The 72,089-nt window shown below is 33.5% G+C and overlaps 1 protein-coding gene across 2 annotated transcripts; it reads right to left on the minus strand.

The window, feature by feature from the left end:
* Positions 1-6,065: 6,065 nt before the first annotated feature.
* On the minus strand, positions 6,066-8,711 carry LOC107854119 (transcription factor MTB2). Of its 2 annotated transcripts, XM_016699115.2 has the most exons (2): positions 8,356-8,705; positions 6,066-7,864 (listed from the first exon to the last, which is right to left on the minus strand). In XM_016699115.2, the coding sequence occupies exon 2, from the start codon at positions 7,730-7,732 to the stop codon at positions 6,296-6,298; it is 1,437 nt and encodes a 478-aa protein (XP_016554601.1). In that variant the 5' UTR covers positions 7,733-7,864; positions 8,356-8,705; the 3' UTR covers positions 6,066-6,295. The 2 variants fall into 2 exon arrangements, with proteins under 2 accessions (XP_016554601.1, XP_016554600.1); XM_016699114.2 differs by having other exon boundaries at positions 6,066-8,711.
* Between the last annotated feature and the right edge of the window lie 63,378 nt (positions 8,712-72,089).

Genomic DNA, 72,089 nt, shown 5'->3' on the forward strand with positions numbered 1-72,089 from the left:
ACTTATTAAAAATAACACAGATAAATCTTCCCTTCAATTTTGGTTCTACTTGGGATAGCGCAATAGTAGATTTTATTAGAGAAATATTAAGGGGTAGATGAGAACAAGTAGGTGAACTAGATAAAGTAAGTCCACTGTTTGGAGAAAGTTCGACTTCTATAGGAAATCTCCCTTTTGGAAGATTTAAATAGATTGAATTCGAGCTAAAATTGATTGATTTTATGAATAAAGATTAATATCACATGAAAATGTTGCAATGGGTAAAGTCCAATTTCTTTTTTCGATAGTGTTTATTGGTAAATGAGGCACACGCTTTGAACACACGTCAAAAATTTTAGAAAAAATTTAAACTTTTAATTCTTCATTATAAAAGTCTCCGTAACATATAAAATTGTCATTTACAATTTTTCTCAAATATTAGTTAATTATTTTTAATATTTTAAAGATTAAAGACTAGTAAAAATATGGAAATAAGTTCACGTGAATTAAAGATTCCTAAAATATATAATTGAGGTCTCTTTAAAAATTTCGATTACGAAAGAATAAATCTGAAAATTTTAGATGCAAAATTTTCGAGGAGCCATGCTCCTTTTATTTTCTTTCTAAAATAAAAACAAAACTTCATGCAAAGTCAATTTAGAAGGTTATTTTCTAAAAGACAAGATAAGGCCTTAACCAGAGGTCGAGGGTTCGACCCTGTGCATGGAGAAAACTCTGTTGGGGCACTATCCCCCGAATGGGGTCCTACCTGGCGCGAATCCAGATTAGTCAAACTCTAATATGGGAACCAGACACCGAATGAAAAACTAAAAAAAAAAAATCTTTTTATTTGTATAAAAGAAAAGAGACATATAAAACTTTAAAAGCATTTTGGTAAGTGTTTTTTTTAAGTAAACATAATTTAGTTTGATAGGAACAAAAATAAAGTTTCAATTACATACTAATTCTGATTTTTGGTGCATAAATAAGATCAATTGTTTTTTTTATTTAATTTTCTTCGTGAAAGAAGAGTTTTGAAGTAATGGTGAAATTATCTTACGAGTTACAATCAAAAATCAACCAGGCATTAGGACAAATTGCCAAAATCACTTCCTGGGTATGGCTCTTCCCCAAACCTACATAAACAAGATGCATGTTGGTTTATACTATAGGCCGCCTAAGTCACACTTTTTCAGATGTAATTTGCCAAGTCATATTAATACGAGATACTTAATTCACCGGAGCTGGCAATTATGTCTTCATGTTATTCCAAAAAATACGGGAAGAAGATTTGTGACTTTGAGTTCTTGCCCATAATAATTGTCGAGGGATTTTCTTGACATTTAGGATGAAACCGTTCCAAAAATAAGCATGTGGCAGTGACCAGAGATCTTTTAGAAGGATAAGGTACAACCCGTTGCTACATAATTTATATATACTTGTTTAGTATAAATGCGTTGCACACGTATTTAATAGGGGTGTACAAAAATCGAACTAATCGATAAATCGAACCGATAAAAATATTATTGGTTTATTGTTATTGGGTTAACAATTTTTTAATGGTTTTATAAAAAAATTGATTGGATTATTGGTTTGGTTCGGTTTTTTTTTATTGGGTTATTGGGTAAACCGATAATCCAATAAGAGAATATATATATATATATATATGTATATGTATACATGTATATGTATATGTATATATATATATGTATATGTATGTATATATATGTATATGTATGTATATGTATATGTATATGTATCTGTATGTATATGTATATGTATATGTATATGCATATGTATATGTGTATATGTATGCATATGTATATGTATATATCTATATATATATATATATATATAAATATATATATATATATATATATATATATATATATATATATATTTCTCTTTAATCTCTATAAACTAACAAACTTATTATTTCAATTATGCAAACTCTTAAAATCTCCTAACAACATTTAGTTCAAACTTGAAGATTCTTGTAAATTAAAACACATCATGTAGGATTTTTGTTTGCAACTAAGATTCATTTTTTTTCATGTTAGTTACTACTATTTTTATTTTATGAGTGTTTTCTTATCGGTTAGACCAAAAATCGAATCGTTAAGGACTTAAAACCGATAAATCGAAAATCGATAGAAAATATCTTATTAGTTTGGTTATTGATTTAGCATATTTAAAAATCGAAAACCAATAAACCGAACCGATAATATGTAAAACCGAACCGAACCGATCGATGCACACCCCTAATATTTAATATCATAAAAGAAAATTATATATATATATATATATATATTTATACAATGTTTAAATTTTTAGTTACCAAATTATATGGCATCGTTCATATGGAAACATAATTTATGAGGTAATATAAATTTTAATTTATATTAAGCAAGGATGGCTCAATATATCCGGAGGCCTATAGCGAAACTTCAAAATGAGGCCTTTATTTATTTTCTCACATACATACATACATACATACATACATACATACATACATACATACATAAATACATACATACATACATACATACAGACAGACAGACAGACAGACAGACAGACAGACATACAAACATACATACATACATATATATATATATAGAGAGAGAGAGAGAGATAATACATAAATATGACCCTAAACTTGACACTAAATTATAACTTTGATATTAAACTTTGACAGTGCACAAATATGACCTTTAACTATTCAAAACTTCACAAATATAACCTCCGATCCTACGTCGCAAAACGCGTGTTCAACACGCAAAACTGGATGCGTCCATCTTAAAATCTAAGGGCATAATACATAAATATGACCCTAAACTTGACACCAAATTATAACTTTGACCTTAAACTTTGACAGTGCACAAATATGACCTTTAACTATTCAAAACTGTACAAATATGACCTTTAAATGACTTTTTACTATAATTTTTTCATTATTTTTGGCTCAAAGATTAAAATGGTATCTAATTTCTTTTGTCATTGCGGAAAAAGAGCAATATTGAAGATTTATTAATTAGGTAGGTCAGCCTCACACGAAAAAATCGCGCGGGTAGATATATATATACATATTATAAAGCAGAGGGTGAATTTAAGTTATATAATATATCTAAATATAATTTATTTAACTATTAAATTAAAGATGAAACTATACTAGTAATAAAAAAAATTATAGTTTTAATAAAACGTTATTAAATTAACATTATTAAGGATAGTAGTAGTATATTAAATTAACGTTATCAAATTATCGTTATTAAAATATTATTAAATTAACATTATTAAATTGTTATTAAATTAACGCAGGGGCGGACCTACATGGTTGCCATGGGGTTCATCCGAACCCCCTCGGTAAAAAAATTATGTTGTATATATAAGGTTGAAAATCTATATTTTATCAATTTTAATTTTAAAAATTTCTTTCGACAGAGGATTGTTATAGAAACTCTATAGGCAATATATGTATTTGAAAAAAATACTAAAATCTTTTATCTTATTAAAATATTTCTTACCTTTCTACTTCCCCATCCCACTTTGACATTCATTTTAATTTTTTACACGTTCATTAAGCAAAATAATAAGATATAAGGTATAGTTTACTAAGTTATTCCTATTTATTAATATTTTTACAAAAATGTTGAGTAGTATTAAAAAGAAATCTTCTTTTGTGTTAAATGTGAAGTTGGAAACAATTGTCAATTTAATCTTGAATCTTAAAGTGATAATTCTTTTGAGCTAAAACAAAATTAAAATGAGGCAGAAACAGTATTAAAAGATTCTCAATATTTTCTAATGAATTTTTTTTACAGAACTATAAATCTATAATTACTTGGACCCCCGAAAATTGGAGGCTTAAAGCCTTGACTTTAGTTGCTTTATGCTGAAGCCGACCTTGATATTAAGTAGATGTTAGATAATTCAAATACGGAAATGATTTATGAAATATTTGAGTTTCATGTTTTCAATGACTAAAAATAGTCTCTCGCTATTATTTGTCATTCGTCAACCTAAAGTCCAATAAATAATATTATCTCCAATCTTCTTCATAAAGTGTATTCAACTATCTTTTGATTGTAGATTCCATGGATGTTTCGCGAAAATGAAAAACTGCATAAAAGAAAAATAATTAGAAAATTTTCAATAACGCATGTAGCATTAGACTATTCATCTTAATATTCTCTCGAGCCATTACGACTAAACGTAAATGATATAAAAATTATTTTTTTTTTTAAAAAAAAAAACATCAAACAACAATTTTGAGCACGAAGAATTAATACTACTAATTACCATTAACATCCAGTTAATATTTTGTGTGATTCCTTGGTAAAATAATTAATGAAGAAAGTGGTCCTCAACCCCCCCATTGCCCCATTCTGTCTCATCAAATCAGATCTCCATTATTTTCCTTTTGTTGCTTTCTTAGTTTAGGCATATAACTATGTATGTACTGGACATCTACTTGGCCCTTGCTGGTATCAAGATGAATATAGCACTAAAGAAGTAACTTAAATGAATCTTCTTCTTGTTTTCTACTCAAAATGCTACTATTTACTCAATCAGTTAATAAAACTTAGAATCTAGTCTAGTAGGACAAATCTTGTCCATTATAATCAATGCCTATAAATAGTGCTCTTTACTATGTTGATCAAACTCTTAAAAAATGTCAACAAGTGCTGAATTCTCCAAAAGTAGAGTGTTTTTGGAGAATTCAACAATTCGACATGGGGCAGGAACTGAAATGCAGAGTCAGTCCGCAACTTAGACTCTTTAATGCCGGTGAAAAAGGCTCATGCCTGCATAAGTTACTCTTAAATGTGGCATTAAAAGAAAACTCACAAGGAAAATTTCGAAAAAGTCATGCAAACATAAGCATAAAAGGCATTACTATATACTCCTTCCGTCCCAAATTATTCGTCTCAAATTGAGATGACACATTAATTAAAAATAATAATTAATAACATACTTAGTTTATCATAGTACCCCTATTAAATAATGTTTACATTTTAATTTGAACAAAAGTAATTAACACAAAGGGTAAAGCATGAAAAAAAAATTTTGTCTCTTCTTGATTAATGAAAAAAGACAAGTAAAATGAAAAATCAAATTAAAAAATTTGAGACGAGTACTTTGAGACGGAGGGATTAATTAAAGATGCCTATAAATGTCAAATCTATATTAATTGTGATCATATTCAAAACGTTAATGAAATTACTTTACGTACTTTCTTGTCGTTGAAAACTTTTATTCTCTTCCAACACACACCACCACACTTTAAACATGTTTTTGTCACCACTTTAAACATGTTTTTGTCACGTTTAATGAACCACTCACATGCCAGTTTACTTTTCCACCCTAAATTGCAAATCTTTTTTCTTAATGGTGGGGCCGAAACATCAAGATTTCGACGAATAAGAAAAAATCATAAATTCTTCTCAATACTTGGAGAATTAGATGGTCTTTCCATACATGCCTTTTGACTGGTCGGTAATATTGATGAAGCTATCCCGGTGGGCGGTGGCTATTGTTACCTTTTACATAACCACAAAACAAAATTTCCTAATAAACTCAAACACCAATATTTTTGCAGTCTAAGCTGTAATACAAAGTTAATGCTCCCATGCATCAATCATGAACTGGCCATAAGACAATTTTCAAACTAGCAAGATTCAATATGAACAATTTTATTTACTTGCTCTTAAAGGGAACTGACTCGAACAACTTCTTTCTATATCATCAAAGAATCACAAACCATAAACCTAGCATTTCTCAAGAAGGAAGAGGATTAGATTAGGTCGGCACATGTTTAGTTTTATGTTGCTGGAACTCTCCAAAAATGTTGTCAAACTCATGCCTTCGGATCCACCAAAAATGTAGTGCTTTTCGAAAATCCGCCATGCAACTATTTGACATTTTTGAAGAGTCCGAGCAACATAACATGCTACTTGACCTAAGTTGATCTTCTCCATCTTGACCAGCTTCATGCTAGAGTTTCAAAAACCTGAACCTAAGATAATCTCTGAAGACTAGAGAAGCAACTCAAGAACTAATAACACCAAGTAACAACACGAAATATATAGCATAACGCAAAAGAGATTTAAGCTTGCAAATCTATTCAACTAGCTTTCTTATGACAAACATGTACACTAATAACAGATAAAGCAAAGAATTGCTGCTACTTGGTCAATAACAAGTTGTCTCCTCTACTTCTAAACTGTTGTATACTAAAACCTTTGCAGAAACAATGAAATGGAATGTCGACTACAGTTTATGCCTAGAGACGATCAAATATGATGTTTTTGTTATCCTACTGATGAGAATGTGGCTGTAGAGAGTTTGATTCACCGCAAAATGCAGCCATTAACTTTTCCTTTGTCAGCTGTTCGGATCCACTGGACTTGACCACAAATGTATGATAAACTGTATCATTCCCTGCGGCAACTTTCGATTCAACAACATTGGCCTGTGCCTCTTTGAACACTTGGATGACTTTTGATAAAGGATGGATTTCCAGTGGGCATTTAACCCTTACAATGACTTCGTCACCGGCAGCTTCAATGTTGATATCAGCTACTCGGGTTTGAGTCTCTGAATTTGGGCTTCCTAGTCTTCCCCTCTCAGACTCCATGTCCCTAATCTTCTTCTGCATGTCAGTGATGTGAGCAATGGCATCTCCTAAAAGAGAAGCTTTGTCCATTTTGGAAATATTTGGAACAACAGCTCGTAATGCATAGAACCGCTGGTTCAGCTTTTCCCTCCGCTGCCTCTCCGCCTCCACATGATTGAGGGGCTCTTCCCTCCCATTGGCTGGTTTTCGTCCACGCTTTCGAGGCCTTGTTTCATCAGCTGGTCCAGCATGGTTTTCCTTACATGAAACTTCAACATCTGAATGCTCTGATTCAACAGTGTGCACTGGATAAACAACAGGCCTTGAGTTGGTGAAATCTATTTGCATTCCACCAGGCTTTTGATGCTTTTGATGCTGGAGATTATTTAACCGGAACTCTTCCCTAGCACCATTGACAGCAAAATTTCGTAAGTTGTTTGTTGGGGCCTGAGGACTGTAGAGCTCCGCTGAGTTCACTGGCTTCACATTACCAAATGAAGCCCATGATACGGGGCATACACCATTTTGTGCATTCACGAAGGGACCCTTGTTTCCATTTCTGTAAGTTTCCAGTGGCCTGTCCACCGGTTTCCTAACAAGTAGTTTTTCCCTAAATTGCGCACAACCAGAATTTAAATTCTGCCCGAAAATCTTAGGATTTCCGTTTGACTGATCACGAAGAAAAGAGCTGGAAAACATGGAACTATTTCCATCCTTTTTCTCAGCTACAACTGTTACAGATGCCGCTTGCTTAGCCCTACCAAGAGACGAAAATGACGAGAAACAAGATTTTATTGACTTCACAAGCTCCAAGCTTTCGGATATAGCTCTTACTGATCCCAATTCCACAACTCCTACATCAGTTGGGATCAAAACAATGGTTTGCATACCAGCAGACTTCATCAAAAAAGATCTAGAACAATAATCTACAGACGACTTCATGACATCCGATAACCACACATGCTTACCAGCACCAAAACACTTCCCCGGACCACCTTGCCCATGAGGGAACGAAAAGTACATTGAGGCAAGAAAAAACATCTCAGTATCAGTAACCCTATCCAATCCAAACAGATAGTTCTCTTCATCTGTTCCACCAAAGAACGTATGCAATTTCTGAAGTACCCTTTTCCTCATCCTTTGTTGAGCCTCATCCTCAAGGTGTAAATTCAGAATTCCAGTAACTTCAGATTCCTCTCCTTCCCTAGCTTCTCTACAACAACCATCTCCCCATCCTAACACCAATTCCCCTAACTTAGACCGCGAAATCTGCCAAAAAATAGCATAATTCCAACTAAAATTACTTCCATTCGGGCGTTCCACAAGATCTGACAATATATTCTGCAAATTCTCATTACTTCCCATTGAAATTAAAGAACATTCAGCAGAAACTAAACTAGACATCAAGTAATCAAAAGCTTTTGCTCCTAATACAGCTGCCACCATTGTCTTATCCTCATCACTCCACAATACAGTCATTTCTAACAATAAATAACAAATACCCAAATACTAAAAACTTCAACTTCTCTCAAATTTGATATAAACCACAAAAAGACTGTAACAAGAACTGGAAAAAAAAAATCCCTTTTTCTCCAAAACAAAAAGATTCAATCTTTTTCTTGAATACCCGAAATTCCAAAACCCACATTCAGATCCCAAAATCTTGAAACTCCAAGTTACAATTAACTATATAGAAAATACTATCTATTAAAGAATATGCACTTAGATATAAAAATGGCATAAAAAAGTAGATAACAAACCAGTGTTTGCAGCTCCAGAACCAGAGTAAGCAAAAACACTAACCCCCGTTATGAGCAAGGACTAAAATTCAACTTTTTGCCCAAATATATATTTGTTCTTGCAGACCAAAGAGGGAAAGATAGGAGATTGAGGGCATTGAGGGTATGCTCCTTCTAAATCCATACTGCATGTTTTGTTGTTGTTTGTATAAACTATGGTCAATAGGGTTTTAAAGAGTTAAAGAGATAACCATGGTTGGATTTTGGATTAATTAATTAATTAAACAAATTAACGGACTTTTCCTTGGTAATTGTCTGATTTGTTTGAGGAGTATTTTAGGAAGGAGGGAAGGGGGTTGGGGGTGGGGGGATTTTTAATGATGAAAAATGTGATCACTTTGACACGTTTGTTAAGATAGGAGGGACACAAAACATGTGTACCCTTACGTTCATGGCGTCAATTTTTCTTTTTTTGAATAACTTTTTCAATCAACTTCATCATATTTAGTACGTGACATAAATTATGAAATTATTTCTTAAAATTTGTTTGATTAAAAATTTAATCATTATATTTTTAAAATATGTGAAGATATGATCAAATAGATTTTCGAAGATAGATCTTCTAAATTTGAAACATAGTAATTTTTGAAGGAGAAGCAATAGTTGAGATTGGATAAAATATTTTAATTTAGTAATAATTTAAATAAATTAATAACAATAAAAGTTGTTCAAATTGAAATTGAAGGTTGAGGGTTCATTATTTAGATTTGAGTTTAGAGTCTTAATTTTTTACTTAACTTGAAATTTTCTTATTTTATGCTTTTCGTGAATTAAACCCATGTAACTAAATCATTCTATATCCAATTAGGGAATATATTTCAAAAGTTTTATTTTAATTATTTAATAAATAATTTATTATTTATTTATTTATTTTTCATAAATGTAAAACAAAAAAAATTGACGACAAAATAGAAAAAAATGAATCTATTTTACATTACTCAAAATTAAAAATTAACCGTACAAAGTTTAATTAAGTAATTTTCTCTATTGGAGCAAGATAACATGAATGGAGGGAAATTTTTAATGATGAAAAAGGTGATCACTTTGACACGTTTGATAAGATGGAGTGACACAAAGCATGTGCACACTCACATTTATAGCGTCTGAATTTTTCATCTTTGAATAACTTTTCACTTAACTCTGTCACATTTAATACGTGACATAAATTATGTAAATTTATCTTCTAAAATATATTTATGATTCATAGTAAGATAAAATTCATTTTATTAGAATTAATTAGTTAAAATAAATTATATATTAAATATAATTTTAAATTTCAAAAATCACAATTTCAATTTTAAAATCTATAGCCAAACAAGAATTTCCCAGTTTGAATTAAGCATTTTTTACCTCCTAATGTAAATGGCATTAAATCCACACTCTCTCGTCTTATTATACAAGAACTGCATGATAAAAATTAATTTTGTAATAAATAATATTATTTTTATATATAACCATAAATCATCTGACATAACCTGGATAGTAAACAAATAGAGTTTTGCTGCATCCTTGTTTTTTTGTTCATTCAGTACTCCGTCACATTTAATACGTTAATTATTGTATCTTTAAAATATTTGAAAGATATGGTCAAGTCTAATGACCACATAGATTTAGAACATAAATCTTCAAAATCTGATTTATAGTAAGAATTTTTTTTTTCTATTTTCATAATTATAATACATGTTCAAATACAATTTTAAATTTCAAAAATTCTAATATTGAAATTTAAATTTTAACTTTAAAATCAATGGTTAAATGAGAGTTTTTCAATTTAATTAAGTTTTGTTTACCTCTCAAAATGTGTAAAGGGCATTAAATCTACACTCGGCAATCTAATTATACTAGAATTATATGATAAAAATTAATTTTACAGTAAATAATGAAGTATTTATATGTATAACCATGAATCATCGGATATAACTTAGATAATAAACAAATAGAGGTTTTTTTTTTTAATCCCTCTTTTTTGAGTTTTCATTCAATGTTTGCTATTCAAATTTGCATTATAAAGGTGGGTGACACAAAACATGTGCACCCTCACGTTTATGGCGTGTGCCTTTTTTCACCGAATAATTTTTTAATTAAATTTATCACATTCTGTTCGTGACATAGATTATGAATTAGATTTTGAAAATTTATCTTTTAAAATTTTTTGGTCAAAAGCTTGATCGTTGTACCATTAAAATATTTAAAGATATAATCAAACTCGAATGGCCAAATAGATTTTAGAAGATAAATCTTCAAAATCTGATTTATAGTAAGAAAAAAAAATTATATTAGAATGGGTCGGTTTATTCTTAAAAAAAAAAAAGTAAAATACCTTTCAAATACTATTTCAAATTTCAGAAATCACAACTTTAAAATTTAAAATTTGAACTTTAAAATTTATGATCAAATGAGAGTTTTTCAAATTTAATCAAGCATTTTTTTAACTCCTAAAATATGTAACAAAAATTAAATCTACACTCTGTAGTCTAATTATACTAGAATTTTGTGATAAAAAATAATTTTGCAATAAATAATGAAAAAAATTCACATAATAATAAGTGAAGCTTTAGGGTACGATGAAGGGTACATTGGTAACTTCACATTACCTATGCCACCTATGTTACTTTGTTTTTATCACTTCACGTGTTCATTTTTTCTCTTTGTTTTTTATTTGCTTGATTTCACTTCTTTGCATTGATATTGTCTTGCATGATGTAGGATTTTGAGATTTTCACTTTGAAATTAGGGTTTAAGAATCTCAGAATTGAGGACAATTGAACGTTTTGAAGCTTGGGGTAAATATTGATCGAGAGAAAAGGTATTATTTTTTATGGTGCCAACTAATGTCTTATTTTTTGAAGCTAGACTGTATGAATATAAAATTCTTAAATAGGCTGTACATGCTTCGATAATCATTTCATATTATTTCTGTCGATGTTTTGTTCATTTTAAAAATTGGAGTTTAAAGAACTTTTATTTCAGGAATTGACCAAATAATTGAGATGTTTGAAACTCACAGATGAATAGAGATAATTGAATCAGAAACCTCTTGGCCTAGAGGTCAGATTTATCTCTAACATTGTTTCTGTAAATTCTCGTTGCATGTACTTTTAATTGAGGTTCAGTTTAGTGGGGTTGGGTTTTTTGTTTCATCTTCATTTTGATTTTATTAGTTTTGGGTTATGTGAATTTGTTAGGTTGTACCCATTTTTTGGTAATGAAGATTTGCTCGAATAGATCTCTTCTTCACTACTGTTCTAGACTTCAAAGTGGTGTCCTCTTTTTGGTGAGTTTTCCCAACTTTCCTCAATACTTCTATTATTTTTTTGTTCTTTCAGTAATGGAGTCCAAATTTGATTATGACGGTGCATTTTTTTTGAGTTTGATAGTTTATTATGAATGATGGTTCGCCTTATGTCACTTGTTTTTTTAAGTTTTTAACTGGTAACTGTAACGCCCCGAATCTGGTACCCAGAATGCTACACGGTGCTCATGACCCCGAAGGACCACAAGCTAATCCATGACTGATAACTGTAATCGGGCACTGTATAATATACTGTATAAATGCAGAAAAAGGCTGAAAGGTCATAAGGTTCAAATATTAATAAAATATAACGTCTGGAAATGCTGTATATCAATACCAAAATAAAACTGAAATAACTATCTGAACATGCTATAGTTTAAAAGCCTCTAAACTGTCTGAATGAGGAGTTGATGGGACATGTCCCCAACTAACTCCAACTGTTGAAATAAACTAAGTACTGAAAGAATGAAATAATCAAATAATAATATCCTCGAATAATGAGGACACACTGCTAGTCTGTCTGCTGAATATCTGATCTACTAAGGGTGCTTTGGATCTCGTGCTTCTGAACCTATGATATAAAACACCATAGTACAAATGCGTCAGTACAATTGAATGTACTAGTATGAAAGTGAGGTAGGCTGAGTGCAAGGGGTTTATATGCATGAACAATACAACTGACTGAATAACATGAGCGTGAGAATACATGCATGAATACGTGAACTGTAACTGAGATCATGACATCACTGAATCTACATACTGATAACATAAGTTTCGTATAACTGATATACTATTATCTAAATGACTGGTCTGATAGTCCTGTTTCTGATGGAACTAGCTGAGTTCCGTACTGAGCTGGGTGACTGTATCTGATAGTCCTAAATTCTGTAGAGCTATTTGAGTTTTATTACTAAGACTAAGACTGAGATTGTAGGAAGTAGTTATCTAACTGATATGCACTGACATGCCCCAAATACGCTATTATAGCTGAGTTGGGGTCCAATCTGTAACCCCAATTAGAAGGGTGTCAATACCGCGCCACTAGTAAGGACAAGCTGTGGGTGACCCTCATCTGACAGTTTCCCCAAAAGAGAATGGTGGGACCCTCATCTGACAGTGTTAATTCACCTCATCAACCCTCATCTGTCAGTGTTGATGTCTCAACCTATGCTGGCTACATAGTTCTGGAACGCAAGGCTTTCTTCTAAGAATCACACCCTCAACTGTCAGTGTGTGCCCTCATCCTTGGGTTCACTCGTGCTAATTCCTACTCCCATCTGAATAGACACTAAAACATGAGTAACTGGACTGGGTTTAGTGAGTTTCGTTGACTGACGGAATACTACTGAGATTACTGAATTACTGAGATTTCTGAGATTACTGAGATTTTTAAGCTTTCCTGAGTCATGAGTCTGACTGAATTCTACTGAGCATGGCTTGACTGAGAGTATCTTGAAAACCGACACTGGCTCTAGATATACAACTAAATTATCGGGTACAAGTACCCCCAAGACTTGATAGCATGAAACTGACAAGACATGACACTTTCTGGACTCACGACCATAATCAACAATCCATAATACAATCACTGGGAATTTCATGAGGCACTTGATTATCATGGCTTGATACATGAATAGGAATGCATATAAATATGTCATAATTTCATAGGGCTAATCTTATGAATAATACATCGAACAATTTCAATGCATAACAATAACATGAAAGTCATTTTGAACATAAGGATAAAGCATGAGTTTATCAATTTGGTCATAAGTGAGTCCTAAAGCATGATTCTTGTTCTCTTAGGCATTTTATCAAACACATTACATGCATAACCTTAGGCTTAGACATATACACTAGTTCATACATCATGGTTATTTTAATCAACTCAATTTAAAAGTTTTCAACCCACATACTAGCATAATTTCATGAAAAGTACATAAAGACTCCAACTTGGGATTCATACAACCACATCAACATAATTAAAATCAACCCACCACATGAAAATCATAATTCATGAGTTTAAAATGGGATTCTTGAGCTTCATGGGTGAAAGAAACCCATGAATCGATACTTTACATACTTGGGTGGATGATTTCTTGAAGATTGATGAAGGAAAGCTTGAATTCTTGGCTTGGAATTAAACACCTAGGGTTTCCTGTTCTTGGGGATTGATCTTTGAGAGAAACCCTAATTTAGTGTTATAGATGAATAATGAAGTTATGAGCTCTGGTATGATATAATTAGGGGTTAAAACGGGTAGGAAAAGACCTAAATACCCTTTTAAAAATCGCTTAAAATTACTAATCGGAAGTGGCGACGGTCCGTTGCTGGCTCGACGGTCCGTCGGTCCTGACCGTCACATTAGGACAAAACTTGAACTTTCTGCCTCGTCTGCGACGGTTTGGGCGATGCTCCATCGCTAACTCGATGGTCCGTCGGTCCTGGTCGTCGCACTTGACCAGAAGTCAGGTTCACTGCCTTAGTTGCGATGGCTTAGGCCACGGTCCATCGCTAGCTCAACGGTCCGTCGGCCTGACCGTCGCTTCTGGGCAATTTCGATAGTTCTCTGTAAAATGTCCATAACTTTTTACTTCGATGTTGGATTTGGACGAAATTGGAATCGTTGGAAAGCTAATTCAACTTTCCATATGATAAATAGTTAAAATTAGGAAAATTCTATCTGATTTAAACATTAATCATTTAGGAAGTCATCACTAAGTCTTTTGGAGACTAGATTTGACTTAAAGAAAGTTCGGAGTATTACAGTAACTCTAGAAAATTAATTTTACTTCCTCTATTTTTTAATATTTTCCACCTCATGAGCAAAAAGGACAACTCCATGCTTAAAGCTCCCACTATATGTGAGGGTGTTTCGGGAAAGGGCTTGACCACTAGGGTCTATTGGCCATAAATGGTCTATTACACCTAACATTATCTTGCATTTTTACCGCACGAGTATGTCGAGTAATTTAATACTCATGGTATTGACTTAGCCCCATAACATCATTATGCATAGAATACATCCAAGGTATTTGATTATATATTTGAAACAACTTAATTGATTCTTTGTGATGCTTTTTTTCTTACAGGACATACAACAAATCCACTTCTTAGCCAGGTATTCTTTTCCACTTCTAATTAAAAATATTAAAAACATAATGTATAATATTGATTTGTGTGTGTGACATTTATGTTTGACACATTTTATTTGTTTGCATGTGTTTATCTAATGCACTATTTCTATTATTTAGTGTTAGTGCTTAAGAATGCTTGTACATCTTTAACGTGACATAGCTTAAATTAGAAGCTGACACTTGAGTCGAGGCTCGTTCGAAAACAACCTCTCTACCTCATCGAGTGGTAAGGTATACATACACTTTACTCTTTCTAGACCCCACTTGTGAGATTTTGCTGCGTATGTTGTTGTGTTGCTGCATGTACAGTCACTATAGTATATTTTTGAACATAGATGGTCTCAAAATAAATGGTATTTCCTATGCATTATAAATCTCCATTAGATGTCAATCTGTGAGCTCTGGAAGCATGATTCAAGTTAAGGTCTATGTAACTCAAAAAATGTATGTATTGTAAGAACTTAAAAACACTAGGGTAACCAACAAGCATTTAGAATCACGAAAACTTGACGGACACCTATTTTTCAGTCGAGCTTGAGGTTCATTTGTTTCCCTAATAAGGTAACTAGACCATGATACAGTAATGAGTTTATACCTACTTACCTGCAAACCTAAGCAACTCTAAACTGCTATTTATTTTTAAAATTTTATTTATGTTTTTGGTGTGTTCATATATTCACACAAATAGCCTATGAATTAGTAAATTTATATTTGATCTATGCAGTAGAAATAGACAATCAAGTACTTTAAAGAGCAGCTCTCAGTTTTGCCTTCACTACTAATGGATGAGTTAAATGTTATTAGTCTCAATTTGTAGAGTTATATTATTTATGGAGAGGCCAGCCATCAGGATCTAATATTATCTTATGGTCGTCACCAGTTCAAAGCATGAGGCCAATAGAATGAAATACTTATAAGACCCTCTCGCAATTTATATCTAATTTTTTGTTACAATAAGCAGCCAAGGTAACTTTTGTATGGATCTGTGAAAGTGTAGAAGAGTTTTCTCAGCCTACGTTTCACTGCTGGCAGATGTTGTTTTTCATGGAAGTAAAGGATGTTGACGATTCAATTGTGGATACTATGCAAACTTTTAGCACTCCGGAGGAATGGAAATCAAGGGGAATGAAGGTCAACTTGATCTACCTTATTTCGTTTCTATACTCTTGTACATTTTCATTTCTCTGTCTCACGTCGCTAAATATGAAACTCTACTTTCTTCATCCTCATAAAGTGTTTGATGTTCTCATTCAACTATTTTGGGAGAAAAATTATGAGATGGCACTAATGTGTTTCAAACAAGCCGTAAAAGTGGATTGGAAGAAAAAGACAAAGGCAGCTGGTATCATGGCAGCTGCTGAACGAATTCGCTATTTAGAGGCCGAAAAAGCTTGGACTTACATTCTGAAGGCTGCTCAGATCTTTTATTATATTGACAGATTTAAGTCTTTAGCAGAGTATTTTTACAACTTGAAAGATTACAAACAAGCAGGTATAATATTGGGGATCTAGCGAAATTGCTCGACTGGAGTACCAAGCCTTGCGTTATTTTCCCTTTTCTTTTCCTACTCTACATCTTGATTAGATTCGAAGTCATTCGGCACTTCCGTTTCTTTAAGCTTAAGTATCCACTTTTGAGATTTAGTAAACATAAACCGTTGATCATATGCTTGAGGATGGTTTATGAAGCATATTGATTGGCAGAAATAGAGCAATGATTCGACTTTATGAGTTTTGAATTTTTGAATGATGACTTCAAGTGTTTAAAATGTTTATTGATGTAACTCATTAGTTAGCACAAATACACTGTTTGAGTTAAAGCTACTGAGTTCAGCTGAACCTATATTCGGCCTTCTAGCTCTGTCCCTGTTGATTGATCATGCTAGGTAGACCTTTAGGGATTTCATTCGTTTTACTAACATATTTACTTTCCTCCTCTGACTAAGAAGAAATTAAATAGTATAAATAACATAAATACCAACCCTTTTGGAAGCAATTACACTTTCTCCCACTTTTTTAATTACTTTACTCTTTTTCCCTATTAATATACATAACATAGCCGACATATACATAACACTCTGTGTATATGTTGGAATTTTTGTAATATGTTTAGGGAGTTGCGATTTTTTGAAATATTGAAAACATAAATTGTGTATTTATGTAATTTTTAGAATTAAATAAGGAAAAATTACTTCTCTTTTCTTCATTTTTTTTTTTTAGTTATTTGAGCTGAGAGTCTTTCGAAAATAATTTCTCTATCTCTACGAGGTTGGGATAAGATCTACGTACACTCTACACTCCCCAGGTTGCACTTGTGAAATTAGATTGGGTATGTTCCTGCTTCATATTTTTTTTTTAACTTAGGCTATGTTTGATTTAATGAAAATTTTTGGTGTATCCGTTCACATCAATTGAAAATGGTAAAGATTTATTGTCCTAATTCACTAGTTATCTCTCGAAGTTAGTGCTATAAAATGCAAAAGGAATTGTCTCTGCTCTATTTTTTCCAATTGAGCTATTTCTGATCTTTTGAGCCTGATAAATAGTTCTTTGTGCAATTTTCCTTTGTGTTATCTTCACTTAAACATAAGAAAGTCTCATATCTCATCGTGTTTTTTGGTTAATCTATTAAAACCTGCAATAGTTATATGCTGGAAATATTTTCTTCCGCAAGTATGGTGAACTGATAAAGGCTGCTGAATGTTTTTCATTTGCCGGCCGTTATAAGCGGGCAACAGAGGTTTATTCAAAAGAAAATTATTTCAAAGAGTCCCTATCATCTTGTACCAAAGGAAAATGCTAGGACTTAGGTCTGAAATATATTGAAAACTTGAGGCAACAATTCAATAATGTTGGAAAAAAAAACTTCTCCTGGTCAATAAGTGCTTTAAATGTTACAATACGTAAAGTTTAGCGGGCACCTATTTTTCTTTCGAGCTTGAGGTTCATTCGTTGACCTAAGAAGGTAACTAGACCATGATATAGTAATGAGTTAGTACCTGCTTACCTGCAAGGCTAAGCAACTTTAAACTGCTATTCATTTTTTAAATTTCATTTATATTTCGATGTGTTCATATATTCACACGTATAGCGTATGGATTAGTAAATTTATGTTTGATCTATCTATGCAGTAGAAAGATATAATCAAATACTGCAAAGAGCAGGTCTCAATTTTGCCTTCATTGCTAGTGGATGAGTTAAATGTTATGAGTCTCAGTTTGTAAACTCGTATTATTTATGGAAAAGCCAGCCGTCCGGAGCTAATGACTATCTTATGGTCGTCACCAGTTCAAAGCATGAGGCCAATAAAATAGAATGCTTATAAGACTCTGTGAGTGTTTATATCTAAATTTTTATTACAATAAGCAATCAAGGTAACTTTTATACTACTTCGTTATTTGATATTTTTGACCTTCTCCAGTAATGTGTAGTGAACTCAAAGTTAACGATATTATCTCTATTTCTGACTATAAAATCTATTACAAGATTGCTTTGGCCATTAGGAATGAAGTAGAGGATTTGAATAAAGAAGGCATCAATGTCATCCCAATTGATATATTTCTTAGTGAGATGCTTCCTTTGGGTTGTAGCGAGGGGCTACCGATGGACCTTTGTGTTGAGAGTTCTTTTCAACTATATAATTTACTGTTTCTTTTTAAATTTATGAATTTATAGAAAAAATTGGTGTTTGTTGATAGCACCTTTATCCTTTTAGAGAATTATTCAGCAACTTGGGTGTTGTAATGATGTCTTTTAATAAAATGAAGGAACTTATTAATATGTAGACCTTATTTCCCTCAGGTACATGTGAAAATGAAAATAATAATGTAAGTTCATATTAAGTACAACGACCTCTAAATCCATTGAATAGTGTTTTCGAATATATACTGTTCCTTAATATATACACTTGTAGTATGATTTATTTTCTTGCAGAATGAAAGTATAAAAAAAAATGTGGTTGTTTTTGTTATTGCATCCCCCGACACTTATCTTCTTGACATGATAAAAAATGTACCAAGAAAGCTGTGTTGGGACGCACTATGCTTCAACTGCTTATATTGTAATTTCTTTTGAGTATCTTGCACAAATTTTATTCCTCAGATGATTATACGCAGTATGAAGTATATATAGTTTTTATTTAATCAACTTGAAGTATATATAGTTTTTATTTAATCAGCTTGGTATTTTCATAGTGGTATAGAAATAAAAAATAATGAGCAAGCCTACGCCCGTGCTTTGCACAGGCACAGACCATCTAGTTTTATATATAATCATAAATCATCCGAGTAACCTTGATAATAAACAAATATTTTTTTTTCATCTCTTTTAAAAATAAAATAAAATTATTCGATAGTCAATATTTGTATTGAAATTCAAATTGCATTGGATCCATTTGATAGAAACATTCCATACCAAGAGGTAATGTTAATTAACCTAAAATTTGTTTACTAGGTCAATACAATAATAACATAAATATAATCTTACATCCTACATCTGAAGTGGGTAGTGTGTACGCAAATCTTATTCCAATCTTATGAGTTAGAGATAGTTCCCCGATAAACTTTTTTTCAAGTAAAAAAAGATGACAAAGCAATTCTAAAAAGTAAAACAACAAGAGAGAAGAAGTTAAAGAAAAAAATAATACTAAAATAAGCATGATAGAACATACTAAAAAAGAAAAATCTTGTAACAAAATACTACGATAGCTCGACAGTCTGGTATGTACAACTCATGAAATTAGAGCCCGAATTCTCCTATAGTTGAGGGTTCTTCTGTTTTTGGCTCCAACTGGCATCGACAAACTCAAGTTAACTATAAGTTCCTTCTTCATTTGCCACGTATTCGATCAAAAAATCAATCAAATTGTATATTTAATTTATTACCAATACAGATGCAAAGGGGGTGATCATTCCACATAAGAAAAAGTCTTCGTTCCATATATTTTTCTATAATATATAATACAGAAGAGGCGGTTTCTACGCGAATGTGATATTATAATATCATCTTTAATTAATTATTATAAATTATTTATATAGTAAAAAATTAATAATATTTAATAAAAAATAAAATAAATATCTATGATATGTCTGCTTCAGCTGTTTCAATCGTAATTTTATCATATTACCCCTAATTAATTATTATAAGTCCTTTAAGTATTAAAAACTTAATAATGTTTAATAAAAAAGATAAAATAGATATAAAATAATAAATTAACCTTTGATGTTTTACATTAACTTTAGGTCTTATATAAAACCCACTTAAATTTTTTTCACAAGTATTTATATAGTAATTTGTTATATCACTTCTAATTAGCTAATATAAGTTATTTAAGACATGTTTGCACCGCTGTTTCAATCGTGATTTTACTATATTACCTCTAATTAATTATTATGACTATCCAATAACCTAAATATTGTGCCACTTAAATTGAAATAAAAGAAAACGTATTATAAATCATGATAATTAAAAAATTAATTTATTTAAAATATGTAATTGACTATCGCTGTAACAAAAATTTGGGTAAGAAGAATAACATATATGAAAGTTACATCAAAAACATTATAAATTACAACAGGATATTAAAATTAGGAATTGTTAGAGATTCTTTTAGTGGCTCTTTTGACTTCTTTATTTAGCAAATAAGAAAGATTTATTATTTCTTCTAATATTAATCTTACAATCAAGTAGATTCATAAAATCCTAATAATCAAATTTATTTTTTTAAATCATCTTAAAATAATAAATTTAATAAAATATTTTAAAATTTTTTTGGAGGATCTATGTAAAGCTAATATAGATCAAGTAAAAAGAAATTGAGAAAAATATTTAATAAATATCTAATAAATTTTTACCTTCGAAAGGAGTGAACATAATTTATTATTAATAAACATGAGATAATACACAGTTTTTTTATATGCAAAAGAAATCATCCAGTATTCAGTTAAGTACACTCCTAAATATTATTATTATTATTATTATTATTAAAATATTTTTTCTACTCAATTTATTTGTCACTTTTATTTTTTCGAGAATTAAACAGTTTAAATTGGATCGTAAATTTGAGCACAAAATCTTCAAGATTTTTGAAATAAAATTTATATATTTGAAACTATGTAAGAAGTATTATAAATCACAATTGTTGACATTTCAAAATATTTAAAGGATCATATGAAAAAATTACGAAAAAAAAACTTGTTTGAATCTCGAAATTCAAAAAGTGACACATTAATCATTCGTGCTGGTCGTTATTTATGTGACAAGAAATTTCCCTCTTTTAGGACAGTTGAAGTTACTGTCGCCATTTATCTTGAGACAAAGAATTTTCTTTTTTCCTTTCATAATGTTGGACCCCTGCTGACACAGACCCACCCCTAGTATTAAAAAAACGATCAGTGTTTAAAATTAAGGGGAAATGACAGAAACGACACTTCAAATTAAACTATTTTCATGAAAATGACCATGAAATTTAAATTTCACTTTCTAGCCATTTCAATTTACTCGTTTGTTTTATACCGTTTCTATACACCTTTTATACAGTTTCTATACATATAAATATTCTATACAAAAATTATACAGTTTTGATATACAAGTTTATAATAACTGAAAATTTTTTTTACATGTTTTATACAACAATTATATAATTTTGATACACTTTCTATATATTTTTTTTTATATATTTTATACATATACATATTTGATAGAACTATACAGTTTTTATCCATATATCTTATATAGATACATATTCTATGTAACAATTATATTGTTTTTAAATAATTTAATTATTATTTCTAAAAAATAAAAAAAGCAGAATATTTTATAGGCTTGAAATATATTTAAAAGAGACAAATTGCCCAAGTAGAATATTGTATCAGTATTGTAGATAGATTGTATTAGCATTGTATATGGACTGTATATGGACTACGTAGGCCAAAATGACCCAAATTAGGAAATAACTATAAAGCGGAAATAGTATATCCGACTGACCACTTTTTGAAAAGTTTTCAAATTTGAGCTATTTATTTCCATAAAAGTGCTATAGAGTGTCCTTTTTCGTAAAATTAAAGTATTATTTTATCGTTCGTTAATCATTTCCATGAAAATCACACTCCATATTTTTTCAAAGCTTCAAAATACTTCTTTTGTTAGTATGCAGATTTGAAGTTTACCGTCCATTGTTTATTTCTCAAGGACAATGCAAATTGTATCTTGAAATTTCAAGATATAAACTCTATATTTTTCTTTCCAAATAAAAAAACGTTCAAGTCCTTTTTATAATACTAGTTTAACCGCATGTGCCTCACACGTATAATGTTTGATTATTTAAAATTAAATAATTTATATATTGCGGAGATTTTTAATGAAGTGTAAAAGTTTAAATCACTTTTAAAAAATTCTTCACACTTTAATATAATAATGTAAACATAAACATATATTTTAGTGTAAATACATAAATATTTTACTTTTAAGAAAATTGATATTTCTTAAATTTTTCTTATTCTAACGCTTTTATATTTATTTCTAGATTTTTCAAATCTTCTTAAAATCAAAATTTAGTTAATTTTTAGAATTCTTAAAGTAATGAAAAAAGTATTAGTTGTGATTAAATCTGATGACTTCTAATAAGAAAAAGTCTCACCATGAATATATTTAATTAATTCGTAACTCGTAAATATTATAGAAAAAAATAGTGACAAGACGATTTTGTCTAAAACAAAGACTTTAAATGAATGACAAAAAGTTCAAACAATATTTTTAAGGCCATAGATTACAGATTATAGATATAGATTATAGATAAATTATAGATTATAGATATACATTGTAGATATAGATATAGATATAAATATAGATTATAGATAGATTATAGATAGTGGATCTTGAAATTATAAGACCTAAATTCTTAATTTTTTAAAACGTCTCTTTTCAAGTCTCTATTTTTGTTAGTATGACATGTTTAAATTTTATCGTACGTTTTGCATGTCTCAGAAAAATAACAAATTGTATCTTGGAATTACAAGATCTAAATGATAGCAGAATCAACCCACAACACGAAAACAAGATACAAAACACAAGAACAAGAAGAGAACACAACACCCAAAGAGGAGACACAACCCGTAGGACCTCCTTTTGGTAACAAACCAGCCACCAACTTAACAATAACAAGGAGAAATCACACCAAGGCAACAACTACACGAGATGAACAAGAGGAGTAACAACAAAGATAACAAGAACCAACGGTTTCACTAATAACAACAACAAAAGATTACAAGAAGTAAAGGTAGGTAGCGAGACATCAACTCTTACAAAAACTAAGAACCTAAGTGTATTTCAAACACTAAGACCCTTAATAGATGTAAATAGCAACACCTACACTCTTACAATGACACAAGAGGGTGTGAACCACTCAAGCACCAAGGTTTCGAACCAAGTTTTGCAACACTAGTGATTTCACACTAGTATCACACTCATTTTGGTTGTGGTGGCTTTTCCAAGCCCTAAACTAAGATGTTACACTCTCCATAGAGAGAAGAAAGGTGTTTCAAAATGTGTCTTACAATATCATTCAACAACTAAATAAATAAAGACCTATTACTAGTCTATTTATAGAGTTATTACAACATAGAGTGAAAGGTCCAAAAAGCCCTTAATGAAGGGAGCAAAAGAGGCGCCCTTGGAGTGTATGTAGGGGTAGCTTTGTTGTGTCCAAAGCCCTCTTTACAATTCAACTTGTACACTCCCTCGGCTTGATTCCATGAATGCTCACGTACGCCAATCTTCATGATCGTGCCTGTATCATCCTCTCCATCTTGAGAGAAATTTGACCTCAAATTCATGTCATTTTCTCTTTCAATTAGGCACATCATATGCATCACCATACGACCAAACATCTTCACTTCCATCTTTATTTTGTACCTCAAATTCCTTCTCATCTTGAGATTTTCCCTCAATCTCATCCGCCTCAATTTCCATATCTTTTGTTGGTGGCGGGTTCCTTGTTGATCCCTACATCTTCTTCTCAATCATTTTCTATCATATAAGCATCATAAAAGACTCCATATTCTTCATGCCCCTCTCTACCATATGTTGACACCCAATTTTTGCTTTCCGTACTTAAAATTAACGTCTTCAGGTTTCCTGATCATTTAATGGCACAAAACTTAATTTTCATATATTTTTTTTAAAATTGTTAATAAATTATTGATATTCATCCCTACTTTAAGATTTTTTCCAATTTACTTTCATATTTTTACTTTTTATAATTTATTAATAATTCTCTGTACATTGAAATTTTTATCAATTCATTATCGTCTTTAATATTTTTTCACAATCATCTGTACACATACACGACATGACATCACATTTTTTCTTATCATTTTTCAAATTAATTATATTTTGTAATATTTTAATTTTTTTAATTACAAATCAATTTTTGTATTGTTTTTACAGTCCGCAAATGCTAAGTCAGATCAATTAATTTTATATAGTATAATAATTTGATGTCTTGTCGCATTCGACAATGACCACACAATGATGTCTTGTCACATCCGACAATGATTACACACAATGTTTTGTCACATCTGACAATAACTACACAATGATGTCTTGTCACATCCGACAATGACTACACATAATGACTTGTCACATCTAACAATGACAACTCAATGACACTATCCTTTCGATAATAGTTCTATCCATTGGTCAAAAGGATGAACATCCTTTGGTCAATATCCTAAGGACTAAAGGATGTGCTATTATAAAAAGAGGGGACACCCCTTTATCTATTGGATAATAGGGAGTGCCCAATTTTATTATAAATAGGCCAGGGTGAAAGATAATTTTATTCATCTTTTCTCTCTACACACACATTTTGATGCACCCACACATATTTTATCTCTCTCTCTCTCAAATACATACACAAAAAACACAAGAAAAAATCTTTCCTCATTTTTCATTTTCTCTCCCAAAAATACACAAATGCATATGGATATTTTTTAATGACACACACACATTATATTCTTCTTTTTCCCCTCTCTCAAGAATAAACAAATACACACAATTTTTTCCTCTTTTTTCTCTCTCTCAAACACAAAAAAAATACACATATACACATAAAAATAAATTAAATTTTTGCTCCCTATTTTGATGAAATTCCACCATTTTTACTAGGAATTATGTTGGTTACATTTATATATATATATATATATATATATATATATATATTTCTTAAGTGTTGTTGTTGCTATTCATATTTTCTTACTGTTCATGGCCGAAACTTTGTGTCCCAGTGACTTTTTTCCTTTATTCATTTCCATCGATCTTCGTTATGTTTTTTAAGGGTTTTGTTGGTTCATATTTTATGTGATTATTTTCGTATTTCTTTATTTATGGATGCTTAATGATGGTTATTGTCACTTCTCAGTGAATGTTCACATTTTTCAATCATGTTTGAACTATTTCTATTTTATTCCATTACTTTGTTACACAATTAGGAATTTTACTCTATTATTTGTTATTTTCAATTACTTCGTCATGGCTACATCATTTTTATTCATTAACTTTGACCTTTTTGTCATTTTACTATTTTAATCATTGATAATCGTTTGAATTACTACGCATGATTTTGATATGCGTTCACTAACTTTGTTAAATTTTCATCATTTTTCATTGTTATTAAATACCATTAATTAATTGGCCAATGACATTATCTCTCTGTCGGATACTTGAGACCACCCCATTACAAAGACGGACTTCATTTTTCTCAAGTTTATTTATTCATATCAAGTATCAATACAATAGCTGATGAAGAAATTTGCCGTCGATTTTGGAGGCCTTCTCAAATAAAAGGACGGACATATACAAATACGCAATAAAAATAAACAATGGGCAATGACGAAACTTCTATAACACGACGACACCACAAAAGGTATGATTCGTATCTTGGCAAAGCGATTTAGGACGGCTGATTAGTCGAGCAACCACTTCGTAGCCATGACGAGTCTAAAACTTAATCCGAGCCCATTTTATAACAAAACTCTATTTTTACATGTACATCTATATGTACATGTATGTGCACATAATTTCACTTACTTTAATGATTATTTCTTCATTACTTTATCAAGCACTTATACATAATTCTCGAGCTTTATGTTTGTAGATTATTTCTCATTTGTATAATTGTACATAAAGATAAAAGATAGTGAAAACTTTATTTTTTGGGTGCCGGGCGGGGATATTCTTTGTTTACATAATTTCATCACTTTTAAGCAAAACTTAGGCCGTTAATATTTACATAAAAGAATCAAGTTAATCAAGTGATTCACGAATTATGTAGTCTTTTCTTCTCAAATAAATTTTACTTTTTCGTAATTTTAATCAAATAAAAATATTACTTTTAAATACCTTTTCTCTTCATGGCACATCAAAATACATTTCTTTTCGTACATCATAAAATACTTTTCTTTTTCACGTGTAATTTATACATTTTTATACATATCTTTTACATGTTTTTATAACACTAGATTTTATTTATATAGTTAATATACATATACTTTTACATAGTTTTAAACATTTATATTTTTTCAAAAGAATTATTTTACACTTAATACATATACACTTTTACATTATTTTAAATATTTATACCTCTTCCCTCATTGATAAGTTTAGTCTAGATGGGTACCACGTTTGTGGATCCTAAAGAGTGCCTAACCCCTCTCTTCGGGATGAGTCTTTGGTCGTACACTTCACACACTGTAGTTCACGCGGGGGGTGTCTTAGACCCTCCTAAATTTTCTTTGAATTTCATAGTTTCAGAGTTGATGCATTTAGGTTAGTGCGCCTTCTCATAATCATTCAGTCCTACTCCCAACCATTTAGGAAAATTCGTATTCTAGAAATAAAGCACGTCATATACAAACTCATAAAAAATAGGTTTGAACTACGTTTTGACCTGATTCTTGTCCTGACAAGATACGTAGGCAGTCCTATATGAGAGTTTGATCTCTTCACTATTTGAAAATAATTCTTTCGGTATTCATACTAGGACAATTTCTCTGAAACAGTTCAAAGACGCTCTCCAAAAGTCTTCAAGAATGCAAATAAATGATTCCTCAAATCCAAATCTCAATAACATTAGTGCTTAGTCGACCTACCTCCAAATCATCACCCGATTTTAATTCGAGAACACCTAGCTTCTTCTTTCGGATATGGTAAATCATTAAATTTATGATGTATTGATCCCCACTATCAAAGCAAGGGTTCAATATTCTTTCATTTATAACAATCCTGCCAACTACAGTGAAATAATGCCATAACTTCTTCAATGTCTGACCTTCTCAATCTCGTCGACATATTGAAGTAACTTCAAAACTCTTCTCATGCTTGACATCCATCATTTTGATCATCTAATCAAACCAATTTTGCTGATACAAGCAATTCCTTCCTGATCATCTTTCACATTATTTTCAAAGATGACCACCACTTTTGTACATTCATACATGTTACATAGAAATTTACAAATTTACCTGAACTACGCAGACCTGATTCTTGTTTTCACAAGATATGTAGGCAACCCTCATTTGGGTTCGGTCTCATGTTTTTTCTAAAAAATAAAAAATGAATAAATTTTATTAGAATTTTGGCTTAGTTAGTACCAACACAGTTAAGAGTGTGCATGAGAAAGAACAAATTGGTATGATGGAGAGGACCGACTTCACGATAAATCATAGATTCTTTTGGTACCTCTTAGTCAAACCTGAGTAGCACTCAAAAATTCTCTTTCATACATCTAAGACAAGAACAAAGCCAACCCCATCATTTCAAATGCATTGTGTGGTCAACTTTAGACTAGTTCATTGCATTGCATTATTGATCCAGAACTTTGCCTGAATGTCTGTTGAGGCAAAATTCTGAGTTACACTTAGTTTGAGAAAGGATTGTAGGCTTTCCATGATTAGATTGTGCCTTCCACAACCTACCAAATGAAATCAATCCCTAGAATTTTCCCCTTTGAGCCTGAAACTTTTTCTTTGGAATAACCACATTTGAGCCTATACCTTTTGAGTGCTTACATGCACTATCCCTTTTTAGCCCACCTCCTTAAACGCACTAAGTATGTGCAAATTGCGAATGAAGATTCAAGATCAAACTTGCCAAAGGAAAAGGATTTATATCCCCAGAAGAACAAAAATAAAAGACGACTTCAAAGAAAGAAGGAGCACGAACCCCTACAAAGAAAAAAAAAGAGAATGAGATATTTTTTCTGGAGAGGGCACTTGAAACATGGGAACATGCACACTTCAAAATCTTTGTTTGAAGCAAGACGAACAAATCTTGTCGGTACTTAGGTATATCTGAGGTACCACTCGAAGCTATAAGAGTTACCCTGAAGTCGATCTCGGTTAGCTGGAAAAGAGATAGGGGGATTCTTATACATACTACTAATTGTTGGTACCAACTGTAGTCAAGACACAATTATATCTTTTCATTGTTCAACATTTCTTACAAAGAAAATACAAAACACTCTTCTACATTTTCATTGTTCAATATTTCTTACAAAGAAAACACAAACAATGTGCTGCATTTTTACCTTTCAGCATTTCTTGCAAATAAAACACAAAGCAATCTTTCACATTTTTTATCTTTCAACAAATTTTTACAATAAAAACACACAAAAAAATTTCTTTTCTTTCAAACACATGCCTTCACTTACATGCATTACACTTTATATGCAAGGTGCTCACCTCCAAATACAGGCAATTGATTCTTCTTTTCGAGTTTTCATATTCAAACACATATATTGTGCTTTTCTATCAGGTGTTCTCAGAGCTCCTACATTTTCATAGCCCCTCCAGTCGAGAGGCTATTACCTTTCAGTTGCTTCGTCAGCCGAGAGCTTTTTTTAGTAGCCCCGTCAGTCGAGAGGCTACTATCTTTTAATCACTCCGCCAGTCGAGAGCTCTTTTATTTTTATAGCCCCACCAGTCGAGAGGCTATTACCTTTCAGTATTTCACCAATCGAGAGGCCATTAGAATTCAATTACCTTACCCGTTGATGACCTCATTCTTCGTAAATAATCAAAGACATCATCATTCAACATCAGTCTCGGTAGACAATCGGAGATGATAATCGATATTCAGTCTCCATAGATAATTGGAGATGTCATCAAGTCTTCGTAGACAATCATAGACATCGATATTCAACATCTGCCTCCATAGATAATTGGAGGTATCATGCATAGACTCTTCGTACACAATCTAAGAGATCATTCAATATCAGTCTCTGTAGACAATCAGAGACGACAATCCACACCAGCCTCCATAAAAAATTAGAGGTGTCATGCATCGAGTCTTCGTATATAATCGAAGACATCACCATTCATCATAGTATTCGTAGACAATTGGAGATGACAACCAGCATCCGTCTCTATAGACAATCAGAGACGTCATACATCAAGTCTTCATAGATAATTGAAGACATTATCATTCAACATCGATCTCCATAGATAATTAGAGATGAAAAACAACATCAGTCTCCATAGACAATTGGAGGCGTCATGCATCAAAGTCTCCGTAGACAATCGGAGACGACAATCAATATTCATCTCCATAGATAATTGGAGATGTCATACATAAAGTCTTCATAGATAATCAAAGACATCATCATCTATCACAGTCTCCGTAAATAATCGGGGACAACAATCAACACCAGCCTCCATATACAATTGGAGGTGTCATGCATCAAGTCTTCCTATACAATCAAAGGTATCATCATTTAACATTAGTCTCTATAGATAATTGGAGATGTCATGCATTACGTCTTCGTAGACAATTAAAGACATCTTTCATTTATCAACATTAGTCTTTGCAGATATCGAGGACACTCGTCATTCATTCTCAAGTCCCCATAGACAATCGGAGACATCATAGATATTTTCTACAAAAGATACAATTCAGAACAACAACACTTTTTTTTTCAAATCATGATATCACACACTGGGGCAAATTTTGAGAACCACCTCAAAGTTCCCTCATTTCCTTATGTCAAACTACATTGACTCGATTCTCGTGACACTCGAGATATGCCGGAAGCTCTATGCAGAGTTTGGTCATCACAACTCCATAATCATTCTCCCCCCCAACAAGTACACAATCTTGCATCCCCAACATCTCACATCTCGATACTGGGCAATTTCTAAAGGAACATCGAGAATATGTTTATACTTCTGTTCCTACATAGTCCTTCTCTCAATAATTATTTTATATGATCATTTTCCCCAAATAACAAGGCAAGAGGTAATCTGCCTATTCTTTTGAACTACTCCCGACTTGATCCTCATGCAACTTGAGGTATGTAGGCAACTCTAAATTAGAGTTCGATCAAAATTTTCATTAAAAAAATTATTTTTTGTCGCGCAAAATTGGCTTCATGTCAATGTTTTTGATTGACGACTTCTACATCGTCCTCAAACAAAAAGGAGCAACTGTTGACACTCAATTTTTGCTTTCGTGCTTAAAATTAACGTCTTCAAGTTTCCTGATCGTTTAATGGAAAAAACACAATTTTCACATATTTTTTTACAATTATTAATAAATTATTGATATTCATCCTTACTTTAAGATTTTTTTCAATTTACTTTTATATTTTTACTTTTTATAATTTATTAATAATTCTCTATAAATTGGAATTTTTATCAATTCATTATCGTCTTTAATATTCTTTTAAAAATCATCTGTACACGTACACGACATGACATCGCATTTTTTATTATAATTTTTCAAATTAATTATATTTTTTAATATTTTAATTTTTTTAATTACAAATCAAATTTTGCATTCTTTTTTACAGTCCGCAAATACTAAGTCGGATCAATTAATTTTACACAGTATAATAATTCAATGTCTTGTCGCATTCGACAAGGACCATACAGTAATATCTTGTCACATCCGACAATGACTACCATAATGTCTTGTCACATCTGACAATGACTACACAATAATGTCTAGTAACATCCGACAATGACTGCACATAATGTCTTATCACATCTGACAATGACAACTCAATGACACTACCCTTTGGACAATAGCTCTATCCATTGTCAAAAGGATGAATATCATTTGATCAATATCCTAAGGACTAAAGGATGTGCTATTATAAAAAGAGGAGACACCCCTTTATCCATTGGATAATAGGGAGTGTCAAATTTTATTATAAATAGGCAAGGGTGAAAGACAATTTTGTTCATCTTTTCTCTCTAAACACACATTTTCATACACCCACATATATTTTTTCTCTCTCTCAAATACATAAACAAAAAATACAAGAAAAAATCTTTCCTCATTTTTTATTTTCTCTCCTAAAAATACACACACACACACACACACACACACACACACACACACACATATATATATTGCCTAAGTATTGTTGTTGCTATTAATATTTTCTTATGGTTCATGGCCGAAACTTTGTGTCCCAGTGATAATCCATTTCCATCAATCTTCGTTATATTTTTTTAAAGGTTTTGTTGGTTCATATTTTATGTGAATTTATTTTTATATTTCTTTGTTTATGGATACTTAATGATGGTTATTGTCACTTCTTAGTGAATGTTCACATTTTTCAATCATGTTTGCACTATTTCTATTTTATTCCATTACTTTGTTACAAAATTAGAAATTTTACTCTATTTTTTATTATTTTCAATTACTTCGTCATGACTACATCATTTTTATTCATTAACTTTGATCTTTTTGTTATTTTATTATTTTAATCATTGATAAGAGTTTGAATTACTATGCATGATTTAGATATGCGTTCACTGACTTTGTTAATTTTTCATTATTTTTCATTGTTATTAAATACCATTAATTAATTGGCCAATGACATTATCTCTCCGTCGGATACTTGAGGCCATCCCATTACAAAGATGGACTTCATTTTTCTCAAGTTTATTTATTCATATCAAGTATCAATACAATGGCCGATGAAGAAATTCATCGTCGATTTTCAAGGCCTTCACAAATAGAAGGAAAGACATTACGTATACAAATACGTAATAAAAATAAATAATCGGCAATGACAAAATTTTTATAATACCACGACACCACAAAAGGTTTTATGATTCGTATCTTGGCAAGGCGATTTAGGATGGACGATTAGTCTAGCAACCACTTCGTAGCCATGATGAGTCTAAAACTTAATCTGAGCCCATTTTATAAAAAAACTCTATTATTATATGTACATTTATATGTACATGTGTGTGCACATAATTTTACTTACTTTAATGATTATTTCTTCATTACTTTATCAAGCACTTATACATAATTCTCAAGCTTTATGTTTGTAGATTATTTCTCATTTGTTTAATTGTACATAAAGATAAAAGATAGCGGAAACTTTATTTTTTGGGTGCCGGACAGGGATATTCTTTATTTACATGATTTCACCGCTTTTAAGCAAAACTTAGGCCGTTAATATTTACATAAAAGAATCTAGTTAATCAAGTGATTCATGAATTATGTAGTCTTTTCTTCTCAAACAAATTTTACTTTTTCCTAATTTTAATCAAATAAAAATATTACTTGTAAATACCCTTTCTCTTCATGGCACATTAAAATACATTTCTTTTCGTACATCATAAAATACTTTTCTTTTTCACGTGTAATTTATACATTTTTATACATATGTTTTACATGTTTTTATAACAATAGATTTTATTTATATAGTTAATATACATATACTTTTACATAGTTTTAAACATTTATATTTTTCAAAAGAATTATTTTACACTTAATATACATACACTTTTACATTATTATAAATATTTATACCTCTTGCCTCATTGATAAGTTTAGTCTAGCTGGGTTCCACGTTTGTGGATCCTTGTAATACCCCGTACATTTTCTAGCTAATTTCATCTCAAGAATGTCTAGTATGAGCTTCTAAATTGAATGATATTTATTATGTGAGGAATTTTTAAGATTTTCACTTTTTGTCATGCGGTTAATTTAATAAGCTTTCCATCGATATAAGATTCACCCAAATCCGATTACCGGGTGAGAAGTTACGACTATTTTAAGTTCCATCGTAAAGCAACGCCATATTAGTTAGTGGAGCGCTGCGCCACAAGAGGAAATGACATTTGTCAAATTCCATTAGGGGTCTGCTATTAAGGCACATCACGCCAGGGTCCAAATTCTAAATTGTCCTTTTCTAGTATCTTAGTACGATTTCCTCCGCGTTGCGCCAAAGTTCCAGGTCGCAAAAAAAGGGGCAACGTGATGGCTCCATGTCGTGCCATCCCTCAGTTTCCCAATTGTCAAATTCTAGTGACACAACGCGATAGTACCGCGTCTCGCCAGGGGTTCAGTTTTGGAAAATTTTGCTGATATTAAATGACACATCCAGGGTTAAAAGGGTCAACTTTTCATCCTTATTTGAGCCCTTTAACACCTGATTCGACCATTTTTTTTTTTACCCAAAATACACTTTCTTTTCTTAAAAACCTCTTAAGAATAAGCTAAGGTTTTCATAGAAGATCCAATTCTAAGAAAGTTTCTCCGTCAATCTTCATAAAATCACGAACTAAGGTATGCATAGTGTTCATTCATGGACTCCTTTCGTCCATGAAGCCCAAGAATCCCTTTTCTAAATTCAAGTTTATGGTTTTCTTATTAATTTCATGATTGGTCTGCTTTTGTTCATGTGGATAGTGAGAAATTGAATTCTACTCCATGTTGGGTGATAAATTCTATGTGGGTTACATTATTATAGATATAGATTCATGCAAACCTATGATTAAATCCTTGAATAATGAAATTAGAATTGAACCATGATGTTTAATTATTGTACAATGATGTTTACATGTTCCATGCCTATAATTTGTTTGATTAAATGCCTAGATGAAGGAAAAGTGCCTAACTAGCATGATACCATAAAATTCCCATGTATGTACAAGTTATGCCTATAACATGTTTTGATGAAATGCTTCTATAAATGTATTATGGATTATGATGTTAGTTATATGTTCAAGTAAGTTATGCTTGGTCAGTTTCATTCCATCGAGTTTCGGGGGTACTCATACCCGAAATATTAGCTGTGTGCCTAGAGCCATGTCACGGTTTCACGATACTCTTAGTCAAGATATGATCCTTAGACTTCAGGCAGTCTTATGACTTAAGAAAGTCTCCATGATCTCATAACCTCAATCAGTTGTCAGCTATCAGTAGTATTCCATCAGTCAACGAAAATTTAGAAATTCAACTCATGTTCAGTTCAGTAAATCATGTTCAGTGTCCATTCAGATAGGAGTAGAAATTAGCACTAAGTGAACCCAAGGATGGGGACACATACTATCAGATGAGGGTGTGATCTTTAGCAGTCATCCTTGCATTCCAAAACTATATAGCCAGCATGGATTGAGACATAAACACTGTTGATGATGGTTGATGAGGTGGATAATCACTGTCAGATAAGGGCCCTACCGTTCTCGTACAGGGGATATTATCATTATAAGGGAACTTATCCTTACAGGTGGCGCAGTATTGATACCCTTTTAATTGGGGTTACAAATTAGACCCCAACTCAGTCATAATGGTGTATCAGGGGCATGTCGGTTAGATAACTACTTCCCACAGTTTTATGTTACAGAATCAGGGCTGTCAGATATAGTCAATCAGTCTCAGTAATAGACCTTAGATAGTTCTTCAGATTTCAGGACTGTCAGATACAGTCAACTTAGATACAATACGGAACTCAGATAGTTCTATCAGATTTAGGACTGTCAGATACAGTCACTGATGTTATTAGTTATATTCAAATTCAGTATCATGTTATCACACTATTAGTGTCAGTTGTTATGTCTCATGTATGTATTATCATGCTTATGATAGTTAGTCAGTTATTATTATTGTTCAAGCATATAAACCCCATACATTCAGCCTACCTCACATGTATACCAGTACATTCAAAGTATTGACACATTTGCACTATGGTGTCTTATACCATAGGTTCAGAGACATGAGCTTCAGAGCAACAATAGATTTTAGATATCCACAGATAAAGTTAAAAGTGAGTCCTCATCTTTCGAGGATATGATTATTTCCCTATTATCTCATTAATTAGTTTATTTGTTGGAGTTAGTTGGGGACATTTCCCATCAGCTCCTTACTCAGACAGTTCAATCAGTTAGAGGCTTTCTAGACTATCATATTTCAGACTTCAGTATGTTTAGTTTTTTTTGGGTATTTTATTACCCCACACAGATGTTATATTATTCAAATCATGTTCAGTATTGAACCTTATGGCCTTTCAGTTCATGTTTCCGCATTATAAAGTATTTTATGATGTATACAAGTACATATATCAGTCATGGGTTAGCTTATGGTACTTTGGGGTCATGAGCACCGTGTAGCATTTCGGGTACCAGATTCGGGGCATTACAAACTCAGACAGAGGTACTCAGTTCACCTCTCATTTTTGGAAATCATTCCAAAAGGGTCTTGGTAACCAAGTTCATATCAGTACAACCTTTCATTCGTAGATAGATGGTCAAGTAGAAAGGACCATTCAGACGTTAGAAGATATGCTAAGGACGTGTGTAATTGATTTCAAGGAAAGTTGGGATGACCACTTACCTTTGATTAAGTTTGTATAGAACAAAAACTATCATTCCAGTATTCAGATGGCTCCATTCGAAGCCCTCTATGGTAGGAGATGTAGGTCTCCAATTGGTTAAGTTAGTGAGGCCTCAGTCACAGGTCCTGACTTGGTATTCGACGCCTTAGAAAAAGTTCAGTTGATTAGAGAAAGAGTACGGGCTGCTCAGAGCTGACAGAAGTCTTATGCAGATATTCATAGAAAAGATTTCGAGTTCGGGATTGGTGACTTTGTCTATCAAAAGATCTCTCCCATGAAGGAAGTGAAGCGGTTCGGCAAGAAAGGGAAACTTGTCCCCGATATGTCGGTCCCTTCCAGATTCTCAATTAATTCGGTAAGGGAGATTATGAGATCGAATTGCCTTCAGATCTAGCCTCAGTTCATCCAGTCTTTCTTGTCTCTTTGCTCAATAAGTGCTTTGGTGACCCATCAGTTGTAGTCCCTATTCAGAGCATTGATATTCAGAACACTCTCTCTTATGAAAAGATTCCAGTCAAAATCTTAGATTATCAGACTTGTAGATTGAGGAACAAAGAAGTCCATCTAGTTAAAGTTCTTTGGAGAAATCAGTTCATCGAGGGAGCTACTTGGAAAGCAAAGGCAGACATGCGTACCAAGTATCGTCACCTCTTCTTTGCCAACTCAGATCAAGCTCAAGCTAACAGTTCTCCTTAAGCTTACCCAGTTTGATGTTCAGTATTCATCATAAACTTGGTATGCAGTTTCATGCTCATGTTCCATTATAAACTTGGTATCAAGTACCATTGTATATTCAGTCATGCACTCATGTATCAGTTCAGTTATGTAATTATGCATCAGACATGCATTCTCATTGTGAGAAACTTAGTTCTTCAGAACACTCAGTCATGCATTCATGAATTAGTTATACATGCATCAGATATGCATGTTTAGTATTATATATTCATCTTGTCAGTCATGAGATCTTGCTCTAGTTATTCATGTTTAGTATGTATGTCAGTTGTCTTTTCTCTCCTCTCAGTCAGTCTCATTTGAGGACGAATGTTCTCAAGGAGGAGATATTGTAATACCCCATAGTTTTCCTAGCTAATTTCTTCTTAAGAATGTCTAGTATTATCTTATAAATTGAATGATGGTTATTCCATGAGAAATTTCCAATATTTTTACTTTTTTGTCATGTGGGAAATTCAATAAGCTTTCCATAGATATAAGATTTGCCCAAATCCGATAACCGGGTCAGAAGTTACGACTATTTCAAGTTCCCATCGTAAAATAGCGCCACATTAGTCAGTGGGGCACCGCGCCAAAGAGAAAATGACATTTGGCAAATTCCAGTAAGGGTCCTCTATTATAGCGCGTCACGCTAGGGCCCAAATTTAGAATTGTCCTTTTTTAGTGTCTTAGCGCGATTTCCTCCGCGTCGCGCCAAGTTCCAGGTCACAAAAGAAGGGGCATCACGATGGCTCCGTGTTGCGCCATCCCTCAGTTTCCTAATTGTCAAATTCTAGTGACACGGCGCAATAGCGCCGCGTCGCGCCAGGGGTTCAGTTTGGGAAAATTTTATTGAAATTAAATGACCTGTCCAGGGTTAAAAAGGTCAACTTCCCACCCTTATTTAATCCCTTTAACACGTGATTCATCCAATTTTCACCCAAAATACACTCTGCTCTCTCAAAAACCTCTCAAGAACAAGCTAGGGTTTTCATAGAAGATTTAATTCCAAGAGAGTTTCTCCGTCAATCTTCACAAAATCACGAACTAAGGTATGCAAGTGTTCATTCATGAACTCCTTTTGTCCATGAAGCCCAAGAATCCCTTTTCTAATTCAATTTTATGGATTTTCTTATGAATTTCATGATTGGGCTGCTCTTGTTCATGTAGATAATAAGAAATTGAATTCTACTCCATGTTGGGTGATAAATTCTATGTGGGTTACATTATTATACATATAGATTCATGCAAACCTATGATTAAACCCTTGAATGATAAAATTAGAATTGAACCATGATGTTTAATTATTGTACAATGATGTTTACATGTACCATGCCTATAATATGTTTGATTAAATGCCTAGATGAGGAAAAGTGCCTAACTAGCATGATACCATGAAATCCTTATGTATGTACAAGTTATGCCTATCACATGTTTTGATGAAATGCTTCTATAAATGTATTATGGATTATGATGTTAGTTATATGTTCAAGTAAGTTATGCTTGGTCAGTTTTCTTCCATTGAGTTCTGGGGGTACTCGTACCCGAAATATTAGCTGTATGCCTAGAGCTATATCATATTTTCACGATACTCTCAGTCAAGCTATGATCCTTAGACTTCAGACAGTCTTATGACTCAGGAAAATCTCTATGATCTCATGACCTCAGTCAGTTGTCAGATATTAGTAGTATTCCATCAGTCAATGGAAATTCAAAAATTTAGCTCATGTTCAGTTTAGTAAATCATGTTCAATGTCCATTCAGATGAGAGTATAAATTAGCACCGAGTGAACCCAAGGATGGGGACGCACACTATCAGATGAGGGTGTGATCCTTAGCAGTTATTCTTACATTCCAAAACTATGTAGCCAGCATAGGTTGAGACATCAAAATTGTTGATGATGGTTGACAAAGTGGATAAGCACTATCAAATAAGGGCCCCACCGTTCTCATACCAGGGATACTATCAGATGAGGGTAGCCCACAACTTTTCCTTACTGATGACGTGGTATTGACACCCTTCTAATTGAGGTTACAGATTAGACCCCAACTCAGCCACAATGACGTATCAGGGGTATGTCGGTTAGATAACTACTTCCCTCAGTTTTATGTTATAGAATGAGAGCTGTCAGATATAGTTAATCAATCTCAGTAATAGAACTCAGATAGTTCTTTAGATTTCAGGACTGTCAGATACAGTCAACTCAGATACAGTACGAAACTCAGATAGTTCCATCAAATTCAGGACTGTCAGATACAGTCACTCATGTTATCAGTTATATTCAGATTCAGTAATCATGTTATCATAGTATTAGTGTCAGTTGTTATGTCTCATGCATGTATTTCTCACCCTCATGATAGTTGGTCAATTATTATTATTGTTTATGCATATGAACCCCATACATTCAGCCTACCTCACATGCATACCAGTACATTCAAAGTACTGATGCATTTGCGCTATGTCGTCTTATACCATAGGTTCAGAGACATGAGCTCTAGAGCAATAGTAGATTCCAGATATCCGCAGATAGTGTTAGAAGTGAGTCCTCATCTTTCAAGGACATGATTATTTCCCTATTATCTCATTAATTAGTTTATTAGTTGGAGTTAGTTGGGGACATATCCCATCAGCTCCTTACTGAGACGTTTAGTCAGTTAGAAGCTTTCTAGACTATCATGTTTCAGACTTTAGTATGTTCAGTTTTGTTTTGGATATTCTATTACCCTACACAGATGTTATAACATTTAGATCATGTTCAGTATTGAACCTTATGGTCTTTCAGTTCATGTTTCTGCATTATAAAGTATTTTATGCAGTATACAGGTACAAATTTCAGTCATGGGTTAGCTTATGATCCTTTGGGGTCATAATCACCGTGTCGTATTTCAGGTACTAGATTTGGGGTGTTACAATCCTGAAGGGTGCCTAACCCCTTCCCTTCGAGATAATTTAAACCCTTACCTAAAGTATCAATAGGTTTTCGCAGACTAAAACATTAGCTATACGTATTGACAAATAAATAGGTTTCCTTATTTTTCTTTAAAAATTAGGTGACAACTCTGTACAAATTTTAATTCTTTTAGAGTCCATAACATTATATTTTATTTAACCTTGGTAAAAATATGGCATGACACCATATACCTCTACATGGATATCTCGGCTTTAGAGAAGTGGAACTTTGGTTGAGAGGATTGATTTAATGAAGTGGATCTTTGGTTGTGGAGCTTCAGTTGTGGATCTTGGATAGGAGAGTTCAGTTTTGGAGCTTGGTTGGAAGAGTTCAGTTTTAGTGGAGGCATTTGGCTTCCAAGTCCTTCTGGTTGGTCTTTATCAATTTGCGGAGGAGGTGGCCTACTTAGGTTATGTTCTTGAGGGTAATTGGAAACTTGGCTTGTGGCATTTTGTGGTGGTCTTGGAGGATTGATTGTTGGATGTAATGTTTTGGGAGTAGAAGTACGAGAGTTCCTTGGACAACCTATACGATCCAACCTCTCACTCATAGTTGACATATCACCCTTCATTGATGCCATATTCGAGATTAATTTATCAAAACCCGCATTCATTCTAGCCATTCCACGGGAAAAAGTTTCAATCCCGACCAAGATAGCACTAAGAACATTTTTATCCATTGTAGCCAAGAAGTTACCTTCAAAACACAAACAAATTAGTTGTACAAAAAGGGGCGACATGGCAGTCCTTGATAGTAACGTGGCAACCTTGGGTTGGTTGCAGATCTTGAAAATTATTATTTTTCCAACTTGGAATTTTGTCCAACTTTCAATTTGTAGAAGAGTAATTTTGGTTTTGGAGGGGAAGACATAAGTTTGGAGCCTTTTTCACATTCAAAATAGGTTGACTTTATTCGCACCTTTTAGGCAAAACACCTTTTTGAAGGGTGGTTGGCTCTTTCTTATTTTGGCTAGTCTTGAAAAGCCCCCCTTACTCCTTTTGGTAGCTAGTCTTTTTGAAAGGTCTTTTGTCCCTACTACTTTGGTATAGTTTTGGAACTTGTTTCAAAACAAACAAGAAAGACTACACTCTTCCACTTGGTCTTAAGATCAAACACTACTTATTGAAGGTTCTTCTTGTCACAAGACATGCAGATTGGCCATGAACACAAAGAACCTTCAACAAGATTTGAAGATCAAGGTTCAAGTTAAACCCCTCAAAAATAATAACACCTCTTTCAAACATAAATCCACACCAACGAAGCCATTAAACACCTTCAAATCTCGGATTTACAACAACAACTAACCAACAACACACCTCCAAATCTTGGATTCACAACAACAACAATCTAATACACCACCAACCTTTTTGAATCTGCACAAACACAACACAAGAAGGAGTTCAACTTGGATCTTGATTCTATTAGTGTTAGGGAATAAGAAACCAACACTAAAAACACTCAAGACACACGAAATACTCCTAGATCTAGACTCAAAAAAAAACTCTTAGCCAAGACAACAACAAGAACACAACTTTCGGCAAAGAATACAAGAACAACTTTTACTTTTTTTTTGATTTTTTTCAAGTGAGCTAGCCCAAGATTGATTTTGTTGGAACAAAATCTACCATAAGCTTTAATACCAAATGATAGCGGAATCAACCCACAGCACGAAAATAAGATACAAAACACAAGGAAAAGAAGAGAACACAATACCCAAAGAGGAGACACAACCCGTAGGACCTCCTTTTGGTAACTAACCAGCCACCAACTCAACAATAACAAGGAAAAATCATACCTAGGCAGCAACTTGTAATACCCCGAGAATTCCAATCGCTAGTAGAACCATGCTTCAAACTCATGAGAAATAAATTTTAGTGATTTGGTAGTTTTATGATTAATTTTGATGTGTTTTAAGGCCTCAAATAGGACCTAGATATTAGGCGAATCAAAACATCCCTTACCGATTGAATTCTTGAGAAGGATATTCGTATATTCAACTTCAAACGAGCATATCTTTCGTTATACTATGAATTTCTGAGCTCATGATACACCAAAGATATATAATTGAATTAGATTTCCAATGATACAAATTTCACCAAAATCTGTTATCGGGGTAAAACGTTATGGCCGTTTTACAGTGAGCTATCTAGATTGCCAAAGTGCGACGGGAAGGCCGACGAATCATTGCACCAGTGATGAACCGTCAACCAAAATATTATAAATAAGGAAGTAAACCTATTTTATGGCCATAAAGAGATGGTTTGAGGGATGATCCATCCCTGGGGTAACGGGTCGTCGCCCAAACCGCCCCGCACCTCCGTTTAGCAATTAAAAGCCATTTTAAAGGGATATTTAGGTCTTTTCCCCCGTTTTAACACCTAATTACATCAAATCAAAGAACATAACTTTATATTCATCCATATAATCAAAATTTGGGTTCCTTTCAAGATCAACCCACAAGAATAAGGTTTAAACACTTCTTCAAGAAAACTCAAGAATCAAAACATCACCATTCAAGAACCTTCAAGAAAAGCCTCCAAGAACATTCTCAAGGCTTTAAAATTCAACTTGTTCTATTAAATCAAGCCAAATAAGGTATATGGAATTTGAACAAGAATAATTCTTTCATTTTTGTGCCCAAAAGCTTACTTTAAGATACAAATTTCTGAATTATGATATAATTTCCATGAAATTAAAGTTAGGGTTCATACCCCATATTGATAATTGCATGATTTTGAGATTTTAAGTGGTTTGGATATTGAGTTACATGTCTACTTTCGAATATTTATGGGCATGATCATATTTTTCTAGTTTTTAAGTTGAATTATGAATAATTATGTTATAAAGCATGAGCCTTATGGTGTTTGATATGAAATTGAAGTATGGATTATTAAACTCTAGTTAGTATGTTGAAACTTCAAGAATTATCATGATTTAAGTATCCCATAATTAGCTTTTTTCAGATTTTGATAAAGAAAGTTGATCCTTTGAACCAAGTTAATATAGAAATCCACACCATTCATATAGTTTATGATTTAAAGTAAAAATGAGCATAATTCTTTTTATTTATAAACCCTTGTACTATTTTAAGGTGGATTTACTAAAAGTTCTGAGCCTAAGTATGAGAGTAGTATTTAGCACCGAGTTGGGTATGATTCTAAGGTCTCATGCCCCAGAATTACGTGCCACCATAGGTTTTTGATTTTCCCATAGTGGGCTAAGATAGTAATCACTAAAGTTAAGGTTCTATTCTGATGAAAAGGGTAGAACAACTCCCCCAACGTGGGCAAGATGTTGGACTCCATGTCAGCTCATATGGTTTATGTTGGTTAGAAGACTCTCCCAAAGTTCTACAATCCCTAAGTTTCAAAAGAAGTCCCCTGTTCTCCTTAAAATAAATGTATATGTTTTGAAAGTTATTATTTTAAGATTCCTTTTTTGCTTACAAGCTTTGAGAATAAGAGGAGAATACAGATTTTAGAACTAAGTATAATGACTCATGAGATTTATGCTACATGTTTCATTATTCACGATTTATGAGATTTAGATTTCAAATTTATTCAAGCTATTTGAGTCATTTATATCAGTATGCATGGTTTTATAAAAAGTAATAATATTGTTTACTTAATGCATACACGTCCATATACTCAGTACATCCTTAAAGTACTGATCCATATATATATCTATGTGCTACATTGTCTAATAATGTAGGTACAAGATGTAGTAGGCACATTCATACTCAGACAGTTGCAGATTCCAGCCAGTAAGGTGATGAGTCCTCCTACTTCGGGGACTTTGTTTGGATTTATTTATATTGTGTCTATTCTTATTCATATGTATTGATTAGCGGTAGTTGGAGTAGCTTCCCAACTATTTATAGTTAGTATAGTAAAGGCTTTACAAATGTCAGTTAGAGATAGTATTCTAATTTTATTCCCTCTCTTCAGACTTTATTAGAATGTAAAAGTGGTATCAGTATTGTGTTTTACAAATTGCAGCATTTTTCTATGTTTCCACACAGTAAACTCCATCATTCATTCATATTTAGTCAGTTGCTTAGTAGTATGCCACTAGAAGGGTTGGCTTGGGATAACTTGTGGTCCTAAGCACCGTGTGACATCTTAGGATAGATTTTTGGAGCGTTACAAATTTCGTATCAGAGCACAAGGTTCAAGTGTCCTAGGGTATCTGTGAAGCCATGTCTAGTAGAGTCTTGTGGAATGGTACAGAGATGTCTGTACTTTTCTCCGAGAGGCTACAAGGTATTTAGGAAATGTCTCCATTCTTTTAAGTCTTAGATCATGGTATAGAAAAGTTCTCTAAGAAACTTAACTTCTCATCCTATTCTATTCAGGACTTCTCTGCCTCATTTTCAAGGTACCAAAAATAGTCAAGCTTAATTCTCTATAGATAGTTATGGGATTATAAGAAGGCTAGAAAGTATCCCATCAGTACTTTTGAGTTTTGAAGATTGAAGTGCTTTATCATGTTAAAAAAAATTGTGCACTATGCCCAAGTCAGATGTGCTTTTAGATTCCTCCTTAAAATCCATAATGTTAATCTATACTTCTCTATCTATGTAATGTTCTGGAGATAACATAATTGGAAAGTTCCAATTTTCTCCCTTGATAATGCTCTCAGATTTTCTAGCAAGAAGTTTTAGAATGCACCCAAAGGGTTTGAGAGGAGCTCTTTAGTGTGTCATAAGTCCCTCAAGATGAAAGTTATGTCCTCATTCTTATGAGTTGTTCAGTTGATGCAGAATTAAATATGTATTCAGATTTTTCGTTGACCCTTTTAATACATAAAATGCTCATGAGAGGAGATAGTATGAACCTAGACTATTAAGTGTAGTATTCACTCGAGGGATATTATGAACTTCACTGTTATGATTTATGAATAGTAAAACCTTATTATGGTTGGAAGTATGGGTATAAAAGAGTAGTATCAAGCAGATATGGGAATGATGATTAGTAGGAAGTATAAATGTAAGCTTATGTATGTTATCGAGATTTGTTAAGGTGATATGTCCTTGTGTGTTGGTTTCGTAGAAGGTAGAGACGGAGTTATTAGTGAGGTGAATTGTTGTTGCTTGAAGTATGGGAAGAGTTATTGATAGTATTTATTATGTTTGAAAAGTATAGGATATTAACAAAGCGTATGGTGGTCTAGTAGCATTAATTTAGGTTTCTCTTGAGGAGGCAAAGAGGGTGTTTAGTTGAGACTTATAGAGCTATGATAGTAATTCAGAAGTATAAAAGGGTAAATAGTAATAAGGTGTAGAAAGAGGATGAGTTAATGGATTATGATAAGATAGGCCATATGATTTTGATTGATTATTGTTGTTCGGAAGTTCTAATGGAATAGTGTTTCTTGATGTTATATTTTATAGTTTTTGAGGGAGAATTGTATGTAAGGTGAGTTGTCAAATCATGCTTGACACTAGACATTAAGTTTGAACAGTGGATAGTTACCAAGGTGGGGGTAATGATTCCCTGGTTAGTGCGGCTAATTATATGGGAGTGATCTTGTAGGCTTGAACCATGTATAAAAGAGTTTGAGTTTAGTTATTCGTCATTAAGTATGGTGTTGCAAATATAATGTTCAACTGTATGCTCAAGGTAATATAGTGTTGCTTTGTCTTTCTAAGGTTACTACGTGCTGTGTATAGTTGGTCTTACCCTTGAGTTGATAAGTATGAATGAGGTTGTGTAGTATATGGTGTTCTTGTCAGTTAACTTATGGGTTACAGGTTGGTGATATGGTAAGTTAGAGATGTGATATTAGCAGAGTATGAGGGAAGTTCAGCAAAGGTTTAGAGATATTTATATTTAGTGTTAGAATATAAGTTGGCGAGTGTTTAAGTTGTTATATGATGGCTTATGGGGCTATAGAAATCTAAGAGTTGAATCTTAGAAGGAGGTTCTAGCATTGGGTGTTATACATGAAGATACAGTCCTTCAGGGTAAGTTTAGTTTTATGTGTATTGATTTTATCCCAAACTCTAGAATAAAGTGATTGCAGTTTAGATTAAAGTTTATATAGTGGTTCACAGACTAAGAGTGATGGCTTAAGTCTAAGGAGGAGATGACAGAAGGAGTAACCAAGTCAGACTTTTAGATTCTCATTGAAATGCCTGTGTAGTGTAGAAAATCCATAAGAGAGGATGATACCCGACCCATTCTTATTTCAGTATTTCCAGTAATCCCAATACCTACTCATGCCTTATGTTTCAGTTCCATGATCATAGTTCATGATTTTGAATATGATAGAGAATCATGTACCTTTCTAGTTCCCAAAATGAGGAGTTCCAGTTCTTTTAGCAGTTGGAATCATATTCCATAAGTGATGAATTCTAAATTTAGGTCATGCAGCTCATGACTCATGTACTCAAGCTTTACAGTATGTTTAGTTCAAGCACTCAAGCAATACTCTTAATGATCAGCAAAATTTGGATTTATATCATACATGTCCTCAGATCAGACCTCTTTGATGAGTTCATGATGTTAAATATTCTATTCCTCAAGCCTCAGTTGAGTGTCAAGTTATACACAGTTTCCCTTCATGTTTCAGGTCCTCATGTTCTAACCTTTTATTACCTTTCCTTACATCAAGATAGTGATGACAAATAGTTGTCTGGATGGGAGAGAGTAAACATTTCTTATTAATTAAAGATTATTGTATGCTTATTTTAGCTAAGGCTATAAGTGTGAAGTAGAATTGAGACCAAGTCATTGATACACGTCATGGTTAGTTAAAGTTTTATATATTATGCGTGAGTTGTTGAAATTTTATGTATGTCTTCTTAAGAATAGTGCATGGAAGTTGTTCTTGATAGAGGTTTGTAGGATATGGAAAAGATGCTTTATGAGCGTTTACTTAGAAGTGTATATGGGGTTATGAAGATAGGCTTGAATGTCATGTTTGTATACATGCGGAGGGATGCATTGTGCATTAGTGAATGTCTAGTACTAGGTGGATTGTAGTCGTTGGAGTAGTAATGCGGATTATTCTGGAGATAAGAAGTTGTGAAAAGTGTAGATGCATGCAAATTCATGATTCTGACTGGTGTTATGTTATGGTGTTATGTATTATACCTTGTGGTTTTGAGTTAGGCTTGACCATAATGAGAGAGTTGGGTTCAGTTAGACTTTGGTAGATGGATTTGTCAACGGCCATGAGAGAATTTTAAGTTAAGTCAATGAGTATGGTGTTTAAGGGGAAAGTTTAGTTGAGAGAGTATTTTAGAAGTTTGGCTAAACTTTAAAGTGAGAAGTTGCATTGCTTGAGACCTAGTGCTTCTATCCCGACTTATGATTCACAGGTCTATGTTCCATGCTATATTTAGAGAAATGTTGTAATTCCTTATTCTGAGGTATTGTTCAGATCATGCCTAGAGTCACTTACTCCCTAATCGCCTTAGAAATTTCAATAGAAAGGTGTTGAAGAAATACCCCATTTGGAGGAGAGCATTCAACATGATTTAATCCGTGCAGCCAGAAATCCAGTTTACATTTTCTGATTTAGTCTAGTCTCACTACCTAAAATTTTGTGAGTATGACCATTTCAAGAGATAGTTTGTTTGCATCTAAGTAGATTGGCGAATTCAATTCAGTACATGCATCATGCATCAGTTTCAGATTCAGATATTAAGTCATGGTTCAGTCTGTAAGTATCCTGTATATCATCTTAGTCTTTTCTAGTATTTCAATCAAATTAGTATCATTCGGGGACGAATGATCCCAAGGAGGGGGTGTTGTAATACCCCGATTTTTAATGTCATAAACCTCTCATCTCTTCTCCGTGAACTCAGATCCAGCCGAAGGTGATAGTCTTCCTTAATTCAGTTCTTTTCTAATCAAAGATTTAGCTATATAGCTATTCTTATTATAAGTTCATTCATTCCCAGAAGTAATCAAAGGATTAGAATGATGTAGAATCAGTTTAGTAATTTATTTCAGCTGTGCCTCCTCTGTTTTCTCAGCTAGCCAACCTTATTCAAGGACGAATGTTCCCAAGGGGGAGATATTGTAATACCCCGAGAATTCCAACCAATAGTAGAACCATGCTTTAAACTTATGAGAAATAAATTTTAGTGATTTGGTAGTTTTATGATCAAGTTTGATATGTATTAAGGCCTCAAATATGTCCTAGCTATTAGGCGAATCAAAACATCCCTTACCGATTGAGTTCTTGAGAAGGATATTGGTATAGTCAACTTCAAATAAGTATATATTTGGTTATACTACGAATTTATGAGCCCATGACACACCAAAATATATATAATTTAATTATCTTTCCAATGATATCAATTTAGTCAAAATCCGTTATCGGGATAAAAAGTTATGGCCATATTACATTGAGCTATCTGGACTGCCAAAGTGCGACAGGAAGGTCGATGGACCATCACCCAAACCATTGCAACTAAGGTAGTAAGTCTATTTTCTGGACATAAGGCGATGGTTTGAGGGAATGTCCATCCCTGGGGCGATGGGTCATCGCCCAAATCATTCCGCACCTCCATTTAGCATAAAAGCCGTTTTAAAGGGATTTTTGGGTCTTTTCCACTCTTTTTAACACCTAATTACATCAAATCAAAGCACATAACTTCATATTCATCCATAGAATCAAAATTAGGGTTCCTTCAACCCTCAAGAACAAGGTTCAAACCTTTCTTCAAGAAAACTCAAGAATAAAAATATCACTATTCAAGAACCTTCAAGAAAAGCCTCCAAGAACATTCTCAAGGCTTCAAAAGTCAACTTGTTCCATTGAATCAAGTCAAATAAGGTATTTGGAGTTTGAACAAGAACAATTCTTTTGTTCTTGTTCCCAAAAGCTTACTTTAAGTTACAAATTTCTGAATTTTGATATGATTTTCATGAAATTAAAGTTAGGGTTTATACCCCATGTTGCTAATTGCATGATTTTGAGATTTTAAGTGGTTTGGATATTGAGTTACATGTCCACTTTCGAATATTTATGCACATGATCACATTTTCTAGATTTTAAGTTGAATTATGAATAATTGTGTTATAAAGCATGAGCCTTATGGTGTTTGATATGAAATCGAAGCATGGGTCATTAAACTCTAGTTAGTATATTGAAACTTCAAGAATGATCATGATTTAAGCATCCCATGATTAGCTATTTTCAGATTTTGATTAAGAAAGTTGATCCTTTGAACCAAGCTAAGATAGGAATCCACATTATTCATATAGTTTATGATTTAAAGCAAAGATAAGTATAATTGGTTTTCTTTATAAACCCTTGTGCTGTTTTAAGGTGGATTTCCTAAAAGTTCTGAGCCTAAGTATGGGAGTAGTATTTAGCACCAAGTTGGGTATGATCCCAAGGTCTTATGTCCCAAAACTATGTGTCATCGTAGGTTTTTGATTTTCTCATAGTGGGCTAAGATAGTGATCACTAAAGTTAAGGTTCTATTCCGATGAAAAGGTAGAACATCTCTCCCCAACGTGGGCAAGACGTTGGAATCCATGTCAACTCACATGGTTTATGTCGGTTAGAAGACATTCCCAAAGTTCCACAATCCCCAAGTTTCAAAAGAAGTACCCTATTCTCTTTAAGATGAATGTATATGTTTTGAAAGTTATTGTTTTAATATTCCTTTTTGCTTACAAGCTTTGAGAATAAGAGGAGAATACAGATTTTAGAACTAAGTATAATGACTCATGATATTTATGCTATATGTTTCATTATTCATGATTTATGAGATTTAGATTTCAGAATTATTCAAGCTATGTGAGTCATTTATATCAGTATGCATGGTTTTATAAATAGTAATGATATTGTTGACTTAATGCATACACCCCCATATAATCAGTACATCCTCAAAGTACTGATCCACATATATGCCTATGTGCTACATTATCTCATAATGTAGGTACAAGATCTAGTAGGCACATTCAGACTCAGACAATTGTGTCTTTTCTTATTCATATGTATTGATTAGCGATAGTTGGAGTAGCTTCCCAACTATTTATAGTGAGTATAGTAGAGGCTTCACAGATGTCAGTTAGAGACAATATTGTAATTTCAGTCCCTCTCTTCAGACTTTATTAGAATGTAAAAGTGGTATCAGTATTGTGTTTTACAGATTTCAGCATTTCTCTATGTTTCCACACAGTAAACTCCATCATTCATTCATATTTAGTCAGTTGCTTAGTAGTATGCCACTAGAAGGGTTAGCTTGAGATCACTTATGGTCCTAAGCACGGTGTGACGTCTCCGGACAGATTTTTAGGTCGTTACACAAATACACGAGATGAACAAAAGGAGTAACAACAAAGATAACAAGAACCAACGGTTTCACTAATAACAACAACAATGATTACAAGAAGTAAAGATAGATAGTGAGACATCAACTCTTACAAGAACTAAGAACTTAAGTGCATTTCAAACACTAAAACCCTTAATAGATGTATAAAGCAATACCTACACACTCACAATGATGTAAAAGGGCGTGAACCACTCAAGCACCAAGGTTTCGAACCAAGTTTTGCAATACTACTGATTCCACACTAGTATCACCCTCATTTCGGTTTTGGAGGCTTTTCCAAGCCCTAAACTAAGATGTTACACTTCCCATAGAGAGAAGAAAGGTGTTTCAAAATGTGTCTTACAATATCATTCAACAACTAAAGAAATAAAGACCTAATACTAGTCTATTTATAGACTTATTACAACATAGAGTGAAAGATCTAAAAAGCCCTTAATGAAGGGAGCAAAAGAGGCACCCTTGGAGTGTATGTAGGGGCGGCTTTGTTGTGTCCAAAGGCCCCTTCACACTTCAACTTGTACACTCCCTTGGCTTGATTCCATGCATGCTCACGTACACCCATCTTCATGATCGTGCCCATATCACTAAATCCTATTTTTTTAAAAAAAAACAAAATTCAAGACTTTTCTGTTAGTATAGTAGGTTCAAATAGTTTCTTATTCATTTCTCAAGGATTTTTCGTTAGTATGATAGATAATTCTTACCACTTTTTGGAAAATCTAAAGTTTATTATCCGTTAATGATTATTAATTAACCCTAAACTAATTAACAATTAACTAATATAAAAACGTTTCCATCCTTAAACTTATTAACTAATTAACATTTTTTTTAACTAATAAAATTTTTGACTAAATTAACATTTGGAAAATAACAAATTTAACACTTTAACATTGTGAAATTAAATAATAAAAAGTTCATAACTAGATAAATATTAAATTGATAAATAGCTAAATAACACATTAAAATTGAAATTAGCCAACTAATTGGCGCATTAACAATTGAAAAATTAAAACAATAAAATATATAATAATTAAACAATGAAAAAAAAGGCCTAACTACCAAAACCCGATGGTGATGAAATCAAAAGAAAAAATTGAAATGGAAAAATGATTTAACTATTTCGAAAATCGAGAGTAATAAACAAAAAGACATGCCTTGGAATAGAATATACTAGTCATTGACCAAGCAAAATTTGATAAATACATTATCGAAGGTTATTAGGATTTTTTTTTGATTAACAGATTTTTCTTTAATAAAAAAAGTGATTTATAACATAACCGGGTAGAAGATGACCATCTACCTCCTCGTTTTGCTACCTATGGCCTATGCTATCTGTCTAATTAGAATAGGCATAATCAAATTACAATCAGTTAAACAAAACACAAAGAAAATCAATATTCTCCTATGGATAATGATTTAGCAGGTGCAACTTTGTCTGCCATGACACTTTGTTTCTTCCTTGAATGTGCAAGTGCATGGCTATGTCATGACATGTTTTGGTAGCATCAACTTTGCCATTCTTGAATCTCAAAGTATTCCTGTTTGTCCAAATGCTAAATACCACCATGGCAAATACAATTGATCATCTCAGCCAGAGCAGCTCTTTTTTTAGCTAGTATACATATCCATTCCACCTCTTGGTACTATGTACCTACGCATCTGTTGGCCCCTAACCGTGTAAGTAGTCTAGTCCATAGCTTCTTGCTGTAACCACATCTGAAAAATAGGTGGTCAAGTGTTTTCACTTCTTGATCACAGAAGATACAACTCATAGGAACCTGCACCCAATCTTCTGAAGCCAATCAACTGTAGCCAGTCTCTGTTGTAATGCAAGCCATAGATGGAATTTAAATCTAGGATGTACCATATTATGAAGTATAATATTCATCCATGTTTTCCTAGCCAACTGAGGTTGAAGTGCTTTATAAGCTTTCTTGATCTTGAATTTGTCATCTTGTACCAGACTCTCCAAGGAATAGTGAATTAATCTCTGGTAGATATGTTATGACATGAGGAACTTCCCACTATTAATGATTTTCTTAACAACGCAAGCTGCCTTTTTGGAGCTTGTTAGGTCCTCCAATCTGGTCTGCTTTATGTAGTAATAGTGCATCCATCTAATCCATAAGGTGTTCTTTTTCATGAAAATGACCCATAAATGCTTCATAATGGCTATCTTATTCCATATTTTGAGATCAATAACATTTGGGACACCTGCAGCCTCTGGTTGACATATTTTTTTCCAAGCTACTAGTGCGTTCTTGGAAAATTCACTTTGACCTGTCTGGAGAGATGACCTGCACACAGCTTCCAACATTTTAGTTATTTTTTTAGGTAGGATAAAAATTTGGGCCCAGTAGCTTTGCATTCTAAAACAGCCTTTATAAGTTGTAATCGACCAGCATATGATAATAATTTTGCTGACTAATAATTTATTCTTGCAGTGAAGTTCTCTACTAATGGTAAACATTGAGAAATAGTCAATTTCTTTGTAGAAAGGGGCACTCCCAAGTACTTGAACGACAAGCTTCCTTCCACATACCCCAAACTTTGCACAATATTAACTTTTAGATTGCCTGTGACACTTGCCATATATATGGAACTCTTTTCTAGGTTAGCTTTCAAACCAGAGACGCATGAGAACTTGTGAAAAGAGTCCTGAAGAAGTGAAATAGAAATAAGATTAGCCCTGCAAAACATTAAGAGATCATCTGCAAAACACATATGGATTAGGCCAAATCTTTTGTATCTTGGATGGAAATGGAATTATTTATTCAGAGCCAAGTGCATCATCTGTCTGTGTAGATATTTTATGGCTATAACAAACAAATATGGTGACATGCTGTCTCAGCCCTCTTCTAGCCTGGAAAGGTTCTGTGAGTCCCCCATTTAGCATTAAGGAGTAAGACACTGTAGACACACACACCATTACTCAGTGTATAAACTTTTGAGGAAATCCCAATTCAGCCATCATAGCTTGCAGAAAGCTCTATTCTAGTGTATCATAAGCCTCCCTAATATCAACCTTAAGCACACATCTTGAGGATATCCACTTTTTGGTATATCCTTTAAGGAGCTCATGACTCAAAAGTATGTTATCTGAGATGTTCCTTCCTTCTATGAAGGCAGATTGTGACCCTCCAATTAACCCATTCAATACCTTCTTCATTCTATTGGTAAGGATTTTTGCAATTACTTTGTATATGGCTGTGCAGCAGGCTATAGGCCTAAAGTCCTTCACTTTAGTAGGTGAAGGTACTTTAGGTATTAAAGTAATTGCAGTACAGTTCCAAGCTTTCAATATTTTACCTTTTGAGAAGAATTGCTTCACAGCTTCACAAACTCTACTTTTAACCAGATGTTGATTTGAACTGAACAATATGTTGATTTTATTTTTAGATTCAAGCCCAAAATCTTTTTCTTCGACTATACTTAGAATCTTAATTTTGGAGAAAAATTATAATGAAAAACTTCATTTTTTAACGAGGCAGGGCCGGTTTTACTATTTTTCTAAAGAATTAAGAGTAGAGAGGATTAGTGGGGTCTTTTAGGAATTATATGGTGCGTAATATGACTAGAGCTGAGCATATTTTGGTTCAAATTGAAAAAATTGAAAAACCAAATCAAAATTTAATTTTGATTTTTGGTTTTTCGGATTGGTTTTGGTTTCAAATTTTAGAAATTCGGTTAAACGATTTGATTTTTGATTTTTCCAAAAAGAAATTCAGTTAAATCGAAAAATTGAAATTATATAAATAATATATATATTTTAGTAAATATAATATATAATAATTAACCCAAATCGCTAAACGTTTTACGAGTTACGAGTTATGTCTGTAACCCTAAGTGTTCATTTCAACACTGGTTGTTGACTCGTTTCAGGATTTTAGCTGCGAGGAGACAAGACAACGAGTGTCGAGTTTCCGGCTGCAATTATATATTATGTTAAATTAATAGTTATTTCATTTCATGCGTGTTGAGTTATTTATATTTGGAATGAAAAATATGTTTGAAAAAATTATTTTTCTAGAAAAATCACCAATTTTAAATGACCAGTCATGACAAAGAAAGACTCACTACTTTAATCTTTAAAACTGAAATTAAAAATTGAAATAATCGAACCGAATCTATAGAAACCAAACCAAATTGAATTTATTTTTGTTTGATTACGGTTGTCATTTTCATTAATTCAAAAATCAAAAAATCAAATCAATATTAAATAATCAAACCAAACAACATGAATGCCCACTCCTATCTATGACTCCTTTGACCTTAATATCGTTAAGGCATAATCTATTAAATGGAAGTCATATAGCGCACGAAAATTAGTGTGCTATAAGCAATTTACATAAACTTTAGATTGCCGAATATTTTAATCAACTTTATTTTTTCACGTCATTTATGTTCCGCGCTGTCAAATTTTAAACCTATATCTTATACCTGATTATAGCTGTTAAAATTGGCTGGCCCAACCCAACCCAACCCAGCCCAAGCCTCACGTGCCAAAGAATTTGATGTGTTAGGACAGGCCGATCCTTCACTTTAAAGGGCCTTAAAATGTATGACCCAACCCAGCCCTAATAGGGTTCGGGTTGCGGCGGGCTAGCCCTTTATTTTATCGATTTTTGTTAGATTTTCTTTTTCAATTTGAACTAAGAGATATGACAATCCATTCGGACTTCTAACATATTATTATATAAAGTACATAATTCTATGATGATTTATAATATTTCAACACCAATACATTGTCAAACATATTTGAATTCATTGATTACATTATCTTAATTAACATCTACATTCATCTAAATTCATATGCAAATTTAATAAGTTGAACAATATCAAAAAGTTATATATCAAAAATTAATAATATTTAAAATTCACTTAAAATTATTATCGCTTTGAATTTGGATAAATTTGTGCAATTGATTTCGAGTAGCTGCAAGTGTTTGAACGTTTTATGATGGATGCAATTTTTATATTTATGATTAGAAATTTTAATATTTGTCATTTAATGCTAAATGAGTAAAATATTGTGTAAGATACTAGGTAAAATTTATTGAGTAATCACAATTTATTTTTAATTTTTTTTGCTTACAATTTTCTTTAATTCTAAGTTTAAATTGAATAACAATAACAAATGAAACATCAATACTTGATGATTAAGGTTTAACACTTAATAAGTTAAATATTATGTAGGATATTAAACTAATTCAATAACTACTATTCTTAATTATTACTTTTTATTTTTACAATATTCATATATTTTTAATTTAAATTAAATAATATTTTGACCCATGGGCCGGCCTAACCTAGCCTCAGTCAAGCTTTAAGGGCCAGCGGACTGACTTGGACTGGGCTTATAAGCCCCAATTTTAATAGGCTCAAAAATCACAATCCAACCCAACCCTTATAGCGGGCTTGATTGGGTCGGCCTCAAGGACCAAGCCTAATTTGATGACTCTATACCTGATCAACCAAGATTCAAAAGTGTCAGAGGAACAAATTTAATTTATTCCATTACATTAGAACTTTTTCAGCCCGATCAAACATGATTAAAAAGTGCAAAAGACCAATTTTATTTCATTACTTCAGAACTTCTTTAGCTTATTCATTGTGAAAGGGAAAATAGTCGTATTTGTCCCTGTAATTTCAGAAAAAGGTCATATTTATCGCTCGTTATACTTTTTTGTTATATTTATCTTTGTCATTAAGTCTTGTGACCCCGTTTTTCATTATCCTACATGGATATATTTTTATCACAATTCAAAAGTTATTCTCTATATATTTTTCTACCCATTTTTGTTCCTAAATCTAAAATTTTCTTATTGGTGAGTTAGTTAAATAATTTCATTATCGGGATTCCTCAAAAGTGAAAATGTAACATGTATTTTGCAGAATTGCAGTGTAATTGCAAATTTGCAATTGTTTAATAAAAACTGATGCTTATCGTTCTCATACCATTTTTGATATTGATATGATTTTTATAAGATACTTCCTATTTCAATATGCAGGAAAATGAAACAGCATTTTATGAATTCTGTATATTCAGTTTTAAAACATTAAAAATTATGCCCCGCGGATTTACATGGATTTGTCATGCCCCTCACTCCCTGCCCCCGTTTGCCATTCATCCCTATACTTGGACCCCAGTAATAACAAAAAAAATTATGTCAAATTTAAACATTATATGCACTAAATATTTTTGGTATAGTATCAAATTTGAACTGTAAATTTAATTGCCTTTTTACTATACACTTTGCTCAATTGAGAAAGTAAAGTGGAAAAAAGGAAAAGTGGAAAAGTGACTATTTGTGAAAATAGCTAGGTAGTTGAAACGTCAATATTGCAAACACAAGGGGTGTGAAAAACGGAACTGATAAAAATGTTATCGGGTTATTGGTATTGAGTTATTGGGTTAGCGGTTTTCTTATTGATTTTATAAAAAATAATTTTGATTATATTACTTATTTATAGTATAATATATATATATATATATATATATATTATACACTACTTATTCACAATTCTGTGATTCACAAAGTATTAACCTATTTAGGGCAATAAAGGCACAATACAAAGCGCGCGTATTGCCATATTGAAAAGCTTGAAGCATTCAGTAGCTCACAACAAGTAGGATTTAATTTTTTTTGAACTAACATTCAATTTGAAGATTCTTGTTAATAAAAACGCATTATGTAGGAGCTTGGCGGCAACTAAGATTCTTTTTTTTTATGTTAGTTGTTATTATTTCTATTTTATGAATATTTTCTTATTGGTTAAATAGAAAATCGAACCGCTAAAGACCAAAAATCGATAAACCGAAAATCGATAAAAAAATATTTTATTAGTTGGTTATTGATTTTACATATTTAAAATTAGAAAATCGATAAACCAAACCTATAACGCATAAAACCAAACTGACCGATGCACATAGGTTCTGAGCTTGTCATAATTAGACATTTTACTATATGAAAATAGAATTAAATTAGACCATGTGATGAAGGTTCCTACTTTACCAAACAAAAAATTCAATTGTGCAAATTCATATTGTTATGGTTGTTTGGCTCATCGGATAAGGAAAAATAATTTTGAGATATAATATATAAATATTTAATTTTATATTTAATTTTTTTATATTTTGTGAAAGTAATTTTATATTAGTTATACCATAATTTTGATATTATTTTTGTAATATATAGTTGATATTAATGATGTCTTACATGTATATTTATTTCGACGATGCCTAATTAGAGTTGATAATCATGAATTGTGAATATATTGAGTTAATTTCTAGGCTCACTTATATATGTATTGAGTGTATTGTGTATCTTCATACTGATTTAATTATAGCATTACATCCTCATACCATACATATACATTTATGAGATACTGGTACCATTGAGGAATACCATTTTTGAAAGAAAATGAGACATTTTAATAGAAACTCTTTTTATGAACACAAGGTGGAGAGGTGGGTTGAGACTTGAGATAAGAGTTATAGTTATACCTGATACGATTCGAACCAGGGCTTAGTCGTGTCGGGCAGCTCAAGTCTAACCAGGACCGGAGACAATCCCCAATCCCCAACTATAACCGCCCTGCATCCTATGTCGAATGAATTTCGAACATATAACAAGATGAAATAAGAATAATTTAAAGATATTAAATAAAGTCTATGCCCATAATCCAACAACCTCAATCAAATATCCAACCGGTGCCAACCCCAATGCCAATACCAATCCCAAGGCTGACACTAATACAGACACTACCCATGCCCATAGTTGTTCAACAAAGCCTCTCTCTAGAATCAATAACATCCGGTCGGGACATGCCCTCTATCATAACCAAAGCCAAACCAAAGAGATAACAAATAAGAGAACTCCATAGCATGAAATGAAGCCTTCTGGAGTATGGAAGATCACCACTTCAGTCTGACTTAAAGCAGTCCCCGAATCCAAGTCACTGAGTAGAAGAAATGGTAGAATAATCGGTTCCTATATCATGTGGGGATACAGAGCCCGAAGACAGTTAGCAGAGTGAACACTAGCATGTACTCAGGGATAAGATAAAATAATGCTAGTAATTAAAAAATCAAAGTAAATAACCATATACAATTACACACACATACATATATATCGTGCTTGAAAAGAAAACCGACTTTAACATGCATTTTAAACCTTAACCTGGACTGAGTAGCTTAACCAACCTAAAACCACCCACGGATTAGGAGAGCTGAAAGGGTCCCAGTAAATGTTAGCCTCACGGCTGGAGAAAAAAAATCTAAGATAACTAGTATAACTCCCAAAATATAAAGTGTGACATTATGCACACGGTCACCAAGACCACCCTCACATTGAAAAACGTGAGTTTCCAGTGTCGGTCCCTCCACCTTCCATGAATTTGCTACTCAACCCTATTTAAGCCCAATTAAACCTTTTACATATAACCAAATCATTTACCATGGAGTCTTTTGTTTAGAAATTAACTGTTGGTATTATCATACCAAAATTAGAGCTTGCAAGTCTATCTTTTTATGCCATACCAAAACAATTAAATCAAGTTGACTCCCAAGTTTTCATTTAAACCAAAACCATGGCTATCAAGGCCTTTTCAAACCATTTAAGACCAACCAAACCAATTTAAGTTCCATTACCTCTTATACAATGCAAAGATTTCAATATTAGTCAAACTATGTGACAAAACCATTCTCATTAGCATTTCAACAAACAGGTTGAGGGCACATATATTTTAAAACCATAACCAAGTAGCTTGGGGAATCCAAAGTACCCCTAAATCCATTTACCATTACCATGCATTCCACAATGTAAAAATCATATTAAAAGCATAAAAGAAACATCATTAAACCATTAGAAACATTATTCAACCATGAACATCCAAAACTTCTAACCATTGTTTCAAACCACAACAATATCATGAAATTCATACATTAAAACACATGCTTTTAGTAAAATAACAATGAGGGAGGAGTAACATGCCTTAGTCACCAAGAAAGACGAAGAGAAACCACCCTTGAAAACCTTAGTTGATTATCTTGAAGAAACCCTAATCTTTTGCTTGAGAGAGAGTTGAGAGAGGTTTTAAGAGTGTTTGATTGAGAATAATAGGTTAATAAAGCCCCAAAATATGTTTTATGCCGTGGTATCAAAGGGAGTCACAAAGGGGAAATGTCAAGAATACCCCAAACTTAAAGCTGTAAAATTACCGCAAGTGGGTACGAGTTGATCCTCCAACTTGTCACCACATCATACGACGGGTATCATCAAGTCATCACCAAAACAGAATGTTGGACACCACATTCTGTCCAACATACAACTCCCTTGCCCAACTCTTCACTAGATCATATGACTGGTATGGTCCAGTCGTACCCAAGCCAGAAATAAAAGGGATTGGACACTGGACAACATACGACCATAGATTACCATTCGTACCCTATTCTCATGGCTCTTAGTGAGCCGCTTGTACTCAGAGCTAAGTCAAGTTACTAAGTTACTGATTTGATTAAGGGACGGACCAAATGAACCATCACCACTCATAACGACCTGTACCCATTAAATCATAACCTCAACAGAAACCCAACCACCCTTTACTAGTCTCCTAATGAGTAGGGTCCCTGATCCATGCCCACATCATACGACTTCTATGGTGAGTCGTTACAAGGACAGTGAATCCAAAATGTAGGAAATTTCCAAGGGCAAAATTCTAGGGTGTTTCAATTCTTTCCCACTTGGATCATTTGTCCTCGAATGATGGAAAAAGGCATGACTAGTACGATTAGACCCCAAAACATCTCAAGGCAGTGACTAGCACGATTAGACCCCTAAACATCTCTACTCTTACCTTTAAGACAAAATATATATACCAAGGAGATCATTCTTTTCTTTAACAAAGTTAGAAAATAAAAATGCTAAGAGCAACACATACCTCACGCACGAATTTCTGGAGCAGGAAATAAGAATGAATACTTGGACTTTATGTCCTCTTCTAATTCACATGTAGCTTTTGTCACCTTGTGGTTTCTCCATAGAACCTTTACCGAAGCTACGTCTTTGGTCCGCAACTGGCAAACTTACCAATCTAAGATCTAAACCAATATATCCTCATAAGACAAAAACTGAAATACCAATATTCTTGATAAGAACCAATAGCGTTGGATCACCCATACACTTTCTTAGAATCAAAACGAGTACACCGAGTGAATAGAGCTTAAACTAGAAGGCAACTTCCTCTCATACGCAATATTTCCAACCTTTCTAAAAACCAAGTATGGACTAAGTTACCGGGGACTAAGTTTTTAATTCTTCCCAAACCGCATCACTCTCTTCATGGTAGACACCTTCAAGAACACTCTATCCCCAAGCTCAAACTCTAACTTCCTACACCACATATTTGCATAGGACTTTTGGTGACTTTGGGCGGCTTTAAGCCTATCTTGAAACACCTTCACCTTCTCCATAGATTGGTGAATCAAATTCTAGCCAAACATCTCTACCTCACCAACCTCAAATCTCCCCATAGGAGACCTACACCTTCTACCATACAATGCCTCAAACGGAGCTATTCTAATGCTAGAGTGGTAGCTATTGGTGTATGCAAACACTATAAGGGCAAATACTCAACTCAACTACCACCATAGTCAATCATGCAAGCATAGAGCATATCCTTCAATGTCTGAATAGTCCTTTCTGCTTGACCATCCGACAGTGGATACAAAGCAGTACTTAGATTCACCTTGGTCCCCAAACCTTTTCGGAACGATCGACAAAAGTGAGATGAAAATTGCGTACCACAATCCAAAATGATAGACACAAGTACCCCATGCAAGTTCACAATCTATTGGAGATACAATCTTGTATAATCCTCAGCCGAGAAATTAGTCCTTACTAGTAAAAAGTGAGCAAATTTTTTCATTTTATCCATGATGACCCAAATCAAGTCGAACTGATTCTAAGACTGAGAAAGACCGATAATGAAATCCATATTGATCACCTCCTATTATATAACAGGAAGCTCAATTTCTTGATAGAACCCTCCGAGCCTCATGTGCTCAACCTTCACTTGTTGGCACACCATGCAGTTAACTACAAAACTAGTCACATCCCACTTCATATTGGTCCACCAGTATATTTCTTTAAGGTTAGGATACATTTTCATTGAACCAAGATGAATAACATAGCGCGACTGATGCTCCTTGTCCAAAATCCTCTCATGTAATCCAGCTATATTGGGAACACATAATGTCCCTTGGTACCGTAAGGTACCATCACCATTAATCTTAAAAACTACCACCTTCTGCCCAACTACATCACCCCTGATCCTCATCAAAACAGGATCCAATACTTGCTTCTCCTTTATTTCAGCACTAAGAAACGACTGCGCCACCTCCTACACAACCACACCACCATTCTTAGTGCCAAGAGACAAACTCCAAGGTTAGCCAAACGGTGAATATATTTCACCAACTCCTACTTTCCTTCCTCCACATGAGCTAGAATTCCCATGGATAACCTAGTATAAGCATCAACAACTATATTAGCTTTACCTGGATGGTAGTGAAGACTTGTGTTATAATCCTTCAGCAGCTCAAGCCATCTCCTTTGTTTGAGGTTTTGCTCTTTATGAGTAAGCATATGGTACAAGTTCTTATGATAAAAAAAGATATCCACATGCACGCCATATAGATAGTGATGCCAGATTTTTATCGAGAGCACCACACCCAACAATTCCAAGTCATGGGTCAGATAATTTTTGTCATGCACCTTCAACAATCTAGAGGAATAATGACATAACCCAAACTATGGCCTAGTCGTGTCAGGCGCCTCAAACCTAATCGGGACTGAAGACCACCCCAATGCTCCACCATATCTGCCCTACATCCCATATTAGATGAGTTCCAAATATTTATATATATAATACAAAATAAAATAGAACAATTATAAGTCAAATACCATCAACCAGTGTCAGCTCAATACCAATACCAATGCCAAAGCTGACACCAATACCGACACTATCCATACCAGCTCATAGTAGTCCTATAAAGCCTCTATCCAAAAATAAAATAATATCCGATCGAGATAAGCCCCCTACCATAGTCAATACCAAAGTCTATAAAATATCTAAAAGGTGTAAAGAAATCCCACGACCATAGCTAAAACCAAAGTCTATAAAATATTCAAAGGTGTAAAGAAATCTATGACATGAAATAGAGCCTTCTGGAGTACGGAAGATCACTACTTCAATCCAACACAAGCTGATCTCGAATCTAATCACTGAGTAGGAGGAGTAGAGAGGCTAGTTCCAACATCACGTAGGGATATAGCCACCCGAAGACGGATTAGCGGGTGAATGCTAGCAAGTACTCAGGATAAGGATAAAATAATGTCAATTTTTAAAACCTAGTAAAAAACCATATGCATTTAAACCATATATATATATATAATCCATGTCGAGAAAGAGAGTTAGGTTTAGCATGCCTTTAAAACCATTAACCTAGTTATGTGTTGCTTAACCATCCTAAAACCACTCACGGGCTATATAGGTCCAGTGTTACCCCCTGAACAGGCCCTGATGCGTGTAGTTGCACAAACTGGAGATACCATAGGAGTAGGGAATTCTCGTGTACCCTTCACTCTCCATGAGACATATATATAAGTGTAACTTAGGATATTCCCATATATCCCATAAGTATAGTATATGGACGCTATGACCAATTCTCATGTCAGCAAAAATGGGTTCTCAGTGTCTGTTCATTGGACTCACACCATCACGGTTATCTATCACACCCCGTCACTATTTCCCAATTAAAATCATTGCCACATAACCAAACCACCAATTCCATTTATTATTAACCAAGTCTATAAGAAGTGGTATCGTCATACTGACTATAGCTTGGAAGCAATATCCTAAGGCAACCTTTTTAAAGAAGGAATTCCCATGTACCCGGAGATCTCATTATCATTAAGTTTACTTGGGGGATTCACATGTATCCCATACGTAGTTCATTATTATGTTTGCTTGGGGGATTCCCTTATACCACATAAGGCTTTCAATTAACCATAACCATGACTACCAAGACATTACCATTTAACCATTAAAAGTATTTAAAACCATCTAAACCAATTTAGGGTTCCATTACCACTTTATACCGTGCATAGTTTTCAATAGAAGTTCAACAATGTAACAAAAGCATTCTCATAGGCATTTTATCAAACATGTTGAGGGCATATAGTTTCCAAAACCAAAACTAAGTACCAATTAACCATTCTAATGCAACCACATATTCAATCCACCATTAAAACATAAAAACCATAATTAAAACATGGGAAGACCATAACCAACCATTTATAACCAAAACCCCCAACATATAATTCATAACCCAAAACCACTCCACAATTATGCTGTGAAAACCATACATTAAATCCACATCACTCTTAGAATACACCAAGATGTCATCTATGAACACAATAAAAAACAAATTCAGAAACTGATGGAAAACCCTATTCATCAAATTCATGAATGCCGCATGGGCATTTTTTAACCCAAAAGACATAACCAGAAACTCAAAGTGCCCATATCGAGTGCGAAAAGCTTTCTTACGGATATCCACCTCCCTAATATTAAGCTGATAATACCCGGATATAAGGTTAATCTTAGAAAAGAATTTGGCACCCTACAACTTATAAAATAAGTCATCTATTCTTAGAAGAGGATACTTGTTCTTAACTGTTACCTTATTCAACTACCGATAGTCAATACACATTCGAAGGGAACCATTCTTCTTGCACACGAATAACACCGATCTACCCTATGGGAGCACACTAGGATGGATGAAACCCTTATCTAAGAGATCTTTAAGTTGCTCCTTAAGCTCTTTCAATTCAGCCAGAGCTATTCTATGAGGGGGAATAAAAATTAGAGAAGTGTTCGATACCAGATCAATCCCAAATTCAATCTCCCTATCAGGAGGAACACCAGAAAGGTCATCAGGGAAGACCTCAAGAAATTTATTCACCACCAAAACCGAATGAATGGAAGGACCTTTCGAGTTAGAATCTTTAACCCGGACTAAATGATAGAGACACCTTTTGAAGATTAATGTATGAGCTCTAAGATATGATATAAGCTTCCCTTAGGATCTAGGGAACCACTCACCCATTCAATAACTGACTCACTAGGGAACTTAAAGACAACCTGATGGGTCTGACAGTGTAAGGATGCGTAGCATGAGTGTAACTAGTCCATACCTAGAATAACTTCAAAATCCACCATATCTAATTCATAAAAATCCAACAAAGTTTCCTTACTACCAATAGATACCCCACCCACCATAGACTTTTTTGGCAACCACAGAGTTACCTATCGGGGTAGAAATAGAAAAAAAGGTTCAAAATAACCTCGGGACCAAAACTAAAATACACAGCCACAAATGGGGTCACTTAAGAGAGACAAGACCCCGTATCAATTAAACAATAAGTCTTCCTAAGAAAAGAGTTTCAACGTACTAGTCATGACATTAGGCAACTTGGACTCTTGTTGGGTAGTGTGTTTATAGTGAATTTGGAGTCAAAACACCAAGTTACAAATCAAGGGACAAAAGCTAGTACACATAGCTTGAGCTATGACCTTTACTAGTTCGTTGTCTTGAATTGTATGTTGCTTTATGCTCTAATGTGTGGTTTTTGTGTAATGTCCCAAATCTAGTACTCGGAATGCTACACGGTGCTCATGACCCCGAAGGACCTAAGCTAGCCCATGACTGATATCTGTACCTGTATACTGCATAATATACTGTATAATGTGGAAACATGAACTGAAAGGCCATAAGGTTCAACACTGAGATATAATATTTGATAAAAATATAACATCTGGGTGGGGTATGAAATACCCAAAACAACTGAAATAAACTGTCTGAACATACTATAGTCTGAAAAGCCTCTAAATCATGATTGAACCTTCTGAATAAGGAGTTGATAGGACATGTCTCCAACTAACTCCAACTAATAAATTAATTAATGAGATAATAAAGTAATGGTTATGTCCTCGAAGGATGAGGACTCACTGCTACTCTGATTGCAGAGACTAGAATGCTATTGTTCTTTGGAGCTCTTGCTTTTGAACTTATGGTATAAAACACCATAGCATAAATGCGTCAGTATGTTAGAATGTACTGGTATGCATGTGAGGTAGGATAAATGCAAAGGGTTCACATGCATGAACTATACTAACTGACTGAATAAGATGAACGTGAGAATGCATGCATGAATATATAATAATTGTAACTAAGTTTATGATAACATGATTATTGAGTCTGAGTACCAATAATACGAGATACTGATATCTGTATAACTAAAATAACTAATACTGAGCGACTGTATTTGACAGTCTAGATTTCAATGACAACTAGCTGAGTTCTGTACTATTCTGAGTTGATTGTATCTGACAGACCTAAATATTGTAGAACTATCTGAGTTCTATTACTTAGACTAAATGACAGTATCTGATAGTCTTAATTTTGTACTGAAACTGTGGGAAGTAGTCATCTAACCGACATGCCCCTAATATGCCATTATGGCTGAGTTAGGGTCCAATCTGTAATCCCAATTGGAAGGGTGTCAATACGTTAGGGTCCAATCTGTAATCCCAATTGGAAGGGTGTCAATACCACCCTACTGGTAAGGATAATCTGTGAGTAACCCTTATATAACATGTAACTCTAGTGAGAATGGTGGGAACCCTTATATAATAGGTTAAGCCACCTCATCTGCCCTCATGTAACAGGCTATGATGTCTCATCCTACGTTGAATACGTAGTTCTAGAATGCAAGAATTTCTTCTAATAATCACACCCTCATATATCAGGTGAGTTCCCATCCCTGGGTTCACTCGATGCTAATTCCTAATCCCATCTGAATAGACACTGAACATGGATCACTGAACTGAATTAACTGAATTAACTAAGTTCCATTGACTGACAATATTACTGAGATCTAATAATAGACTGAGATTACTGAGTTTTCTTGAGTCATGAGACTGAATGTATACCATGGATGATGGCTTGGCTGAGGATATCGTGAAAACATGACACTGATTCTAGGCACACAACTATATTTTTTGGGTACAAATACCCCCATGACTCAATGAAAGGAAACTAACAAAGCATGACTTTCTTGAATACATGATCACATCAACAATCCATAATATAACAAGTTGGAGAATTCACAAAGTGCAAGTTCTAAAGAACCACAAAGGCCACAAATATATTCATAATTTATTGACTAAGACATTTCATCAAACACTTGACATACTTGAACTTGTGCATGAATGAAGATTTCATATTATCATACTAGTAGGGCACTTTTTCTTCTCTTAGGTATTTAATCAAACACATGGTGAGCATAGTATATGTAGACAATATTACACAACAAGTAAACATCATGATTTAATTCTAATTTCACCATTCAAGGGTTTAATTATGAATTCACATGAAGCTACACCTATAATAATTAATCCCACTTAGGATTTATCACTAAACATGGATTAGAATTCAATTGGTCATTATCAACATGAACAAAATAAAACCCAACATTAAATTCATAAGGAAATCCATACATTTGAACTTTGAAAAGAGATTCTTGGGCTACATGGATGAAAGGAGTCCATGAATGAATACTATGCATACCTGGTAGTGAGTTTCTTAAAGTTCTCGAACTTGCAGAATTTGAATCTTTTAGTTCTTGAAGAATATTTCGATTTTGTTGCTTAAGGATTGCTCTTAGGGAGAAAACCCTAATTTTCGATGTTGTGGAAGAATAATGAATTTTTGTGAGCCTTGGTCGGATATTACTAGGTATATAAATGGGTGGTAAAATACCAAAAATCTCCTTTAAAAATGACTTAAAATTTTTTGAACGGGACCTGCAATGGCTTGTACGACGGTCCATTGCTGCCTCAACGGTCCATCGTTTTGACCATCGTACGTAGACCAAAAAAAGACTCTTTGCCTTATAGTGATGGCTTGGGCGACGGTCCATCTCAAGTTCGATGGTCCATCAACTTGTCTATCACACCTTATCCAAAAGGTTGCCTTACCACCTTGACTGTAACGGTCTGTCGGTAGATCGACGGTCCGTCAACCTGGCCGTCACACTTGGGCGATTCTGACAGCTCTGAGTAAAATGTCTATAACTTTTTAATCTGATACTGGATTTGGATGAAATTGGTATCATTGGAAAGCTAATTCAATTTCCCACATGATAAAAAGTGAAAATCTTAAAAATTCCACATGTACAAAAATGGATTCATATTTCAAAGTAAGTTTGTAACATTCTTGGGACGGTTTTAAGCTAGAAAAAAGTATGGGGTATTACAGTTTGATGTTGTAAGAATCTTCGTAATTTGACCATGATGATAAAGGGATGTTAAAAAATCTTAAAATTACATGGAAACAACACCACAAAGCTTAAACTTAAAGGACAAAAGCATCGGACAAACTTGGACCAAAGTGGGACGTTTTGATGTACTTAGAGTGCCACGCTGCTTAGGTGCCATGATAAGGCCATGGAACACCCTTGGAAACTATTTGGATGAAAAATTCAAGTGTGACTTAATTTATTTTATAGTGTCAAACTGCCTACATGGAGCACTATTGGTGTGACTAGCCCTTAAGTTGGAATCAGTAATTTTTGTCCAAGTATGAATAGGACAATTAGTTGTTGTGTTTCACACCTTGGACGGCCTTGGGACTTGAAGGGAGGATGGAGAACACTTAAATTAGGGTTTTTATTCTTTCCTTCAGTTTGTTTATGGATTTTAATATGGATTACACTATTGTGATTCTTGTTACATCTATGAGCAGCTAAATACCCTTTTACGGGGTTAAGGCATAGACATGATTATTATTGTTCAGAATTGATTTGGTTTTGGTTGATTATAAAATTTGATTTGTTTTAATTCTTTTTAATACTATTTTAAGGAGTCATGAACCTTAGAATATATGCTACAACTCTATTGTGAACCTAGAAGGATGAATGGTAGAGTAGATTGTAGGATGAATAGAATAAGATTGTAATCTTCATGTAATGATGTTATGATTTAAAATTTGGATAGGAATATACTTAAGTTCCCTATTTGGTTGAAGTACAAGATAGATACGAAAGCATTTAACTTAGTTTATGCATCTTCGCTCAACGATGCAGTTGTGGGGCTGAGTTAGATAGGTTATTAGATGCTCAAAAGACCGTAGTCATATTATCAACCCCATGAACCAACAACTAAGATAATTAACCTAAATAATAAAGTTTTATTGCATATGATTGTTCATAGTGCCTTAGACCTGGGCCTTTCCCCATTGATTGTTCAAACCATTAGTTTGCTGCATTGTTTAGTTTACGATTACTTATAACTTACAAATTTTGTGGTTGTGTTTGTACTCAATTGATATTAATAGCTGAACTTGAATTAGATAGTTGCCTGAGTCACCCAAAAACAAAAATCAAAAGAACTATGCTGTGGTTGATGTCAAATATAGTAACCCAAACCAGGTTAGGGTCAAACCCATAAGGAATGCATGGAATTTATATCTTGAACTTGATAAAATCACTAGCAACGCGAAAAAGTAAATAGGGGGACTTGAAAGTCAATAGTAACAAGTAACCGAACTTGAGTGCTTGAGGTTATAAATAATAAAAGACGAACACTAGGTTGGGTTCCCCCTGGTTTCCTAGCTTTGTAAATTTATCTTGTTCAATTCACCTATCCCACTGCTCTACATGCAAGGTATGCCAAGTTACGTATTATTAGCCGTCTTGTGAACCATTGATAAATCTCACCCTTCACATTGTGAGTCTCAGGGCATTGCCTTCCTATCCCTTGTTCTTGACCCAATACAACTATCACCTCTTGGGTCTCAAGTTGTTTAAATGAGGGTTGATATCCTCAAATCATAGTCGTAATCCCTTTTACCAATCTCGAACTCCCTTGTGAGAATGATCTCAAATATGGACAATTCCCAAGCTTCTATAGTAGCTTAGAAGATAATTAAAATAAAGAAGATTACAATATGCAAACAGAGAAATCTAGATGAATCTCCCACTTCTTCTACATTGTTAATTTGCCAGGGTTCCTACAATCCTAGTTAAGGAAATTCAAAGGTCATGGTTATACAACAATCAATGACAATAAATAAAGAAGACATAGAATTAATTGCACAAGAATGAAAAAAATAAACTATCTCCAATTGATTACGAAGTTATTAACTCAAGAACAAAAATATCGAGTATAAGTAGCCAATGCATATAAAAAATATCAACTGTGTCACCTCTAAAGGAATAACCCTAGGGTATTTAGAGTATCTCAAAATAATAAGGAAAACCTAATTAAAATAGAATAGGAAAACTAAGTTGGCATTGGTCACACCTTTTGTAGCAACTCGTTAGGTCTGGTTACGACTCATTGCATGTTGTGGTTATGAATCATAAGGTCACCTTACGAGTCATATGCTACTCTACATGGTCACTCCAGTAGCTTTTCACCTTCAGGGTTTTTGAGTTTTTTTATCATTGTGACTCCTCACCACAAGTTATAGTCAGTCCTTATGAATCATGGTCTTTACTCGTTATCACTGAAGCATCAATCCTCAGGATGTTAGACATTGTTTACAATATGACTGCTCACTTACAACTCGTAGTCTTCCATTACATCTTTCTTGGACTTCAGCTTTATCCAATGTTAACTCTATGGTTGCACACCATGAATCGTAGTCACTCCTTACGAGTCGTGGTCAGTTTATACTTAACTTCTTCAGCTCAGATCTTTCCACTGTCTTCCTCACGAGTCTGACTATGAGTTGTAAGGTGACTTAACGACTCATAGCCTGACTAGTACTTTAATTTTGTAGAGCAATTCTTTAATTTTTGCTTAGACCACTTCCAGCCCAATTTACCTGCAATACATACAAAACATACATCATATCTGATGAAATAACCTAAGTCAATTCTTAATTTCACTGTCTTAAGCATCGAATGATCCATGAAATAATGACACATCAATACTCTCAACTTAGAACATTTGTATGTCCTTAGGCAAAAACATAACACAAAGCAAAGATGATGATTAACTGGGAAGATCCTGAGACACCATTGGCAGTCGACTTATCAATCATTGCTAAAAATACTTTCCCCCCTCCTATTTTTAACTTTTTTCAACTCAACTGTGTATTGATTTGGTACAAAAATGTGACATGCAGGAATAAAGTGATGGAATTACATTAGCAACGAACAACTTGGCATATTCTCAGTACTCTACCCAGACAAATAAGCAATCTAACTATGCAACCCATGCACCCTCATAGTCAAAGAAGTCCCTATCACTCAACTTAATTAACACATTTCTACAAGGACGGTCAAGTGATACTCACACTCTCAAAGAAGTTCCAATCATTGTATATAAAATGCCATAGGCTTGCCCATATGCTCTCTACCTGAGTTTTTGGACAGTTAGGTTAGGATCACTATAGGGATTCGTTAGGATTGTACTGTAGGCTTGGTACTAGTATGGTATATTTTATGATTGTTTTAATGACTTAGCCTTTTTGGTACTACAATTACTTCAGGGTCACTATTTTACCAACTTTTCTTCTATTCCGTCCCTATTTCCCCATTTTCATTCTACTTCTTGCTTATTCAGGATGGGTGTGATTTCATTTATTCTTTCTTTTTCTTGTTTTTCAAATCTTTATTTTTCTTTTTTCTTTGCTTTTTATTTTTCTACCACAACCAACTTTACTCATTTTTTTTATCTACACCCTTTATTTATACCCATGATTCTTTGTGCACCTTTATTATAGCCACCCTTAACTTAGGCGATTTACCTAAGTTAAGGTGTACAGTGTCGAAGGAGGACCAGGGCCAAAACATATTCATTGCAATTAGGAATGGGAAGGTGAATTGGTGTGAAGAAAAAAATAGGTCTATTTATCTCAAAATTTAGGATCAAGGGATTCATATTTCATTTTGGTCAATTTAGGCTAAAGTAGACTCATCACAAAAATGGCCTATGATCATATCCTAACCGACAACCCTACAACCAAGGAAAGAGAACAAGTTATGGATTCCATACACATAGGGAACTAGGTAGTGGCTCACACACACATAGTATAGGGTCATATCACTTGTCATTATCTATCAGTTCATGCAATTTTTTGCCCTAGTTAATCCGTCCCTAATTCTAATGCCATTACCAGATTCACAATAAAGTCACACATACACAAATCACATAATTGTCAATATTTTTAGGCGGGGTTACTATTTTCTCAACCAATTTCAGCAAATTCAACACAATTACTTAAAACACATCAACTATCTTAGGTACACATTTTTTTTCCTAATTAAACATTACACAAAACATCACAAAACAAAAATACACACATATTTAACCAACTAGACATGTTGATTCAACATTCAGACCACAGTTGGAGGGAAAAGAAAAACAATAACAATAACCCGCATCGGCTAAAGTAGTATATGCCCACCCCAAACTAAATTCCTATATAGTATCCCCAATGCATGTATAAAGTAAAAATAAGGGGCGAGAAGATACCTGGGCACATTAGGAGCCAAATCAAGCAGTATCAGCACATGGAGCCTCAGTATGGGCCCTACTCTCATCATCAGTAGCCCTAGTGGTGATCGAGGAACTCAAATCAGTATTAGAATTGGTGGTGGCTGGTACGCTCAGTGTTGGCTCAGGTGCCGAAGCTGTACTACAACTCAAATCAACAACATTTGCAAATCAGGAAATACCATCCCCTGCCTCCATTTCTTAAACCCTTATCTGGCAGTCTTGCTCACTCTAAATACTAGATGATTTTATAGCCTTAACATCATTCTTATCTACTCTCTTTATCTTTTTTTTCTTCCTTCCTTTCTCACCAATATCAATATCACCTACTGTGAGGGTCAAATCTCTAACAACCCAAATATTTGGTACCTCTTTCTCATCCTGGATACCTTGATAATAGGCACCAAAGGACTGATCTATTTTTTAACTCTTGAACTGCCTGCCACGGTGCAGCCAACCCAACTTATACATCTGCTATGTATGGGGCTTAGATACCCTCAAGATGTCGGCTGATACACTGCTCGAACCATCAAATTAGGTCTGCATCAATCTCATCTTATCTTTAATTTGCTTTTCTACCCACTACTTAACTCATATTTCGATAAGTCTCACCTTCACCTAAAACATACCCAACCTTTTCTTTATTTTAGCTAAAAACGACCGAGGCACTAAAACATATCCAGTTGGGTCCGATCTGAAAGTAGATAATCATGGTGTTACAGTAGATAGAGTCAGTTTCTGAGGTTTGGACTGTGTTATTTCAGTAGGGGTATCATCTAAGCCGATGAACCGTGGTGTCTCAGTACTAGGCCCTCTAGTTTGGAATACCTCAGCAAGAAATGCTGCTCTTATTTTTGTAGCCTTGGACATGAGGTTAGCATCATTTCTGATTAAGCCTAAATCAGGAGTAGTGATCGACCTGATGAACTAATCGACATCTTAGATTTCTTATACTCCTATATCCAAGCAAATTTGAGTTAACAAGCAAGGGAAATCCATGACTGTGTCATATTTAACTGCCCAGAGAGCCTCTTCATGA

The sequence above is a fragment of the Capsicum annuum genome, chromosome 5, assembly GCF_002878395.1.
Source record: "Capsicum annuum cultivar UCD-10X-F1 chromosome 5, UCD10Xv1.1, whole genome shotgun sequence".
In the NCBI taxonomy this organism is placed as follows: Eukaryota; Viridiplantae; Streptophyta; class Magnoliopsida; order Solanales; family Solanaceae; genus Capsicum; species Capsicum annuum.

Bases quoted from the DNA above. Each gene is read 5' to 3' on its own strand.
- LOC107854119 (XM_016699114.2), bottom strand. From the start codon at position 8,074: ATGACTGTATTGTGGAGTGATGAGGATAAGACAATGGTGGCAGCTGTA.